The sequence below is a fragment of the Theropithecus gelada genome, chromosome 15 (assembly GCF_003255815.1).
Source record: "Theropithecus gelada isolate Dixy chromosome 15, Tgel_1.0, whole genome shotgun sequence".
NCBI classification, from domain to species: domain Eukaryota; kingdom Metazoa; phylum Chordata; class Mammalia; order Primates; family Cercopithecidae; genus Theropithecus; species Theropithecus gelada.
In genome coordinates this window covers 79,578,926-79,651,014 of record NC_037683.1, presented here as the reverse complement: position 1 = coordinate 79,651,014, position 72,089 = coordinate 79,578,926, and positions in this window count along the sequence as shown.

Here is a 72,089-nt window from a genome sequence, read left to right as displayed (position 1 = left end):
GATTCAACCTCTTTCTTTTGGAAATTGCCAGTCTTGGGCATGTCTTTATCAGCTCACGAAAACAGACTAATACATGGTTCCGCTGCTTTAGCCTGAGGTCACTTATGCAGCTGCAGCCATCTGTGACTTGACAGGGGCTGGGTGGTCTAAGAAGGCCTCACTCACATTACTGGTGGTTGGTGACATTAATCAGGGTGCCTCAGTTCTCCTCCATCTGGTCCCTCCAGCAGACCAGCTCAGACTTGTTCATACAGGGCAATATCCAAGAGGGTGAGAGAAGAAGCTACAGGCCTCTGGAAGCCAAGACGAAGAAGTCTCACAACTTCACTTCCAATGCATTCTGTTAGCCAAAGCAATCTTCAAGACCAGTCTAGATTTAAGAGCAGGGGAAACAAACTTCACCTCTTGATAGGAGTAGCTACAAAGAATATGTAGCCATTAAAAAATGTCACAAGTCCTAAACACAACTTCTTTTTCTTCATTCTTTATTACAGCTTTGTAAGTAGATGGCTAGGCCCTCCCTTCCCTATAAAAAGATGAGTGTTAATCCTGCATAAGTAGAAGACAACATTGGTTTGACTTCTCTAAGTTGTCATTTAAAAACATTTTCAAAAGCATTCAAATGACTGTTTAATTTGTAGTGTTATTTTCTGAGTTGTTACCAATTGGTACAAGGTTATTTTTCTTTTCTTCTTCTTTTTTTAAAATTTGGTATTTTACTCAGGCAGAGTTTTCCATGGTAGAGAAACTTGCATCTTTTAGATCTTTTATAAAACAACTCCTCATCCTGTCTGTAATGAACACACCCACCTTCAGAGCCTGGCTAATGGGGCTGCCCTGAAATGCTGAACACCTGTGGGGAGGCCACTGCCCTGGAGAACAGGCTTCTGAAAGTAATCCCCTTCCCTGTGGGAAAGGCTTCCTGGAAACAACTGGAGCCACTCTATAGAGAAAAAATATTTAATAGATGTTGCAGCTGGGCTGTCAGAGGAGCTTAATTCCAAAGGAAGGAGAAGTGACTTGAGGATGAAATAGATCCACAGAGTTAAGTGAGGTGCTGGGTTGTGCTGTGGCTTTTACCAAGGCTTTGTGCACTGCGATTTCCCCCAGTGCCTTGAGACTTGCATTTCTGGAGAAGTAAAAATTACTCACTCATAGAACAGAACTAAAATTTCAAATAGTGTAAGTTGTCACCAGTGATCTTTATCAATGCAGACCTGAGTCTTATAACAAAATGCTTTATTCCCTCTGTGGTTATTAAAATTTCATTGCTCCAAATGACACTTCCCTTTTCTGGCTCCCCTGGGGAATCAACTGTATTTGACTTCATGGTCAGTGGTCAGCTGGATGGCTATGTTTTCTGATGTCTACTTATTCAGATTTCTCTTTCCTGCTGCCTGAAAGCAAGGCTCAATCTGCCCTGGTGCAGAGGAAGTGATTAGGAATGTAGAGGAACCACCCTGCTCATATCAGCAGTGAAATATTTTCCAGGAATTGACCTTGGAGTTTCTGCCAGTTGGAAACCATGGTAACCACTGCTTGCCCCTGGAAAATTATTTCTCCTCACAGCATCCCTGTCAATCAGCACATGCTTCCTCCAACCTTCAAAGCTGTGATCCTTAAAAAGGATATCGCAGCTAAAACCTATGATTCAAAAATGTGGATGACCCTTGGTGTTTGAGACCCAGGGAGGCACAAGTGCTTCGTGCTCCAACTCAGAGGCCTTAGGCAAATAATAGTAGCTAGTATTTATATGGGACTGAATATCCAGCTAGAACTTTTAAAATAATTGTATACATGCTGTATTAGATCATTTAATGCTTACAATCTCCTAAAAGAGGTGTGATTTTCTTCATTTTGCATGTGAGGAAACACGGCACACAGATGAGAACACTGACATGGGATCAGTGAGGCAGGCTAACTAACCCAGGCAGCCTGCTCGGGAATCCATGTAAAAATCACTGTTTTGCCTATCATTAAAGAGAGTAAACCATTTCTGGGTGGAGAGGAGATAGCAACCCTTTGCCAATGAGTTTTCCCTTTTGGAACATATCACTCTTTGCCACCTCATCATCCTGGCTGTTAAGAACCTTGTATTCATCTGGGTCTAAATAGAAAAACAAACAAACAAAAAAAACACTTCAAGTATTTATAAAAGAAGAAATTTACTACAAAGCCATTGGTTACCCAGGTGATAGAGGAGTTGAAAGCCAAATATGGGATGACAAAATAACCTAAAACTAGTGACAGCAGGCTACAAAGCCAGAGGAAAGGGGTAGAGTTTCAGGACCCCAGCCGCTGATGTCACCTAGCTAAACCTGGAACCACAGCAATATCTTCTGAAGGCAGCTGGAGCCACAGAAGAGTCTCTCAACTCCTTCTTTCCAGTTTATTATCCACATTGCTGCCAGGTTGGCCCTTCTAATCTCAGATCTAATCCTGTCATGTCCTGACGCCATAGTGTACAAACATCTGATACTTCTGCCCCATCAGAGAGCGCCTTATACTACAGAATCTCTGAACCCTACAATGGCTCCCAAACACATTGTACGTTTTTCCACTCTTTGTCTCTGATCTGTTTGTCCACTCATTCTCAAATGCTGCATTAGCCAGAGTACCAACTGGGATAAGGTAGCACACCCAAAATGACGTCTAAAGGGATTTATGTATAAAGGGAAACTTTCACAGGAGGGGGAATGCAGGGAGCAGAACCTCAAAGGCTGATGCAGTAACATAGGGTCAGCCACAGTGGAGACATTACCACTCATGTGCTGGAAGGGAAGAGGGGAGAATATTTACTGGGACTCAAAAAGAGAGGTTCCTGTAGGGTCACTTTGAGAGGAGCCATGTCCTTTGATTTAGAAACAGCCCGCCTGAAGCAACTTCTCAGCAATGAAACCAGGGGAATAAAATATCCTGACCTCACTCTCCTCTTCCACCAATTGCCTGTTTGGGCTTCCCGTTCACCATCATAACTTAAAGCCAAAGGGTTCAAGAACCTGTCGATATGATTCATTCAGGTCAGAAGTGTGGGATCTGGAAGGGCAAACAGGATGTCTAGCACACATGCCTTTTCCTGACATTTCCACTGCACATTTCTGCCATCCATTCTGGAAGACAAAGCCCACATGTTACCTCTTAGTGCTACCTCCAGCTCTCCCTAGCTAAGACAGTTACTCGTGTCTCCCATAGTCTTTCTCACCTCTTGTGTCTGCATTATAGATGGTGTACATTCAGGGTATGTTCATCTCCCTGTTTATTAGACAATGAGTGCCTTGAGCACATACACCATCTCTATTTATATTCACAATATCTGCACCTAATGCTAGGGCGCTTTTTGCACTGAAAAACATTGTGGTTGAAGAAATAAGTGAATGAATGAGCCATCTACAATAATTGATTCTACACAGATGACACTTTCCATTAGCTCTGAGAACAGGGCATCTTCTTTCACACAGGGGTGTCACATCTTTATACGGGTTTTTATGCACTCAGTTAAAAAAATTCTTAAGAACCAGACAACTAAATTTTTTTTCTATGTAAACCCATCCAGATTTGATTAACCATGAACATTATCCACCTTAACTGGCCATTATATTTACAGAAGAAAGGTGCCAATAAAAACTCCAATTCTTCCTAAAGAGATGTCAATGTTTCAAGATGAGATTTCCTGTCACTTCTCTTCTAGAAGCCTTAGATAACTGGGATAGGTAGAGTTTAATATGATTCTCATGTGCAATTAATAATGTTTTTTCAGACCGGGTATAGTGGCTCACGTCTGTCATCTGAGCCCTTTGGGAGGACGAGGCGGGCGGATCACCTAAGGTCAAGAGTTTTAGACCAGCCTGGTCAACATGGCGAAACCCCATCTCTATTAAAAATACAAAAATTAGCTGGGTGTGGTGGTGGGAGCCTGTAATTCCAGCTACTTGGGAGGCTGAGGCAGGAGAATCACTTGAACCCAGGAGGCGGAGGTTGCAGTGTGCCAAGATTATACCACTGTACTCCAGCCTGGGTGACAGAGCAAGACTCTGTCTCAAAAAAAAAAAAAAAAGGATTTTTTTCAGAAAGCCTTGTATTCAGCTCTAGCATAGGTATCTGTTCAAAGATATTTTTTGTTTGATTTAACATTACATATCAGTAAACCAGCAAGTTAGGAGCAAGGAGATTTGTGACTACATTACAAACAAAATCTTTCTGAGGAAGAGGATTCCAACTAAGAACCTGGGTGTTCCTAGTGTCCACCAGTCAAATAAAAACTCTATTCTCTCCTTGTCACTGTGCTGATTAAGACAGACCACTAATGAAACAAAATTATGAGTTTAATCCCAGTGTGAGGCAGGTGGTTTTGTGTTTATAGATTTGAAATGTCTGAGCTAGAAGGGGTCATAGAGGTCATCTAATTCAATTCTTTCCTTTTATAAATTGGAAATAACAACGAAAAAAAAAAAAACCAAAATGAAAGTCAGAAAGGTTAAGTGACTAGCTCCTTGTCATAATTATGTCTGCAGACTGCTTTTAACCCTGGCTCATCACACAGCCCATCACTTTTGGAGAAAAAAAATTTGAAAGCACATCTCTATAATGGTGTGCATCCGATGTCTCATCATTCAGCGAGAAGGATAACACATTGCTCTGGGGAAAGATTTTAAGAGCTTACATACAATGGGAAGAGGTACCGAAGCAACATCCCGACCATATTAATTTCTTTTTGACTCCCTTACATCTTGTTTCTTCAGTATGTCTACTGATAAAGGGGCTCATAGCCCCCACACATTGTGTTGCTTTAATGCTCTGAGAGTTCAATGGTAAGCAATGACAAACATGTGATGCCCTGGCTGTTTCCTCTGAGAGCGCATTGGGTTGAAAAAATGTTCAATCATCAGCACTCTTCCTCTTTCTTGCACCTGCTGACAAACCCCTGGAGCACCTGTCTGCTGATGGATGCTAAGATTCACAGATAATGCTTTAATCTTACTATAGCTACTAGGAAGCATGGCTACTCTATCACTCATTTTATTCATACTCTTTGCTTAAGGTGATTTTAATGAGAGAGAAGAGAGGATAGGAAGAGAGGGAGAGGGATAGAGGATTTGTATAGAAGATCTGGAAAAGGAAAGGGGGTTGTGAATTAAATATTTTATTGTCCTGGTCTGTCAGTTTTGTAATTTTGAGAATTTTAAAAAACCATTTGTGTCTCAGTTTCCCTATCTATAAAATGGGACAGATTGGACTAGGTAAATTTAGTTAAAACCCTTTTTTAATTATAATACTCTGTATTTTTCCTTTAGAAAAGAGGATAGCGCAATAAGTCAGATTCTTCCATAGGTTGCACTGATGACCTGGAGGAGGAAACGCCTTGACTCTAGTTTCCATTTTAATAAAGGAACTGTAGCTATTCTGCAGTCCTTCTCTACCTCTCTTAATCAAGCACTAGGTACATATGATTAATGACTTCTGTTATTCTTTTAAGGCTATCTTCACACTAGAAACTTGGACAGCAACAGAAGCCTATCAGATGGTAGAAGAAAACCAGAAGTGACCTTCAGCAAGACAATAAAACCTTGGCTCTGTAGACTGCAGTGTCTACAACACACACTGAAAAAAGTAAATGTCGAGTGCCATATTTTGGACTGCTTTGCCTTGTGCATCATCTTGCTCACCATGCAGTTTTTAGCAATTGAAATCAGTTGGCCTTTATCTGTGGAATACCTACGTTTCCATATCTGCTATCTTGGCAGGCCTCAGTTTCTTCTGGCAAGTAGAACTAGGTATCTTCCTCCCCACCGCCCACCCTATAACTATTTGTATCTACTCCCTATCCACAGAGACTTCTGGTCTTTGGGTAAGGAGGAAGGAGACATTTTGAGGTAGAGGTGCCTGGGGAAGAAAGAGAGATAGGACAAAGGCCACAAAGATGACGACATGGGAAAGGCCTTTTTGAGCCTGCCCACACCTGTCTTCACTCCTGTGGGACAGAGTAAGGAATCGAGGAGACTCACAAAGATGCTGGGAGGCTCTAGGCACAGGACTGGTACATCTAGGCTTGAAGTCAAGTATGATGCAGCGCTGGGGAAAGGGATGTTTTGCCCACTCCTCCCAGGATTCTGCCTTTTGGCACCCTGACCGTACAGACATCCTGTCACAGAAGACAGCCTTGCTTAACACCAGGCACACGGGCAGCTACGAGGCACCTTATGAGCCCAGCAGAGAAGAACATGGGCATGTTAGTCCCAGAGGTCATGGAGATAACAGCCAATGTTCGGACTTTGCAGCAAGACTGAGGTGCTGTCATTAAACAGATCTAGGCTCGGAGCTACTAAAAATTGGCAACTAATGGGATCACATGTATACATAGAAGCTGCTTAGTGCTTACCAAATGTTCTCTGAATGCCCCTACATTTCCCAGTTTTATTTGAAGTTGCACCATGGGACTAGTTTAAGCCAGTGAGCTGTGGGCAGAAGTAAGATGTGCAATTTCTGGGTCAAATGTGAAGAGCTGGTGTCTTTCCTCCATCTCTGTCTTCCCTTTCTGTAGGAAATCACAGAGACCAGGCATTGGAGATGAAGGGTCAGTAGATGGATAAGGCTGCTCTGCTTGAATCATGTGGGACTTAATGTGAACCCAAAATAAGCCTTTCTTGTGTTAAGCCATTTAGATTTAGGGGTTATGATAGCATATGCTGGAAATTAAACTATTACAACTGGGTGCCAGGCCTGTAAAGGCAAGACCCTCTTTTCTCTTTGGAATATAATTCCTGCCTCAATATATCTTCGGTACCCAAGAGCCACCAATTTTACCTTTCCAGAGTCTCCATTCCCATGCCACAATGTGTTAGGGACCTCATACAATAACCTCCTAAAACTATTCTCCCTGCTGCTAATCTCCCAATACCTGTAAGTCATTCTTTATCCCACGATTGGAATTATCTTTGTAAAACATTGCCTATAGTGTAAAACACAAACCCATTAGGTACACAAAGTCACCTTGGAGGAGCCCAGGAACCAGGGTGGCAGGTAAATGGAACAGCCTCTCAGCACGTGTCACCATTGTCTCTGTGCATGTCTGCCTGTGGTCCCACTCTCTAGATTCTGAAGTGACTTTCTCGATCACTGCAAATAGCTTTCTTGAGTTCAGAGATCAGGAGTCCAAATTCTAGTTAAGTGAATCAAGACAATCTCATATTCTAACTCAATTAAATATTTAAGAAAATAACTTCAATTCCCTGTCTCTTCTTTACATGAATATTTTTCTCACTGAAACAAATTATATTTATACTTGGTATTTAAACTTCAGTGTTTTTAAATAACGATTTTGGTTTTTTACCCACTCATCAAGCATTTGTCTGCATTTGAGTAGCTTCAGATCGTATGCAAAGGGGGAGGGCAACAAACAGGTTGTTTTTAAAAAATAGGTCTATATGTTTGTGTGCATGTATGTACACAAGTATGTGTATGTACATCATCCATGTGTATGTATTCTTTAATTATTGCTATGCCAGCAATGATCTTGTTCCTCTCTGTATAATCTACTGTCCTGTCAGTGATAGTCCTTCATAAGACAGCATTTCATTAGCATATGTTTAAGAGATTACTAAAATAACTCACTGGGCTGCTTCTCACACTGCAAATGTGTGTGGCCTGCCTCTCTGTAGTGTCCCTGGGGGGGGCATTTATGGGCCATATCTGTACTTGTGGCTCTGCCTCTTTGTCCCCTAGAGCTTCTGATGTGCTTTTGCTCAAAATGGCTGATGGCCAGCTAAGCCAGTCCACCATTGTCCCTCCTCAGCTGCCTGTAGCCACAGCCACTTGTCATGTGGCTTAGTGTTCTACTTCAGTGCATCCTTGCACTATCCATTTGCCCCCTTTGCTTTGGCAGTAACTGGCTGTATTTTATCAATTAAATGTAGCAGGGCTTTACACAGCACTTTCCCCCCCTGAGTCACCCTGCATGAAAGAAGGGATGAATCAGAGATGACAACACAGTTTCAGGCAGGCGCTGACTGGCACAGAACAAAGGGACCATGCTATACTTTAGGGAGGTCTCTTTTGCCTGGTGATTTGGCCCCTTGGGGACAGGCTATTTCTTGTTTCTGAGTCAGTGACAGTTATTTTGTTGAACTAGAGGTGTTCTGTTCAGTCCCTGGTGACATGAAATCAATGAATCTCCAGATTTGGGGCAGGCTCTAAGGCTTGCCACATCAGAGGAAAACACTGTTTAAGGATTAATGTGATCTGGGGAACACCCAAGTCCAAACAACAGCATTGACACAGTGCCAATATGTGCTTTGGTTACCCAGCAGCATTCTGGGATCCACTGAGAGCTGGGGCTCTTTGATTTCTAACCTTTGAAGGGTGGGGGGAAAAGACTTGCTGGAAAGCCTTGATTCATGCTGTGGGTGGTGGTAATAAGTTCAGGATCAAATGACCACTTCATCTTCAAAGACTCCTGAGGTCATGCAGCACTGAAGGAGACTGGGGTAGGAAGTGTTATTTTAATAGTGATTCGATCAAGGGCTCAAGTAACTTGTTCTAAGTGCCTTGTACCAAGTGGATAGTGGATCTATCTTCTTTGTATACACCCCAGAACTGTCCAGCTGGAGAAATTCCAACCCAATTCCTTAGGAATTGTCCTAGGACTCAATGAAGAAGCTTCCCTCCTGAATATGGACATGCTTGTGAGCACCTCAGTAGCATGTCTTCAAACATCTGTTATGCACACCAAAGGTGTAAGCTCACATATCACATGTCCTCTCTTCCTCCTTCCACGTGCTCTTGAAGTGATGTCAGATTATTTGGAGATCCATGCTTTCCTTTCTGACTTTTGAGCAGCTAGAAGTGAACAACAGAGGTCTCAGAAAATGGTCCTGAAGTGGCATTCAGGATACCTTTTCATTCTGAGGAGATGCATCCAGGCCTTCACTGGAAGATAATTTTATTGACATAACATTTTTCAGATAAGTTGCCTTCATTCTTCATAGAAGACTCCTAGGACTTTTTAAATTCTTGATATTATGCCAGGAGGAAAACATCAGATAGATGCTTATATCTATTAACATCCCTCTTTGATCACTTGCTAATCTCCTCCTCCAGCTCAGGACTGTCTGTGGACATCAAAGAATAAGAAATAGTAAACACTGGGATCTGGTAATCCTGACCCCTGTGCACCAGGAGGACTCTGAAGAATTTGGAATGAATTTGATAAATGTTCTTTCTCCTTCTTTTTCTAATTTCATTACTTTAAGAAAGCAACTATTAGGCCGGGCGCGGTGGCTCACGCCTGTAATCCCAGCACTTTGGGAGGCTGAGATAGGCAGATCACGAGGTCAGGAGATCGAGACCATCTTGGCTAACACGGTGAAACCCCGTCTCTACCAAAAATACAAAAAATTAGCTGGGTGCGGTCGTGGGCGCCTGTAGTCCCAGCTACACGGGAGGCTGAGGCAGGAGAATGGCATGAACCCGGGAGGCAGAGCTTGCAGTGAGCCAAGATTGCGCCACTGCACTCCAGCCTGCGCGACAGAGCAAGACTCCGTCTCAAAAAAAAAAAAAAAAAGCAACTATTTATTTGACTTTCACTCAGTTTTCTCACCTGAAAAATGAACAGGTTAGGCCGGAAGGTCCCTAAGTATTTTTCTAGTTCTAAACACTCTTAGCATTTTCTACTGAGCATTATTCCTCAGTTGTCACAATCTGCAATATTTGCAACATTCTTAAGGCAAATAATAAAAACTGAAATTGTCCTCAGGACTCTTCAATTTAAAAAGCTTATTTATACATGTAGTTTCATTTGTTCTTTCCCCAAAGTCATGTCCAGTAGGTTGCATAGGTATTACTATCTTTCCCACTTACAGATGGAGAAAGTCAGGCTCACAGAAGTTAAATGATTGGCCTCAGATCCTGCCTCTGAGCAGGATAAGAACTGGAATCAAGTGATCTAACAAGCAGAATTGAGGCCGCCTCTTCTCTGTGCAGCTGCGTCTTGGCTGACAGAGGTTGCCTCTATCAATCTTGTCTATTCCTTAACTTTGTGGGAGAGCGTCATGACCTACTTGATCATTTTACACATGAACTAAAACTTGATTGTTAAGAGCCTGGGAAATTATAAAAGGGCTGCTAAAATATTCCATAACATCAATTCACTGTACAGTCTGTCAATCCCATATTGCATCTTCCATGCCAGATCTTTTTGTTAGGTTTTGTTAGGTGGGGGAAGTGGAGAAAAAGCTAAAGCTATCATCTTATTCCCTTTCCTTTAGCAACTGCCTGCAGCCTCCTGGGCTTTCCCTTTAAAAACAAAATCATCCACAAGGCAGAAGCAGTTTGTCATCTTAAGACCTTTGGAAGAATTGCTTGGAAAATGAACTTTGACAGCTCTGCAGGCACACTCCTGCAACAGGCTGCTGCACTGTTCTCCTCCATCAACCTTGCTTTCTTCCAGAACAAAGCCTCAACAGTTGGAGAAAGAGGGGCTTGAGCCAATATAAATAACCACGACCTATTCACAGGCCTAGGAGGTTACTCTGGGTTTCTCAACGCTTTGCCACTTAGAGAAGACTATTTAGGGAAGAGAGGTGGAAAGTGATTATACCAGGGCTTGGATAAAACTTGGGCACCAGGTGGGTCAGCATGCAGAGAACTGTACTGGGCTCAGGCTCTTGAAATGGGGGATAAGGTTTAATCTCAGGCATGCTTACATAATGGAAAGTAGTCTAAAATGTCACTAGTCCCTAAGTAGTCTAATTGCAAATCTGGACTCTGAAGTCAGTACCAAGAGTTCTGGTCTGCAAAAACAATCTGTGAGCTGAGCACAGCTCTGCCATTAAACTTATTTTTCTGGTCTTCCCTTTTCTCCCTCTCATCTGTGAAAGAAGTGTTTCTAACTAGCATTCAACCGACAACTATGAGCCTTCAACCAACTGTAAGACACTGTGTGCCCTCCACTGTGCCAAACACTGATGATACAAAATGGACAATAAATAAGCTCATTTGTTAGTGAATTCATGTCTGCATGTTTTGTTATTGTCATGCATTTTGATTCTACCTGTGTTTTAAACCTATCATTGTTGTTTAAGACAGTCTATTGTAATTTAAAATTATCCATTTTTTTCTTTTTCATTGATCTTTATCACAGCCTGCATTTCTGTAATTCCTTTTGAATACAACTTTCCTCTTGCCGAAGAAACCTCCCTTCCCCTTTCCTTTTCTCCCTTTTGTAAGTGCAGTTCTGCAAGGGGTAAAATTCTCTCCATTTTTATTTGACTAGAAAGGTCTTCATTTTACTTTTGTTTTGGAAGGCTATTTTCTCGGGTGATAGATGCTAGAGTGGCAAGCATTTTCTCTCTACACTTTAAAGACGTCATTCTTTTGTCTTTTAGCTTCCATTGTTTCTCTGGGGAAGTCTTCTGTTTGCCTAATTTTTGCTCCTATGTTATAATGAGTCTTTGGATCAGGCAGCTTTTAAAATTTCCTTTACTGTTTGGTAGTTTTATTATGATGTGTCTAGGTGTGGTTTTCTTTATATTGAGCCTGTTTATTAGAGTATAGGATTTCTTGAATCAAAAGTCTAAGAAAATTATCAAACATTTTCTCTTCCAATACTGCTTCTTTCCCATTCTCATACCTCCTGTTACGGGGGGGGGTCCTTGCTTCCAGAGCTCCCAAGATGGTGGCGGGCAATGGCTGCGGGCCACTTCCAAGATGGTGGCAAAGCCTCTTGTTCTCTGACCCTGGGTTCCTGGCCTCACAGATTCCAAGGAATGGAATCTTGGGCAATGTGGTGAGTGTTACAGTCAAACAGCAGTGGTGGATGGTGAGCAAAAGCTCAGCTCCAGCCGTAGCAAACATGGACCAGAAGAGTGTGTAGTTCAAAGATTCAACAGAGTGAAAACAGAGCTCCCAAAAAATGGGAGAAGACCCAAAGTGGGTAGCCGTTGCTGACTGGAATGCCTGGGTTTATATCCTGATCACTGTCCCCCGCCACTCCGTGCTCTCAGGCGATAGATGATTGGCTATTTTTTTTTACCTCCTGTTTTTGCCTAATTACCTTTTTAGTGAGCTCTCTTTATTACCTGATTGGCCCGGTGTGAGCTAAGTTGCAAGTCCCTTGTTTAAAGGTGGATGCAGTCACCTTCCCAGCTAGACTTAGGGATTCTTAGCCCTAGAAAATCCAGCTAGTCCTGTCTCTCACTTCTGGTGTTCCAATTATAAATATATTAGACTTTTTCCCTGTATTTTGTCTCCTGCTTTTTTCATATTCTACATTCTTTTTCCATCTCTGATTTAGCTTGGATATTTACAACTGACTCAACTTTTACTGAAGTAACCTTCAGCAATTTCAACTGTCTGTTAAATACACTTATTGAGATCTTAATACCATTTATATAATTCTCATTTAATTATTTTAAAAAATAAATTCTAGTTCTTGCTACAATTCTCCATCTTATTGTTTTTCTGAACATGGTCAAGCTGATGTTTGATAATACTAGTATCAAATTCACCTGTGGGTCTGTTTCTCTTTTCTTTCTGCTTTGTCCTTCTTTTATTCCTAGTAAATTATAATTGCTTGCTAGACACATTGCATATGGAAAATTGGAGAGGCTCTGAATGACGTTATCTTCTTTCAGAGAGAATTTACCCTATCCTCTGGCAGGCTGCTAGATGAGGGACACTTGACTTCAGTATAATTAGGAGCTAAGCAAACCTCAAGTTACTCCTGATTTTGCCCTACTCCTAGAGGGTTCCTTCAGATGAGATCTTGGGATGTGTTCTATCCTGGACTCTGATTTTGGTCTCTCTGGGACTAAGAGACTGCAAAAAACTTCCCTTTGATTTTCAGATGGTATTAACCTGGTTTTTAAGCCTTTCATTCAGTCATCAAATGCCTGCCAGGGTAAACCACCTGCACTTCTTTGCATGTCCCCTCTTTCAGAGCCTGGACTACACGAGTCCTGGATGCACTGGCAGCCACAAAGTTGCATTTTTTTCCTTCCTAGTTCCAGAAGGTTGCTGAAAGCTCAGCTGGCTTCTCTTAGATGCCACCCTTTGCCTGGCTTCTGACCCACGGCAAAACATGCCAAAAAACTACATACACTCTGAGATGAATGTTGGGGTCACATCGACAAACTCCCTTCTTCCTGGGGTCTTGGCCCCTTACAGCCTAATTTTCTTGGTTATTCTGATGTTTTCAAGCAGATAAAATATTTTTAGTACAACATTTCTTGATCCTTGGTTTTGCTACAAGCTACTTCATAGAAGGAAAACAAAAAGCAAAGGAGCACCTAGAAGCTTCCAAAATTAAGTATCAGGAGTGTGTGAGAGATTGTGAAAAGTAAGCATTTCTATAAATGTTTCGGGAAAACACAAACTTCAAGCAGGATTTTAAAGAAAAGTAGACTATTAAGCACAAGCCATAGGAGTCTTCAGTAAAGGGAAGTGTATATTCACACAAGTAGATGCTTTTTCAAAGAAATGTTTATCCAGATCTTGCTGTATGTCATCCACTGGGATATGTGCTACCTAATACATTATAAACCTTTGGAGCTTATAGGACATGGGGTAATACAGAAGTAATCAGGAAAGTAATCAGGAAATGGCAGTATGTTGTAATAAAGTATGTCAGACAAGGATCTGTTTGGGTGAAGCAATGGGGCTAGGTAGGGAAAAATACAAAAAATGAGAAGGTTAATAAAGTATTATTAATAAAAAATTATTATCTTTGAGAGCAAGATACCCGAAATGCGGTGGAATGGTGGGAGGAAATAGGTGATAGAAGATTATGCCTGGAAGATGGCTTGGATTTGTAAGGCAGGCAGTACAGTGGCACTCCAGGTTGAGTTGGGAAGTGTATCATAGCATCATTGTAAGAAAGGCTATTCCTGAAGTAAAATTTTTGGATAGACTGGCAACCAAACTAGAGAACCATAGGGGTGAAGCCCCTTTGATATTCAGAGTACAATAAAGGCATATTCTCTATCAGCACTTCCCCTACCTAGATTTGTGTGAATACTTTGGGTCCTATTCTACTTTAAAATCATGCTAAAAAGGTCCAGAAGCAATTAGACCTCTGGCCCCACTAGAGCTAAAAACTGTGACCTTCTTAGTCCTTTGCTCCTCTTTCTCTTCTACTCTCTACCCCATATTCCTTTCCCTTTTCTCTGTCCTCACTTCTTCCCTCTTTCTTCCTCATTCCTCTTGTATTTTTTCTTTTTTCTTGCTTTATTACTTTCATTAGAAGCATCATCATTTGAGTAGTTTGAAAACCTCTAAGAAAAAATATTCTGGGAACCTTTTTATCGCTTCTGGATCTTTACAAACGGCACAGGCATGGGTTAGTGGCAGCCCTCGGGATTTACTGTCTTTCACACTCCATTTTCTTGCTTGGCTAAAAGAACAACTATTTTTGTGGTGCAGGTTTACCCTGTCTCCCTTTTTCCGTATCCCTAAAGAGAAAGAGAAAGTCCGATGACCAAGGCCATACTGCGATCCCTTCCGAGGACTGACTGCAGCCAAGTTTTGAGAATGTGTCCTCCTGGGTCTGTGTCAGCAGCTCAGTCAGCTCTGCTGGGAAGAGCATGCCAGGGTCACTCACTGTGCATTAACCTCAGTGGCTTGCTCGCTCCATCTCTCATCAGCTGTTTCTTTTCCGTGAAAAGCACACACAGTTCAGATAATTAAACACTTGTGGGGCGTTTTACATTTTCATGAATCAATCAGCAGTGAATTATTTTTGAATGTGCTCATGCAATATACTCCAAGTCTCTTAGCTATATTTTGCAGATGAACAGGAGTGGATTTATCATGAAGCAAATGAGGCTTAAGTTGGCCTCTTACGTACAGGGGCCCATTTCAAGGCCCCAGGAGAATCCCTAGTGATTTCATATTTGTAATTTATATTTTTTCTTAATGATACTCTTCCTTCATCCCCAACACCACTTTTACAAGCTTGAGATCCCACAGTAACTGAATCTATCCCTGGGAAAACTAAGATATTCTCATTTGGAGAATTACAAAATGAGAAGTAGCAAGACTCTCTTTCTTGTTATCAGGCTAGGTCTATCATCATGTGCATCAGATATTGCTTTGCCTTTATCACTGATTTCAGATGGACAACTTTTGCTTTGTGGGTAGTTTGCTTCTCATATGTAGGCCAGTTCACTTTTTCTAAAGATCTGTCTTCAGAGTGATGGTGACAAAAACGTGCCTGCTGAACCCAAACTACAAGGAGCTTAATTGATCAAGGGGCCAGCAGGCGAGCTCTGAAAATCCGTCACCTTATTTGTACCAAGGCAGTGCTCCGCAGGAGCTGGCTGCTCATGCAGCAGGAATACTAAGGCAGAGCTAGTCTGGGGAGATGTAGGATTCTTCTGACGGCTGGCTTTGACATAAGGACCCCCTGACAGTATTGCTGAAACCTCCTTAAACTTCATGGCAGTTTAGTAGATGCTTCTACTTAATTTTCCTTCCCTTTCTCCTTCACTTGGGGTCAGACTTGCATAATGGTCTGATGGCTTTCCCTGGTTTGTCCCCATTTTCTGTCACACAGGCATTTCCCTTAATAAAATTCTTATACTCTGAATCCTGTCTTAGTATCTGCTTTAGAAAATGCAAACTAACACACTGAGTTAATAGGAAAACCTAGGACTGGATGTTAGAATGCATTAATCAAGTCTCACTGAATTTTCAGGGATCTTAGTAAATTAAAACTTGAAAATAAAAATACTCATTGTCATGACCTCCCCGTCTTTCACTTTTGCCCACACTTGACATTTCCTTTTTTCGCTTCTATCTATATCTTGTTTATAATGTGAATCCCAGCTCCAGTCCATCTCTTCCATGGAACCTTCTTGATTTTCTCTCTTCTGAGTTCTTATGGTCCTGGCCCTATGAACTTAAACATCATGGTAATTCTTGATTTAATGGTCAAATAGTCAATCTTCAAAATCCCCCAAGGGCTAGCTCAGGCTAACAACTTCTATATGCCCTTCTTCTATAAAGCTTATAGACTAGTATTTTAAAAATTATGTTCTAGTAACAGCAATAGACTATGTATATTTTAGAAGAGAAAGGGTCCATGGTCAAATAAATTTGGAGGAAATACCCATGATGTATATGGCCATTTCTCAGATACTTAACTGCACGCCAGTGCAGTAAAGACTTGGAAACAAACTATGGGAATGGTTTCAGTTAACTCCATGTTCCCCAAACCTATTTGATATTGCAAACCTTTTTCCATAAAATTACTATTAACAGCCACATGGATTTATTTTTTACAACACAATTTGAAAATATGTGTTGATATTTCTGAAGATATTTCTTTCAGAGGTGCATTTGTATTAAGTCAGTCTCTGGATGTATTGAATAGGGGTAAGGAGGAGGCAAATCAGTTGGCAACATTGGCAGGTGGGGAAGCTTCTGGACCTCAGCCATGAGATCAAAATGAAAGAGGGCAGGGTAAACTAAAGCCTGGTGTACAAAGCAGGGACTGGGAAAGCAGGTCCAAGAATGGCCTGAGCTTATTCTTACCAGTTAATGTTTAAAGGGGACAGTGACAGGTTATTTTTCTTTCTTCACAGGAATCACATAATCAGCACCTGTAGGGAATACCCTTCAAAGATGACCCAAGAGTTTCTGGTCACTGCTTTCCTTTGCAGGCTTTCTCAGCATTTATACGGTTTCCTTTCCAGTGCGATTATAAGCCAAGATTAGGGAAAATGTCTTACCATTCTTTAATTTCCCTCAATACTTTGTATTCTTTCATTCATCCAATAAATCTTTATTATGCCACTACCGTGTGCCAGACAATGTTCTTGGTAATAGAGATACAGCAGTGAACCAAACCCAGCGAGGTTCCTGTCCTCATGGAACTTACATTCTTATTGGGTAAACAGATAATAAACCCAATAAGCTGAAATACAACAAATATTAGTGGCAAGTGCTATAAAGAAAATAAAGTGGGATAAAGGATTAAAGGGCACACCAGAGACAGAGGAGACACCTAATAAATATTGGTTATGTATGACTTTTGAATGGCCTCAGTGATTTTCTGCAGCCCTCAAAGAGAATGTAACAGGAGGAAAGTGCCACTGTGGCTTGCATAGGTGTGATCATTTTTTAAATGGTGACAAAACCTCAAAAGTGGGCAATACATTGATGCCTTGTCTCTGTTATTCATCAGCAGGCAAACGTTCTATCTGCAGCCGTCAGAACTACATATTTATCACAGTTCCTCTTACTATTAGCATCTTCAACATGCTGCTACCTTCCCCACATCCTCCTACCCATTACCCCCTTGTAATTACTGCAATAATTTCAGATTAAGATGTTAAAGTCCAAAATGTTTGTGAAAAAAATTGGCAAGCTGTCACCTCCAAATACCCAGCTGAATTGCCAAATGAATAATAATGCACAAATGCTTGCTGGAAAAATAATAAATAAAAGCTTTTTGTTGTGTAATAAATCCTTTTCTATAAACTACCCGAGGAAACTGGCTCTAGGCTTATCACATTTTCCTCCAAGTAAGCGGACCATTTTATTTCATTCTTTTCTACACTTTATTTTTTTCCAAGAGCTGCTGTATGGTCCTATCCCATTGTTTTTCGTGAAATATGAATGCCACAGGAATGTATGGGGAAAGATGCCAGCTACATGGCTGTTGATAGGAGCCACTAGTGACTGGAATAAGTGATTAGTTCAGAAAGTGGCAGCCGAATGGGAAGTGTGCATTGTGGGAAGACAGAGTTATTTTATTAACCGTTAGCCAAAAGAGAAGACTTAAAAAAAAAAACAAAAAAAACTCTGAGCGGCTGGATTTAAGGGCATCCATCCTGCCCATTGCAGAGCAGCTCTGTTCATGAGGAAGGGGAAGAACAACACAAACCACTTGGGCTGGATTTGGACATTCGTGGAAGGCTCCATTATGTTTGGGGCAGACCATGGGCAAAGCTGTACCCAAGAGCTCATTGTCACACGTGAGGAATTGGCGAGGCATGACAGATAATCAGGCAATAACTGACACTCTACATATACTATGTTATCTATGTATACAGGATTGGCACATATGTTGTCACCTCGTTTGATTCATCAAATAATCCTAGGAAAGGGATGATTTTGCCTGTCTTAAAGATGATGCCATTGAAGTTTAGAGATGTTAAGTAATTTTTTTAAGGTTACATAGCCAGCAAGTGGCAGAGCTAGAATTCAAATCCAAGTCTCTCTGACTCCCTAGCTGGGGCTTTAGCCACTCTTCAAAGTTCCCCACTCTTCTTTCCCAGATTCAGAGAAAGAGGCAGAATCTGGCAATAGACAAGGTACACCCTCCTCCTCTCCACCGGCCCCACGCTCCTACACGAGGCAAGCATTGCTGAGCTATCAAGGCCACTGACATTGGGTGAAGCCAAAGAGGCCTGGGTGACCTGCTCATCACCCATGGGGCAGGTGCACCTGCAGCCACAGTACTGGTATCCTCAAAGACACAAAAGACCTCAGACAAAGATCTAGGAAAGTTTAGCATCGAAGAAAAGTAGATGTTAGAAAAATCCGTGGAAGGCTAGGTTGAAAATTCGACTAAGGAGAATCATTGATGGTTAATGGAGTGCTAGAGTCAATGGTGGGGAGAAAAGAGGATAGTAGGAACCTGTCCTAAAGAAATGTTTAATAATAGTTTATTGGAAAAGTAACTTCGGCATGGGACCAATAATTGAGGTTTAAAAGTATAGTGTACAAAAACAAAACAAAACATAGTGCACATGACAAGTGGGACTTGAGGGTAGAAAACAAGAAGTTCAGGCTTCTGAAATGAGACATCAGGACTGGTGCATTGTAAGTCAGGCTGGCAGCCAAATAAACAGCCAGGGAAGGTGGGTGGGAGACACTTAAGCTCCACCTTCCTCTCACCTGATTGGGCCTAGAGTGGCTGGGGGTGGGACTAAATTGACAGATGGGCATTACCTTGGCTGTATGGAAACCAACCAGAATATGTTTTGAGGCAGATTTCTTCCTTCCTCCTCCCAGATAGTCTATGTGCTCTAGTTTCCAGAGCCTCTACCTCTGTGCCATGCTCAAATCTTTCCTTCTACTCTGAGTCCTAAAAACTCCCCAGGTCTAATGCTAGTAGAAGTCCTTCTTCATTGCAAGAATTTCTCTCCACGTTAGCAAGAAACAAACACTTGATAACTAAGTCATACTACTGGAAGAACGATGAACGTCTCCTTACTGCCGATTATGTTAACCTTCCCAATGACTTGTTTTCATTTTTTGAATAGAAGTTTGTTAAATCAAAGGAATGCTTTCCTAATAGTGGGATTATAGGAGAGAAGTTTTTTGAGAGTGTGGTGATGGGGCAGGAAACTGAGGTGTAAATGGGGTCCCTTAAAACTATTTGGTCTTCTTGTTCAGATTTTGATTCAGCTCATGTCTATCAAGACTTTAATAAGCACTAAGCCCCAAGCTGCTTGTCTTCCTCCCCACCATGATCAAGGTCTGGAGGACAGAGGTGGTTTCTTGAAAGTGAGTAAATGTTTGTTCATATTGTTTTCAACAAGACTAAACTGGGAAAAAAAAAAACCCAAAAACCCTCAAAGTCCTTTTAGTGATTTCTACAGTGCTGGGAATTACAGGCTTTTTAAGTCCTTGTCCTCTACTGTAGAAACTGCCTACTCATTCCAATTGCCTGATGTTTGCTAATTAAGCATCGTTAAAGGAAGAAATTAACTCATTTGCTAAATGCCACCTAAGTTTCTCTGTACATTCAGAAAAAGCATTAAATCCAATCCTGAGACTGTAATTTCAACCTAATTCCAACTCTTGCTTGCTTTAGGGATCAAAATAGTTATGCTGCAGGTTTACTAATATCAACAATGGCATCGATGTCAAAAACGAATGATGACCCCGACACTGATCATGATGCTGAACGCTGTTTATGTTACTTTTTAAATCCTTTGTTTCAAAAGCTACCAAAAATTCTCCACATTTTTAGAAATCTTTTATTGAAGCATCGTCATTAGTATAATTTCTGATCAAATAAATCCATTGCTGAGATGTTCATACAGCATTCTCTGTGCAAGACAGAGATGCAGAAAATAATAAATGAATATAGATAAGAGTCTGATACAGACATTCAGGATGAGATACTTTTTAATTGAGAAAATAATTGGACAGATTTTCATTCATTGCACATGTTTTCAAATCTATTTACTGTATTTGTCATCTCCCTTTCTCCTTCTCTCCATTGTCCTGCTGTCTTTTTTATTCTTTTCTTTGGTTCTCGTCTCATCTTTCACTCTCCTTTTCAGCAAACAAATCAGGGAAAGAAACAGCCTCCTAGATAATGAATTGTATTTTAAATTTGGTTTGTTTTCAGGGACTGTAGTCCTGACTTAATGTATCAAATGAAGCTCCAGGATTTAATCAAGGAAAGGAGGCCATCAGGAAAAAGAAAATCAACTCTGCAGGTTGGCTGAAAACAATTTGCATTTTGGGAGCTGTGCATTAGGGATGTTTGGTCCAAGCTCTTTCATGGGGAGACAAAATGAAAATGATGCGCTTTATTACTTTAAAAGTCATACCCTTCTAATAACAGGGAGAGTAGGAAGCTTTTCTGATTTATTCTGCTGAACTATCACTATCTGGAGTCATTTGCACTCATGGACCACTGGGAGAACATTAATTGACTAAAAAGAGGTTGCTATTATTGTCGAGGCAGCATTGTGTATCCTCCTGAAATGGCTGATCCTGACCCGGGCTCTTGACTTTGCCCCCTCAGACTCTAGCTTTCATGGGACTGGATGGATTTACTGCCAGAGGTCAAATAGTGCCAGACTGAAAAGCTTTATCAATTCCAGAACCTCACTGAGTACCTCCTACTAGGAAATTTGAATGTGAACACCTTGGTAACATCTCAAACACACACTTGTGAGCCTTTGCCTATAATTCAAAGCAAACCGAAAAAGAAGTTATTCCCACTGTGTTGCAAAAATTGAAATGGAAAAAGAACTGTTGATTCTAATTCCTCAACCCAGGACTTTAGATGCCAATAAAGATTGCAAAGAATAAACACCCACTGAGTGCATCCCAGAAACTTAATTATTTTCTTGTTATTTAACATTTACAGTAGTAAGAGTGTGTTGGCACTGCTGGGCTCCTTTAAAGAGCCGTGCCGGAAGTCCTCAGTGTACCCACAATGATGGCTGCACTTAAGGTTAGGAATCCAGGAATACTAATATGGAAAATTGTTTTTCCCATTTCTTTTCTGTGCTGCCCTAGAAAGATCTTACACCTCTTGCCCTTTAAGGTAGTAGCACTAGTTCCCATTCTTTTGGGTTCCATGTATATTAGGCCATCCACATCTACTGTAAAAAAAGAAAAAAAAAAAAAAAGGAAGAAGGATTTTGAGGAAGAGCATAAAAGAAAGGGGGTGTTCGAAGAAGAATATGCTTCAGGGCAATTGGGGGGTTGCCTCCAGAGCAAAACGGAGATTAGAGGAGAGGTGGGAGAGAGATAGAGAAGGATTTACCTGATGAATAACCCAGAACTTGGAAGTGATTCTGGGTAGATCTCTCAAAAGAGGAGAAAATTATTATATTTAAAAAGGGGTGGCCCTTGAAGAAGAATCATTTGAACATTCAGAAGCTACCTGGGTGCTGAATCATTGCTCTTCTCACTTCATTTTTGCAAGAATGAATAATTACACATTCACCCCATTGCCTGTGCCCGGGAATGATGTAAAGAAGGACTTCATTTTGTTATATGCAGGACTGACCCTGGCTATGCACTGGGGCATCTGCTGGCTCCTTCAGATTTATCCCTCATGAAAAGAAGACATTCATACAGCCAACAGACACATGAAAAAATGCTCATCATCACTTCCATCAGAGAAATGCAAATCAAAACCGCAATGAGATACTGTCTCACACCAGTTAGAATGGCAATCATTAAAAAATCAGAAACAACAGGTGCTGGAGAGGATGTGGAGAAATAGGAACACTTTTACAATGAAGTTTGTGGGACTGCAAACTAGTTCAACCATTGTGGAAAACAGTGTGGCGATTCCTCAAGGATCTAGAACTAGAAATACCATTTGACCCAGCCATCCCACTACTGGGGATATACCTATACCCAAAGGATTATAAGTCATGCTGCCATAAAGACATATGCACATGTGTGTTTATTGCAGCACTATTCACAATAGCAAATACTTAGAATCAACCCAAATGTCCACCAGTGACAGACTGGATTAAGAAAATGTGGCACATATACACCATGGAATACTATACAGCCATAAAAAAGGAAGAGTTCATGTCCTTTGTAGGGACATGGATGAAGCTGGAAACAATCATTCTCAGCAAACTATCGCAAGAACAGAAAACCAAACAGCGCATGTTCTCACTCATAGGTGGGAATTGAACAATGAGATCACTTGGACACAGGAAGGGGAACATCACACACCGGGTCCTATTGTTGGAGGGGGAGGAGAGGGATAGCATTAGGAGATATACCTAATGTAAATGACGACTTAATGGGTGCAGCACACCAACATGGCACATGTATACATATGTAACAAACCTGCACGTTGTGCACATGTACCCTAGAACTTAAAGTATAATAAAAACAAACACACACAAATTTATCTCTCATGGATATGACCCACCCTTTCCACACCCAACTTTGCTGACTATGTATAAAGCCAAAAAAGGATAGGGGTCCTAGTTACCCGAGGTCTGTGTATGTATGGGAAAGTTAGGGGTGTAGGGAAACTTGGCTTCATCTCTACCTGGGGGCTGCTGAATGCTTATCACACCCACAAGGGAGGGTCAGTAGCTAATGATCTCCGTGTTAAAAATAAAAAACCAAAACCCTAGATTGTTAGCCCATGACTTGCCCTACCTTTGCCTTCTGTTCAGGAGGGATTTAATTCTGCTTAAAGTAAATGGCAACCACACAACCTGCCATGTTTTTGGACCCCTTCGTCACCTAATTTTCTCATTAGGCTTCAGTCCTGTTGGCACAATGAGGCTGGACCCTGAGAAGCCACATGGGCTGGTGCGAGAGAATGGGAACCACAGTAAAACATGCATTTTTGGGGAGACTCAATGGAGTGACCCAGAGCCAGCTTATTGCATCTTAGAAAGTTATAGGAAAGAAGATTTATATTCTGTAGGTTAGTTTGAAAGTGGGGGAAGAGGTTATAAACTGGGAAGTCAACGAAGTGCTTTTGAAAAAATATTTGCTGAACATTTTAAGGCGTAGGTTTCTGAGAGTACGGTGTTTTTATTTCTTCCCAGATACTCTGCCTTTAAATGCAGATCCAGCTGTCTGCTGTATGTAGTCTGAGACAAAGGTTAATTTCCAGTGCTTGAATTACCCACACCACTTGTGGCCCTTATCCTGTAGGCAGAATTTGTGAAACATCCAAATAGTCACCTGTCCTGGAGCTAATGTACCTGCCCTGATGAGGGAGACAGGCAAAACAAGGTCTGCCCTCTTCCTGTATGTGAACCCCTGAAAGTGTCACCAGGCAACGATTTGGAGAATGTGTGGGTGAGGGATGAATGTTTTGACCCTTTAGTTATTTCAACTGGAGCAGAAGAGAAGAACCCATGGCAACATCCAATTACAAACATCTTTGTTCTTATTTGAGACTGATAGCTATGCTTTTTCTTAATCTTTGATAGAAACATATTTCAAAAAGCAAACACACAAAATTCTGTTTTAACAAAGAACCTTTAGAAATAGTGTAATTTTCCAAAATAACTTTTCATTGCAGGAACTTTAAACATTGTGTTTTTCCTCCGTAATCAGATAGGATGATAACTGGAATGAGCTCATAGCCTTATTATTCCTTGCTCATAAGAGACAAAAGTCTGTTGATCCAATGGTTTCCATGGGGGGAGAAAAATTCCTATATGGGTATGTCAGGCAAGTAGGCCTTAGGACTCCCTCTATCCCCATCCTGAAGACAATTCATTTAGTGCTAGAAAAATCACCTCATTGCCACCTCTGCACCTTGGGATCTGCGTGCATAATTGCTCATACAATTATTAGGATAAACACTGATTCACTGTTAGTCTGAAGCTATACAGCCAAATTTAATATAAGATTCAAGGTTTTTATTGCCAGGGTTCAAATGCTAAAGTCATATTCCAATTTCTGTTAAATTAGAGAAAAAAAAATAAGACCTAGTATTTTCTAAAAAGTTGGAGGAAGGAAACATACAGCCTAAGGCCTTTTTATCAAATGCAATTAGGTTCAGCTGAATATGGTAGACAATCCAACGTGGCTTAAGATAAGGATTTTAATTTTTTAGCAGGAAAAGGATGTCTAGGCAGGTAGGATGACTCGAAGCAAAGAGTGGAAACCCAGATTCTTCTGTCTTTATGTTCTACAATACTTAGGGCTTGATTTCTATCCTGAAGGTCATATTCTAGTCACAAAATAGTCACTGTGGCTCTAGCTAAAGGCAGTGGTTCTCATAGTGTGGTCTCCAGACCAGCAGCCACCTGGGAACTAGTTACAAATGAAAATACTCTGGCCGCACCTCAAACCACCTGCATCAGAAACTGCTGGGTGGGACTCACTGGTGTTTTGAAAACAGGTGCCCACCCCACCAGCTGAGGCACCTCCCTTGAAAGCCCCACCAAATGACTTCCAGATACTTTTCCCTGCACCCCACCCCAGCCTTCCCAAACCTGGAGATGTTGGCTTTAGTTGAGCACATTGTCACTGTCAGGCCTGAGCCCAAGCCAAGTCATCGCATCCCCTGTGACTTGCACGTATATGCCCAGATGGCCTGAAGTAACTGAAGAATCACAAAAGAAGTGAAAATGCCCTGCCCTGCCTTAACTGATGACATTCCACCGCAAAAGAAGTGAAAATGGCGGGTCCTCGCCTTAAGTGATGACATTACCTTGTGAAAGTCCTTTTCCTGGTTCATCTTGGCTCAAAAAGCTCTCCCACTGAGCACCTTGTGACCCCCACTCCTGCCCGCCAGAGAACAAATCCCCTTTGACTGTAGTTTTCCTTTATCTACCCAAATCCTATAAAACGGCCCACCCTTATCTCCCTTCCCTGACTCTTTTCCAACGCAGCCCACCTGCACCCAGGTGATTAAAAAGCTTTATTGCTCACACAAAGCCTGTTTGGTGATCTCTTCACACGGACACGCATTGACATTTTGTGCCATGACTCTGACATTTTGGTGCCATGACTTGGATCGGGGGACCTCCCTTGGGAGATCAATCCCCTGTCCTCCTGCTCTTTGCTCCTTGAGAAAGATCCACCTACGACTTCCGGTCCTCAGACCGACCAGCCCAAGGAATATCTCACCAATTTTAAATCGAGTAGGCAACCTCTTTTTACCCTCTTCTCCAACCTCTCTCACTATCCCTCAACCTCTTTCTCCTTTCAGTCATGACGCCCAAAACTTCAATCTTTCCCTTCTCTTAATTTCAGTTTCTTTCCTTTTCTGGTAGAGACAAAGGAGACACCTTTTATCCATGGACCCAAAACTCCGGCGCTGGTCACGGACTCGAGAAGACAGTCTTCCCTTGGTGTTTAAACACTGGGGGACGTCTGCCTGATTACTCACCCACCTTTCAGAGGTGTCTGACCACGCAGGGACACCTGCCTTGGTCCTTCACCCTTAGCGGCAAGCACCGCTTTTCTCGGCGAGCGGGGGAAGCATCCCCGACCCCTTCTCTCCCTGTCTCTACCCCTTCTCTGCTTTTCTGTGTCGGGGGGAGTCGGCAAGGACCGCCCGACCTCTTACCTCTGCGCCCCAACCCCTTTCCCGCTTTTCTGCAGGGTAAGAATCCCTCAACCCCTTCTCTCCTTGTCTCTACTCTCTCTTCTCTGGGCTTGCCTCCTTCACTATGGACAAACTTCCATCCTCCATTCCTCCTTCTCCCTTAGCCTGTGTTCTCAAGAACTTAAAGCCTCTTCAACTCACACCTGATATTGACCTAAAACCTAACGCCTTATTTTCTTCTGCAACACGGCTTGGCCTCAATACAAACTTGACAATGGCTCTAAATGGCCAGAAAATGGCACTTTCGATTTCTCCATCCTACAAGACCTAAATAATTTTTGTTGAAAAACAGGCAAACGTCTGAGGTGCCTGACATCCAGGCCTTCTTTTACACATTGTTCCCTCCCTAGTCTCTGTTCCCAATGCAACTCATCCCAAGTCCTCCTCCTTTCCCTCCCGCCTGTCCTCTCAGTCCCAACCCCAAGCGTCGCTGAGTCTTTCTAATTTTCCTTTTCTACAGTCCCATCTGACCTCTCTCGGTCTCCTCCAGCTGCTCCTCGCCAGGCCGAGCTAGGATCCAATTCTTCCTCAGCCTCTGCTCCTCCACCCAAAAATCCTTTTATCACCGCCCCTCCTCACACCTGGTCTGGCTTATGGTTTAATTCCGCGACTAGCCCTCCCCCACCTGCCCAGCAATTTCCTCTTAAAAAGGTGGCTGGAGCTAAAGGCATACTCAAGGTTAATGCTCCTTTTTCTTTATCCGACCTATCCCAAATCAGTTAGTGTTTAGGCTCTTTTTCATCAAATATGAAAAACCCAGCCCGGTTCATGGCTCATTTAGCAGCAACCCTGAGACACTTTACAGCCCTAGACCCTAAAAGGTCAAAAGGCCGTCTTATTCTCAAAACACATTTTATTACTCAATCCGCTCCCGACATTAAATAAAACACCAAAAATTAAATTCCGGCCCTCAAACCCTACAACAGGACTTAATTAACCTTGCCTTCAAGGTGTACAATAATAAAGTAGAGGCAGCCAAGTAGCAATGTATTTCTGAGTTGCAATTTCTTGCCTCCACTGTGAAAGAAACCCCAGCCACATCTCCAGTGCACAAGAACTTCCAAATGCCTGAACAGCAGCCAGGCATTCCTCCAGGACTGCCTCCCCCAGGAGCTTGTTACAAGTGCCAGAAATCTGGCTAGTAGGCCAAGAAGTATCCGCAGCCCAGGATTCCTCCTAAGCCGTGTCCCATCTGTGCGGGACCCCACTGAAAATCAAACTGTTCAACTCACCTGGCAGCCACTTCCAGAGCCCCTGGAACTCTGGCTCCTTCCCAGATCTTCTCAGGTTAGCAGCTGAAGACTGACACGGCCCGATCACCTCGGAAACCTACAGGACCATCACAGATGCTCTAAGTAACTCTCACAGTGGAAGATTCCCAGCCATATGAAGACACCCTAGCTGGATGATCAGTTCTTGTTAAGAATCTGACCCCTCAAACTCTACAGCCTCAATGGACTGGACCCTACTATAGTACCCCGACTGCCGTCCGCCTGCAGGATCCTCCCCACTAGGTTCACCGTTCCACAATAAAGCTGTGTCCATCCGACAACCAGGCTAATCCCTCCTTTTCCTGCTGGAAGTCGCAAGTACTCTCCCCTACTTCCCTTAAACTCACTCGTTTTTCTGAAGAACAGTAACAACCCTTATGAGCCTAATACATCCCTTCATTCTATCAGGTCTGTTTGTCCTTACCCTACTTTTTGCAACAGGGCTTTACGAAGTCACCCCCACCACTTGGACCGATCCCCAAAAACTAGTCATCGCTATCTTCTGTCTAGTCATACTCCTATTCTCCGTTCTCAACCACTTATAAATGCCCTACTCTTATTTACACTGCCGGTTTACACTGTTTCTTCAAGCCATCACAGCTGATATCTAGTGGTGCTAGCCCCAAGATGGACGCGCATGACGGTAACCAACAACGTGGAGATTCTGTTAGTAAAGAATAGACACTTGGTAAGCAACTAGCAGAAGAATCATAGCAATAAAGTGCAGGGCTAAGCACATTTTCATTGTCGATGAAGAGAGTCATTATCATTTTCATTGTCGATGAAAAGAGTCAAACTGTAAAATATTTGAAGAGATTTATTCTGAGCCAAATATGATTGACCATGGCCTGGGACACAGCTCTCAGACGGTACTGAGAACACGTGCCCACTCAAGGTGGTCAGGGTACAGCTTGGTTTTATACATTTTAGGGAGGCATGAAACATCAATCAAATATGTTTGAGAAATACATTGGTTTGGTCCAGAATCAATAGAAAGAAAATGTTCAGGTTAAGATAAAAGATTGTGGAAACCAAGGTTTTTTTTTTTTTGTTTTTGTTTTTGTTTTTGTTTTTTTTTAAAGACAGAGTCTTGCTTCATTGCCCAGGCTGGAGTGCAGTGGCATGATCTTGGCTCACTGCAAACTCCTCCCCCAGGGTTCAAGCAATTCTCCTGCCTCAGCCTCCCGAGTAGTTGAGACTACAGGTAGGTGCCACTACACCTGGCTAATTTTTGTATTTTTAGTAGAGGCAGAGTTTTGCCATGTTGGCCAGGCTGGTCTTGAACCCCTGACCTCAGGTGATTTGCCTGCCTTGGCATCCCAAAGATCAAGGTTCTTTTGCAGTCTCATAGTGTCTGCCATTAGAGACAATAGATGTCAAATGTTTCCTATTCAGACCTTTAAAAGGTGCTAGACTCTCAGTTAATCTCTTCAGGATTGGGAGGGCCTGGAAGTAAAAGATCTAGCTATGTTAATAGAGATTCTTTACAGATGCAAATTTTCCCCCACCAAGTATGGCTTTGCAGGGCTATTTCAAAATATGGTAAAGAAACATGTTTTGGGGTAAAATATTTTGATTTTCTTGTCACATAATGTTATGCCAGAGTCAGATTGGAAAGTAACTTAAGATTTATAGGGTTAAATAAAACCCATCTGATGAGAATTTATGGTTTGTAGGGCATGACTCCCCAGACCCCTTAGGTAGGAATTTGGCAAGATAAGAAAAAATTAGAGCTTAGTCCTCATCATTATTGTTTTGAAATCAGGTATATTGGTGGTCAAACGAATTATTTTGGTGGGTAAATTATCAGATGCTTTCAACTTTTAATTTTGTACTGTGCCAATAATATCAAATGTCTGTGTAGATTACGTACGATAAGATTTAATTCAACTGAGCAGGAACACTCAGTGGACCATTTATTAGTAACAGGAAATTTTTTGAAAGTTTAGTAACATTTTCTCTATGTTGAGCATTTTATATTTTTCAAACGTAGGAAAAGTGGATAATCAAATTCCTAGAAATTTCTCTTGTTTTAGCCTTGCTGTCACACAGGTTGGTGTGCAGTGGTGTAATCTTGGCTCACTGCAATCTCCACGTTTTGAGTGGCTGGTACTACAGGCATGTGACAAAATGCCCAGGTAATATTTTTGTATTTTTAGTAGCTACAGGGTTTTGCTGTGTTGGCCAGGCTGGCAAACTCCTAGAAATCTCTACTTTTGGATGTTTATTCACATGTAGTCAAATATTGTTAATATAGTCTCTATATCCTTAAATGAACTAATTGACTCATGAGAACTAAAGATAACTAAATTAGAGTAAAACCAGTGTCTAACTCATCAGAATACATTCCACCTCCTCCACCTTTCTTGTCAGTATTCCACTTTTAAAGAGCCCAATGACAAAAAATGATTAGCCTATGCCAGGAATTTAATTAAAAAATTAACTCATTGATCAGAATAGGTTTGTCATCATCTTGTACTTCTCTATGTACAGGTACAGGCCTATATAACATAATTCATTGTTCACAATTGCCTTCAGTTGAGTTTACCAGGGTAGAGACTGTGATAGTCTAAGATTTGTGTGTAAGAGTTTTATTGGGGCCGGGTGCGGTGGCTCAAGCCTGTAATCCCAGCACTTTGGGAGGCCGAGGCGGGTGGATCACAAGGTCAGGAGATTGAGACTATCCTGGCTAACATGGTGAAACCCCGTCTCTACTAAAAATACAAAAAACTAGCCGGGCGCGGTAGCGGGCGCCTGTAGTCCCAGCTACTTGGGAGGCTGAGGCGGGAGAATGGCGTGAACCCGGAGGGCGGAGCTTGCAGTGAGCCGAGATCGCGCCACTGCACTCCAGCCTGGGAGACACAGTGAGACTCCGTCTCAAAAAAAAAAAAAAAAAAAAAGAGTTTTATTGGTTAGTGCTCTCAGGATCAACACTTGAGTAAAGTCCAATTCCTCACTGTGACTGACAGGCCTTACAAGATCTGGCTCTGGATCACTTCTTGGTGTTACCCCTAACCTCTCAATCCTCTCCACCACTGCTTTCTGCTCCTTAAGCATGTCGAGTGCCTCAGGGCCTTTGCACATACTGTTCCCTGTCCTGGACCATGCTTCTCTCTAGATAATCATATAACATGCTGCCCCTTTCCATCCTATGTTTGTTCAGATGTCACCTCTGCAGAGAGGCTGTTTTGACCAGCCTTTCTAAAATAACTCCATCCTATAGTTTCTTCATCTTCACAACACTTAATCACTACCTGACAATATTAATGTACATTTTTTTTTCAGTTTTTTGTCTGTCCTTCTATAAAGGAAAATCCATGAAGTCAGGGTCTGATATGTTTGGTTGATGATATATAACACCCCTAAAATAGGTGTTATAGGGTCTGACACACAATAGAAATTCAGTAATATGTGGTGAGTTAATAAACTAATTCATTCAAATAAATTCTCTGATGAATTTACTGAAATAGAAGAGGTTAATTTTAGACAGAATTGAAGAAGGTTAATAATGAGCTTCATATAACCAGATAATTTTAATTAGTATATCACAACCTCACCAACCAGTCTTTTGAAGGAACTGTTACTGTGATAATTTGCATCAACTTGTAGTGAATATTGACTAAGTTAGTTTACCTGTAGTGAATCATCTGCATTTTCCATTTGGGATAGTTTCAACAGTTTTTACGCCTCTGTCACCTTAACCAGGTCCAAGAGGGAGAAACAGCTGTGACGAGCTGGCAGGTGTTAAGTATAAACCACAGCTAATTCCTCCCCACGAATCCAAACTTGTAACAAAATCAGGGTGCTAGTTAAGTTTATTTTTCTTTACAAGTTGATGAAAACTTCATTTTAAGTTTATAGACTACCAAGGCTGGCAAATGACAGCAGCACCTTTGGCTGGTGGAGCTGATGTTTACTCCCTGCTGGGAATTTCCAGCTTTACTACACCTAAGAATGGTGTTTGATGATGCCCTGGGGTCTCTTTTTGTGACCTGGGAAGGTGGACAGAGTGTGTTTGGGACTAGAACAGCTGAGGAGAAGGGAGGTGAAGATCTTGGAAGGGATAGCCTGGTCTCTGTTCCCTGTTGGGTCAACTAAATGTCTCTGAGGCATTGCCAGTTATGGCCAGAAAGTAACAGAACCAATTTCACAAGAGAGTTTTTGAGACCCTGGGCCACATAGAGTAGCTGCTGGGCCCAAGGAAACAAAGTGCAGTCGCTGGCTTACAGGGCTCACTCATACCACCTGTTAACAAAGAGTCAAACTCCATAAAATATTTAAAGGTATTTATTCTGAGTCAAATATGAGTGACCATGGCCTGTGACACATCCCTCAGGAGGTCCTGAGAACATGTGTCCAGGGTGGTCGGGGTACAGCTTGGTTTTGATCATTTTAGGGAGCCGTGAGACTTCAATCAAATACATTTAAGAAATAGCTTGGATCAGTCCAGAAAAGTGAGACATCTCTAAGTGGGGGTGGTGGGGGCTTCTAGGTTATACATATATTTAAACAATTTCTGGTTGACAATTGGTTGAGTTTATCTAAAGACATGGGATCAATAGGAACGAAATGTCTGGGTTGCAATAAGAGGTTGTGGAAACCAAAGTTTTATCATGCAGATGAAGCTTCCAGGTAACAGGCTTCAGAGAGAACGTACTGTAAGTTCTTCTTATCAGACTTAAGGTCTGTGTTGATGTTAATGCCAGAGGTATAATGAGGCATATCCAACCCCCATTTCTCATCATGGCCTGATCCAGTCTTTCAGGGTAAATTTTAAGCGTGCCCTGGCGAGGAGGAACTTTATTCAGATGGTTGGAGGGGCCTTAGAATTTAATTTTTGGTTTACATACCTCTGCAGAGCACCTACTGTTACTTTGGCTCCCCAAGAACTGAAAGCTTTGGGATCTTGGTGTTACCAGCCAGGTCCAGGTCCTTTCTGCCTGTGTGCAGTAAACCAATCACTACGGCACAGGTTTTACAAAAGAGAGAAGATATATCCTCAAGGTTGCCAAGTGAGGAGGTGGGAGAACAGCTCTCAAATCCACCTCCCTAAAGATAAGACTTAGGTATATTTATTGCTTAGGGAAGTGGGGTGGTCTAGGTCATGAAAAGGTGATTGTGAATGGGAGAGTTCTCTGACTTCCCTTGCAGGATGTGTGAGAAAGGTGTGGCTCATCTGTTAGGCTGCCATGTGTACTCAAACCAAATATGGGATGAGGAGCATGCAGACGGGTAGGTGCAGGAGCCGGGTCAAGTGCCCCTGGGCTCTGGCCCCACAGGAGTGTCCGAGGTGAGTGCCTGCAGCTCCCAAAGCCCAAGTGGGCATGTATTACAGTGCACTCCCTTAGACTTGCCATCCACAGATGGCTTATGTGTTAACTAGCTCAGTGCCCTCTTGGTACCCAGGTACTTGTCTGGCATCTGGGAAGAATCAGGTTGCACTTGGATTTGAAGGATGAATGTGGGGGTTTTACTGAGTGATGGAGGTGGCTTTTAGTGAGATGGATAGGGAGCTGGAAGGGGGATGGAGTGGGATGATGATCTTCCCCTAGAGTTTGGCAGTTCAGAGGCTGATCTCCTCTCCAGCTATCCCCAGTTGAACTCTTCTCAGTGTATAGATGCTCCTTCTCTTGTCTCTGCTGTGGTTCCTGCAGTTCTTCTGCTCTTCTGTTCATCCTCTTGTCTTCTGTGCATATCATTTGGGGAAAAATGAAGTAACAGGTTCATTCTACACAAGCATGGGTGTTCATGCCATTTCATAGGACATATGTACAGAAAATGGCAGCGTTAACATGATCTGAGGGTGGAGTTTTTGGCCCTATGACATCAGAAAGCCACTCTTGAGTACTTATGCAGGCCCAGTTGAAGGGTTGGGGGTTGATATGGTTTGGCTATGTCCCCACCCACATCTCATCTTGAACTGTAGTTCCCATAATCCCCACATGTCATGGGAGGGACCCAGTGGGAGGTAATTGAATCATGGGGGTGGGCCCTCATGCAGTTCCCATGATAGTGAATGAGTTCTCATGAGGTCTGATGGTTTTATAAGGAGATTTTCCCCCTTTTGCTGGGCACATCTCCTTGCTGCCACCTTATGAAGAAGGATATGTTTGCTTCCACTTCCACAATGATTGTAAGTTTCCTGAGGCCTCCCCAGCCCTGGGGAACTGTGAGTCAATTAAACCTCTTTCCCTTATAAATTACCCAGTCTTGGGTATGTCTTTATTAGCAGCATAAGAATGGACTAATGCCTCAGAAATTGGCATGAGTAACGAGCTGAATGTTAATCACCAAGACAAAAGGGAAAATGTCTTCAGGGCATGTCAGAGGTATTCATGGTAGTTCTTCCAGTCAGAGGCCCAGAGGTCTAAGAGGTAAAAATGGTTTCATGGGCTGGGCCCAGGGTCCCCCTGCTATGTGCAGCCTAGGGACTTGGTGCCCTGTGTCCCAGCTCCAACTGTGGCCAAACAGGGGCCAAATTATAGCTCAGGCCCTGGCTTCAAGCCCCAAGCCTTGGAAGCTTCCACTTGGTGTTGAACTGCAGGTGCACAGAAGTCAAGAATTGAGGTTTGGGAACCTCCATCTAGATTTCAGAGGATGTATGGAAATACCTGGATGTCCAGGCAGAAATTTGCTGCAGGGGTGGAGCCCTCATGGAGAACCTCTGCTAGGGCAATGTGGAAGGGAAATGTGGGGTCAGAGCCCCCACACAGAGTGCCCACTGGGGCATGCCTAATGGAGCTGTGAGAAGAAGACCATAGTCCTCCAGACCCCAGAATGGTAGATCCACTGACAGCTTGCACCATGTGCCTGGAAAAGCTGCAGAGACTCAATGCCAACCCATGAAGGCAGCTGGGAGAGGGGTTATATCCTGCAAAGCCACAGGGGTGGAGCTGCCCAAGGCAATGGGAGCCAACCTCTTGCATCAGCATGCCCTACATGTGAGTCATGGAGTCAAAAAAGATCATTTTGGAACTTTAAGGTTTAATGACTACCCTATTGGATTTCAGATTTGCATGAGACCTATAGCCCCTTTGTTTTGGCCAATTTCTCCCATGTGAAATGGGTGTATTTACCCAATGCTTATACTTCCATTGTATCTAGGTAGTAACGAACTTGACTTTTAATTTTACAGGCTCATAGGCAGAAGTTTCTTACCTTGGCTCAGATGAGACTTTGGACTTGGACTTTAGAGTTAATGCTGGAATGAGTTAAGACTTTGGGAGACTGTTGGAAGGACATGATTGAGTTTTTAAATGTGAGAACATGCAATTTGGGAGAGGCCAGCAGTGGAATAATGTGTCCCCACCCAAATCTCATCTTGAAATGCAGTTCTCATAATCCCCATAGGTCATGGGAAGGACCGACTGAGGGGTAATTGGATCATGGGAGCAGCTACCCTCATACTGTTCTTGTAAGAGTCAGTGAGTTTTCACAAAATCTCGCGGTTTTATAGGAAATGCCTTTAGCTTGGCATTTCTCCTTGCTGCTGCCATGTGAAGAAAGATATGTTTGCTTCCCCTCCCACCATGATTGTAAGTTTCTTGAGGCCTCCCAAGCCCTGTTGAACTGTGAGTCTATTAAACATCTTTCCTTTATAAATTGCCCAGTCTTGGGTATGTCTTTATTAGCAGCATGAGGACGGACTAATACAGTGGTCTCAACCAATTTGAATTGAATAGGAACTGGCCCAAGTTCCTAAAAAACAACTGATGTGCTCATTACCCTGGTAACCTATGAATGTTATCTATAAAGTAGCCAGTAAAAGTTAAGTTTCAGCTGTTCAGGTGAGAGACCTTTAGCTTCTGCAGCCTTCAGCTTCATTGAAAAAGAAAAAAATAACAAGAAGTAAATGACCAAAAGCAAGCAGGACAGGCAGACTTGATGGAATTAACTTCTCAGTTTCAAGGAGGGACAGCATACTTGTTGTCATTACTGGCATCCCATGAGAGGCATAGCATCAGGGGCAACAGAGTTTCCTTTATGGGCAACTAACCAGGGCAAGTGGGTTGTGGCAAGAGAGAGAACCAGGGAGAGAGATTGTGTGGCACCTGTAGTTCCTGTCCCCATGGGCACATGGAGACACCTCTCAGAGCATTCTAGCAATATCCAGGGCAAGGGGTACTCATAATTTGCTAGTGTGACTATGGGATTTCTAGAAGCACTGTAATTTTGGCTTTAATTTAGATGTAACCCTGTTTGTATCCACAGCCAGGTGACATTTGGGTTAAAGAGTAATTTGACCTAGAGTCCTTGCAATGTAATTATCCTGGAAAAGTTACCTCTTAAAAGCCTCTTTAAAGGCTTAATTTACATTCCAAATAGAATGCATCTGTTTTTCAGATTCTAAGTATTTTAATGTTGTTTTTGCAAAGGGTAATTTCCATAACTTGAATATTTGAAAAATTAAAGTTGTAACTATGTAGAATTGAACCAATACAGAATTAAAGGAAACCCAATGCATTCGTTTGTGAGGCATTGCCCTCAGGAGGTGTATAGTGTAGAATTTGCACTGCTCTTATTTTTAAAATGTCCAGAACTTCTAGGCTCCTACTGTGTCCCTGGCTCACTCATAAAAAGCTGCCTAGCAGTCTACTTTTTGCCCTTGTAGTAATGTCTAATTTTCTTTGAGCTAAATGCTTTATGCTTATCTCTTTTGATTGTAACCACCTGAAGTAGAAGACAGTTTTCTTTTTTCTTTTTTTTGAGATGGAGTCTTACTCTGTCACCCAGGCTGGAGTGCAGTGGCATGATCACAGATCACTGCAACCTCTGCCTCCCAGGTTCAAGCAATTCTCCTGTCTCAGCCTTCTGAGTAGCTGGGATTACAGGCGTGCATCACCATGCCCAGCTAATTTTTTTGTATTTTTAGTAGAAACAGGGTTTCACCGTGTTGCCCAGGCTGGTCTCGAACTCCTGAGCTCAGGCAATACACCCGCCTCGGCCTCCCAAAGTGCTAGGATTACAGGCATGAACCACCTCACCCGGCCTAGAAGATAGTATTGATCCCATTTTATAGAACAGGAAACTGAAGTGCACAGGTCAAAGCCACACAGTGAATGAACAGGAAAGTGGGACTCTAAGGCCCCTCCCTAATCTGCACTGTGTACTATATCCCATCAAGAGCCTTCTGTATGACAGACACACCTGATAGCAATAACGTAACTTAGGCATATGCTGAGAATGATCCTATGGTCTTAAGAAGAATGTGTGTTTGTAGCTCTAAGCTAAGGAATCCAGAAGTAGCCAGCATGGAGATTCATTCCTTATCCCCTGGCCCATCCTGTGGAGCACAGCCTGTACAGGGGATCAAGGCTCTTTGTTTTGAATTAAGTGAAGGTTAATGGGTAGAGGTTGCTAGGATGAGGGTGTTAAGTGAAAACACTGTATAAACTGCATGCTTTATACAAGTTGTTACAGTTCTCCTGTCTAGTCCACCACCACTGGACTGGGCTGCCCTGTATGTAAGTTCCCTTAATAAACCCTCTGTCTTGTTCACTGGTTCCAGGTCTTTTCTTTAGTCTCTCAAACACGATGCCATTCCTATTGAAAGAAATCAACAGGGGCCCAGCTTGATACCTGCCAGTCTTGAATTCTTTTTACCTCATCTTGCAGCCATCCCCCTCCCCCATTCCATCCTTGAGTTCTAACTCTAAGAAGACACAGTAGCTGCTCAGTAAGCTTTGGTTGTGTCGTCAGTTAATCATTAATAAAATAACCCTCCAGCTCCCTTTTAGAGTATCACCAAAAAGTGTTTTATGAATACACCGTTTGCAAATGTTATCATGAATCTGGGCTGGATTCAGAGCCTAAAGGAGGATAGAGTGCCTGCCTGGATACCTGCAGAGCACTCACCTGAGCTCCTCAGGAATGATTTCACATGTTTTTGCCAATTCTAGAGCCACTGAAGTCCACAGCAGGTTTCTTATTTTTCCCAGCAGTCCCCAGCCTACCTGATATTCTGACAAGCAATTTGATTTATCTCTTGGCTTTTATGTTGGCTGTGTCTGGAGTAAAAGTGGCAAGGTATTTGAAAGCAAGTTAGAATGCACGGTTTCTTTTATTGAGCATGGGAGAACCCCTGGAACTGATTTTTTAATTAAAAAATTATAAAAGGCTGGCCAAGGAGGTAGAGGGCTCAAACAACCTGGCTTAGGGAAACTTGATTCCTGCCTTTCAGCTTGATGGAGTCTCTCCTAAGCATTTCAGACTGTACAGCTGTCCACAGTTTGGAAGTGAAAAATGCCATCACCCTCTTAACTAAGCTTCCCTTTGTCAGAAATTTGGTTTCCAGTCCTGAATCACTTAACTGCATTTCTATCTCCACCACCTTTATTGCTATTTCATTAACACACATGAAAATCCTTCTGAATGATGCTCCTGTGCTTTGTAAAAACTCATCTAGCATCCCACAGGTGATATAGACAGGAGACAGGGAAATACTGAGTAGAAGAGGGCGGTTTCCAGGCAAGAGCCCCACCCTCAAGCCTGAAGACCCGTGGCCCTAAAGGAGGACAGGCATTCCTGTTTTTGCACCCAAGAAGTTGCCTTTCGAGCTGCCATATTCCCTATCCTGTACCCATATAAACCCCAAACCCCAGGATCCAGGAGTAGACCAGCAGATGAAGAGACAAGCAGAGGAACAGCGGAAGGACGCAGCAGAGACAGAGGAAGAGGAATGTTCAGCTGGGGGTGGTTGGAAAGGAGTTTGGCTGCTGGACAGCCCAACTCCAGGGGAAGATCATGTTCCCACTCCATCCCCCACTTCTGGTTTCCCATCCATCCCGCCAAGGGCCACCTCCACCACTCAGTAGAACCCCACATACATCCTTCAAGCTCATGTGTGACCTAATACTTCCGGGATGCTGGATACAGAAAGCTTTCACACTGGCTCTCTGACCTTACAAAAAGGCAGAGGGTCCGTTGAGCTGGTTAACACTTAAAGCCATCTGTGGACAGCAAGGCTAAGAGAACATTGTAACGCTGGGATTGCAGGCACCCACCTTGAGACCCTACCATGGGGCTGGAGCCTGAAGAGCTTGCTGCAGCCTCTGCATCTGCCCGTCTGTGTGCTCCCCTTCCCACAAGGGGTTTGAGAAACAGCAGGGCGGTGACCTATCAGGCAAGCCACACCCCTGTTGCAGGTACTGAGAGGGGGAACCGGGAACTCTCCCATTTCACAGGGACTCTAACTCACTTCTTCATCACTAAGTTTAGAGTTGCTCCACACTTGCTTTTTTCTTCTATGGGTGTAGGGGAGTTGGAGTTGCTAACATGTGCTGTAACCCATGTTTTCCCTTTAGTCTGGAGTACTCTTTTTTTTTTTTTTTTTTTTGGAGGGGGGGTCTGGGCCGTTTTCCCCAGGCTGGAGTGCAGTGGCGCGATCTCGGCTCACTGCAAGCTCCGCCTCCCAGGTTCAGGCCATTCTCCTGCCTCAGCCTCCGAGTAGCTGGGACTACAGGCGCCCGCCACCACGCCCGGCTAGTTTTTTGTATTTTTAGTAGAGACGGGGTTTCACCATGTTAGCCAGGATGGTCTCGATCTCCTGACCTCGTGATCCACCCGCCTCGGCCTCCCAAAGTGCTGGGATTACAGGCTTGAGCCACCACGCCCGGCAGTCTGGAGTACTCTTGCTTGATCCCTTCCCTCATCCTACTCTCGCCCTACAGTCATACTCCCAAAATTTGCCTGGATATGCGTTACTTACTGTACCCATTCTTCATGTTACCTCCTCAAAGCCTTCTTTGAAACTCTCCACCTTAAAGATCAGGTATCCTGTAGTACTGATATATGTAGTTGGTGCTAAATAAATGTGATTGGGTGGATGAATGAATAGATGGACAGTTGGATGGAGACCAAGCAAGGTGGTGGAATCCCATTCTGTGAAAATTTTAGAAAATAAGAAATTGAACTCACAAAGGGACAACAAACATTTTGGTTTCCCAGGAAGGAAAAAGAACATTCTATGTGTATTGTGATTATTTTTTCCAGGACCTGTTTAATTCCTAACTTCCTAGCAAGGAGTGACCAAGATGGCTTTTTGAGCTATCATCTGGCTTCATGCCTGTGGTGTGAGGAGGGTTTGCACTTGGTGCCAACACAGAAAAATCACCCTGTCTAGAGTAGAGGGGATGAAGGAGGAGGGGAGAAATCACATCCCCTGAACTCTCAGCTATGGAAAGGCCCTGCTCTTGGCACAGTTACCAGGTACCAATGTCTGTCTTGGATGACCCCAATCCTCTCTCCCTCTACTCTTCCCTTGTCCCTCACTCCGTGATCCCCACCTCTCTGGGCACCAGCAGAGGGAAGCAGGGGCCTCTGCCATCCCATCAGCCTGTACATTCCTGCCAGACAGACTTGGAGGTGATTGTCCCTGCAGTGGCATCTGGGGAACCCTGCCTTCCTCTGTCTTGGCTCATAATCTTCCAGAACAGGAGGGGCGGCCACTCTAAGTAGCTCTGCACTGCTGTGCTTGGCTGCTCACAGTTCAGACACGTCAGCTCCCTCCTCAGCAGAGAACATGCTCACATAGCTGCTGCACAAATTTATGCCTCAGCCTGAACATCCGTTAGCTATGCTTCCCTTTTATTTTTTAAAGATGTTAATTATACAAATCATACAGGAATACATTTTGGTTGTAAAATTTAAAATCTAAGCATAAAAGTAAAGCTGAAGTCTACCTTGACTATATGCTTTCTAGACCATACCCCTTCCTAGAGGTAACTGTTGTTACCTTCTTTTGTGCATTTAGGCTCATATACAAAAATACAGAAAAAATGGTTTTCATTTTTAAAAAACTTAAAGATCATATTATGTATAGTATTCAGTAAATTGTTTTCTTATTTCACTAATTTTTTTTCTATTAATATATACAGATTGACCTCATTCTTCCTAACTGCTGCATACAGAATGGCTATGGGTATAGCAGCATTTATTAACCCATTCCTTATTCGTAGATAGATATATACAGATTGACCTCATTCTTCCTAACTGCTGCATACAGAATGGCTATGGGTATAGTAGCATTTATTAACCCATTCCTTATTCGTAGATAGACTCATTACATTTTTTTTTTCCCACTAGAGACAACACAGCTACGAAGATCCTTGTGAACTCTAGTTTGTGCATGAGTGGTTTCCTGAAACAATGTGGTAGGCACATGTGAAATTTTAATGCATACCAGCAATTGTCCTCTAAAAGTGCTAAAGCAATTTACATTCTACCAGCAAGATATTTGAGTACAATTTAGTACATCCTAAATAACACTTAATTATTTCATATATTAAAATCTTCATATTTGGTATGCCTTTATTATTGTTATTCATGTAATCATTCATCGGCTTATTCAACAAACATGTATTGAGTTTCGGATATGTATCACCCACCAGGCCACAGAGTTGTAAAGCTAGCAGCTCTGCAAACAGCAACCTGCATGATGATTTCAGTGTCGGGAAAGCCTCTACAGCAGAGCAGCCCCCTTTTTCTGCTTGCTGTAAGTGTCTTTAGCAGGGGATCTCAGCTCCCCTTGCCCAGTGAGCCATTAGGCTGTCAGTGCAAACCTGCTCTAGGAAGTCACATTCGCTGGAGTCACTCATACATACTAGAGGCCCTGTGGGATCATTCCTGAGAGAGGGCTGTGTTGGAGGAGTTAGGAAGGGAGGAAGGAAAGCTGCCAATTGTAGGCAGGGGTGAAGATGGGAGATCTTGTCTACTTCAAAGCTCCCCCTTTAATCAGCAGGTTGCTACTATACATATGGTGGCACATTAGTGTGTTTTTTCTTAAATTTTAAAGATAGTTCACACGGATTGTTATAAAGGACCTAGTATAATAATGAGGATGATGATGATAATAATAATAATGTTTCATTGACTCTTAACAATCCATTGATTGTGACATGAGCCATTATTTTGTGAGCCACTGAGAAAAAAATGCTGTCAATTATAACATGCTATTGATTATAAATCACCTCCTGATTTCACAGATGTAAAAATGTATAAAAGCCCTAGAGTCTATGAAATACAGTAATAATTTATAATTCTCAAGCATCTACTATATGCAAGGAACTATAAAGCTCTTTAACATGAATTGTCTTATTTAATCCTCACAAAAGGATTAACAGCTGGCTCTCCAAAAAAAATTTGCTCTGATTTGTAGCATTTACTGATTTCATGATGTAAATACTCCTACCTGGCCATTTTGACCTATGTGAAGCCAATGAACTCAGAGTCTGGAAGAGAAGCAGATAATCACCTCTTGCAAGCCAGTGAAAGCTGACCCCAGAACACTAGATAGATTTAATTATTATTACCATTTTACAGATAAGATAACTGAAGTTTAGAAAGATTAGATATATTGTGCAGGACTATATAGCTAGTAAGTAGCAAACTTGCCATTTCACCACTGCATCCTTACAAAACCCTCACTAACAGGGGCATGAGTAGTATGGATGAAGGACTTGGAATCATTCTTACAACAACCTGCTCTGGTGAGCAGTCAACTTCAGCTGACTCCTAAATCCCTCTGCTGGATCATTCTTGGAGATTATCGGAACAACTGAGTTCTATTCTGACATAGTCCCTACCCTTTTCCCTCTATGGATATATTTATCCCTTCTTCTTAATTCAACACAACAAATATTTATTGAGCACTTACGGTATGCAAAACATTGTCCTAGGCACTATCCCCTTGGCTTTCAAAGGGCATGGGAAGGCACCGCTCTAACTTCCCAGTGGAAGTGGAAGAAGATCTGCCTACTAAATATTACAACTACCTACAAAAGTACATGAAAACATCTATGAAAATTTTGAAAAATAAATCAGGATTCTATTAGTGTTGAGATAGAATAATAGAACATTTTCAGCTAAGAAAGAAAATTAAAACCTGCTTCTACCATATATCCTCCTCCTTCCCCCTAAACACTTTAATTAAGCTCTCCATGAGAGGTCACCAGGATGAAGACGTAGCAGCTCTGACTTTTCTCATTATTCATCTCCTAGAGACTAGCATGTGATTAGACTGATGGAATCTTTTGAGCCCAGGGAAGCATCGTGAAATTTGTGGTGTCCCTGAAAAGATGTATCTGAAAAGATATTATCATTAGTTGTGCAACTTTCCCAAATAATGGAGCACTATAGATCATTTAAACTTTGCAGGTTCGCTGATGGATAAAAATTCTGCATGTGTGCAGCTGTCACTTCTTGGATATCTGACTCTGCTTCCAAGGAGTAGATTATATCCAGATGGGTTTCTGTCACCTGGCTACAACAACAGCATGCAACATTTTAAATTTATTTATTTGCAGCCATATCCTGTGTTCTTTTGTTTTCCCTGGCTATTTCCCTCATAGCCCAGAGGCAGGTGTTACAATCCCAGTAGCCTGATCCTCTTGTAAGAACACCACCAGCACACCAGGGCATGACTGCCTAGGCTGCTGCCAGATGGGGAGATCTTAAATGGAAATATTCATACATTGAAATGGTGCCAAGTAGCAGGCCGTCTTGCAAAACCAACATGGCTTTGGAGACACAATACCTCTGATGAGTGAGAGGCGTGGTGGTATTTGTGGAAACCCAGCTGTTGCAGACGGTGGCATTAACTTGCCCAGCTTTGGCGACAGTTGTCTGAGTTTGGGATCACTGAACCTTAATATAGGATTTTTTTTGGCCCTAGTATTCTCTGCGGGTAAACCATAGTCTTGGGTCCCAGCTGCAGCTGTATACAATATTTCTAAAGACAGACTTTTCCAGTTCTACTAGCGAGAATGTATTAAATCACATGGCCATGTGTTCACGTCCAAACTGGAAATTCGACTTTAGTTGGGAACTGGCCTAGCAGGAGAACAAAGGCCATATAAAAGTTCCAAGGAAGAGGAAATTGTTCTCTTACATGACTGTGAACCCACTAAATGAAGCAATATTGCAAGATTCAGCCAGGAGGTTGAGTGAAAACAGAAGCCATGGGCTGCCTTCTGGCCACTTTAAACAGAAAGACATAAAGCATGTTTAGGAGGAAGGAGTGTGGATTGAGCTTTGATCTTCTGGACACTGTTATACCCACTTTTACATCCAAACATAAGAAGGGCTGATTATCTCTTAACTCTCTCTAGTTTCCTTCCTCGCTCCATCTTCTCAGTAGGAAAATGAGTGGGTTTATTCTCAACTCCCTTTCAGCCTCATGACTTTACAAATGATCTATTGGATGCCTGTCCTTGTGCCCAGCCATGTGCCAGGAGGACTGAATGATATAAAGGACTTCTAGTTTTGAGAAGCAGTCGAACAATGAAGTATGCACTCACTGTACAGCACCAGTAATAAAAGCGAGGGAGAAAGGGGAGGCTCACTTAGGTGTGGTCTAGTTTTCTCACTGTAATGATGGCAGGCTCTGACCAGCCTCTTTTTCTTCTCTCTTTAATTCCTCTGTTCTTTCTGTCTATGAGAAAGGAGCAAGAATTAAATGGATGACAGGAGGTAGGATCCAGAGAGCTCCAGAAAATTGAATTGTCTGGGCTGTAGTGGCTTGACTGGCTGGCTGAAATAATCAGTCCTCCAAATTGGTCCTGCAATCTTAAACTACGCTTTGGTAGACTATGCCAAATCCACACATGGTTTTCACTGATCTCTCTATTTGTTCTCAGTTTCCACCTACCTCCCAACTACTAAGCCTTTTCCCCCAGATGTCCATGGCCCAGGTCCTTTAACATTACTCTTTAGCTGCCATTTACCAAGCTCTGCAATGTCCCACGTGCTATGTGGGTGCTCCGTGATTTTCCAAGGAGGCAGTGTTGCACCCCATTTCAAAGGTGAGAAATATACTCTGCCTGAATATCCAGTAGGTGCTGGAGTTTTAATGCAAACTTGGAATTGCCCATTCTTAGATCCTGTGCTCTTTTTCTCTTGAAGTTTGTACAATGTGAGATTTTTTAACACAGGGAATGACTAATGCTAAAATACCCACAGGGCACATCTGAGACTTTGCCTGGCAACTTACTAGGATGATAAGCTTCCTTTGTTGGAGTTTCTTTAGATCTCAGATTCCCCAGATATGAAATAAGTGGGGTTGGACTGGCTGATCCCACTCTAACCTCTTAGAGTCTATGAGAGCTCAGGACAGACCAGTTACATTTCTGTTAATCCTGGGAATTCTGCCTCTTAGGCCAGAGTCCTGGAAACTTAGCTATTGGAGAATAATCTACTTCAGACAATGAGCCCTCTAAATGAGATTTTTTTTCAGACTAGGTCATAGTATTTCAGCTCCCATGAACACACACATGCTTGGAGGTCCATGAGACTTGATCTGTTCTTTGGGAAAGATGATATCCCTCTTTCTTTGGGAAAGATAATATCCCGTCTTTGGGAAAGATATCAAATGCAGGAATGTAAGCAATTCTTGCACTTGAAAAAGACCAAATTTGGGGTACGTCCTGGGGGAAACTGTATTTGAAGAAGAAAGTTTATTACAAAGCTTTATGGAAGGAAAGAAACTTAAGCGGTCCATGTAGATGAACTCTAAGGCACTGCTGAAATTGGGGCCTAGGAAAGAAAAAGTGATTTTACCTGATCATATGGAACAGAGGTAAAGCAGCAGCACTTTTACTGCCAAGATAGATGAAAGGGATGAAGAGAAAAAAGCCAAGGGCATATTACAGTAGGCTTGATAAATGTCATCCTGAAATCTAACTCAATATTTGAATGCTATAAATTGTGTTAAGAAATATAAGGCCAAATAAACCTTTGGGACTGTTTGTGACTGATTCAAGGCGACTGAGTTTAAACTGCTGCTGATGAAATGGATGGGGGTAGAATAATGGTATTAGCAATTTAACAAAATCCTAATAAATCAGAGATGAAGTTTGATTTAAGTTACACAGAAAGCCTTGCCAGAGCACATGGCCTCAACTCAGCTGAAGCCTGTGATTAGGATGGGAGCCGAAGTTGGAGCATGGAATCACTGCTATTTTGGATTCACTTCTACATCCTAAGGAGGTTCCATCAAGTGATAACAGGGAAGGCATCTGCTCTGAATACACTCACCACATTTGCAAGCCTTGTGTTTTTATCACATGTGAATCTTACCTGTGTACTCCCATTTTATCAACTCTCTGGTTTGGAATCATCTCATCCATCCCTCAGTTACCACCTTAGGAGAAAAGATTTCATCCCCAGTTAAGAAAGGATCTGGGAAAAAGGTAATAGGAAGTGAATATTTTATCAGCATAAGAAAGAACTTTCATCTTATTTCTTAACCCCTAAGAGCCCTGTAATGTCAATATTTGTATAAAACATGAAAACAATATTTGTAACATACATGCATATGAGGGCTAATAATTTAAAATACAATTTCTGAAGTATTCCATCTCCTAGAATGAGGGTTGCCCTGGGGCCTTCCACTCATTGAAGCAATGGATTTAAGATCTTCAGGGAAAGGGTGGAGGCTAACTCTAGCAATAGAATTATTTCTCATCTTTGACTAGCAAATAGGATTTTTGAGTCACTAGCAAGATAATTGTCTTCAAAGTCAGGCTTTGGTGAAGAGAAATAAATGTCTAAATTCCCTGAGCTCCCATTAACATGTCAGGAATCACGGCTGGTCGACTGGCTCATAGAGTTTCTATAAACCTTGATAGAGAAAACTTAGCATGTAATGTAAGGGAAGCCTTGGCTACACTGGAAAGGCAGGGAGAAATCTTACATCTTTAGGCCTGAGGAATTATGGGGAGAAGAAGATAGGAACCAGGGGACAGTCAAAGTGGTAAACACATGTGTTCACAGTTTGCCTTCTTGAGAGAATCTTGAGTGAATCCAACACTGAGGTTGGTGGCCTGCTACCCTCACTGGAACCTCTGTGCTTTGCAACTGCAGGGGCATCAGTTACATTGTATTCTTTGTGAATGGCCATTCCTGGAGTTGTGTAATGCTGTGACCCTTTTTTCAAGCATGGCCTTATGAGGACTTCAGGTCTCTAGGAAAAATTTGGTAGCGGGATATGGGGCAGCACCAGTAGAGGAAAGTGGCTTGAGGGGCAAGCCTCTGAAAGCTCTCTTGGCTCTGCTGAGCTTTGATGTGTTGGGTAAAAGGTCTGAAACTTGCTTCATGGACTGGTGAAAACTCACAGAGCTGCTAAGAAGGGCCTGGCGTCAGAAATAAGCAACTACCAAGGATAGGAAAATCAACAACAAAGGCCAGCCATGAGCATTAGATGATAAACTTTATGCCATAAGTCCAGATGAAATTGTCCTCAGCAAATGCCAATCCTGAGATCAGATTGACACCCCATGCCAGGTCGGCAGAGAGAGGCAGTACCCAGGCCAGCTTCCTCTCACCACCTCAACCCCCTTCCTATGTCTCCACTTCCCTAATTATCAGAAATACTCTCAAGCTTTCACCTCCACCCAGAAGCCATCTTGAAAAGCAGGAAGAAGAAGGGGGAAAACAGCTCTGTTCAAAGAGTTTAAGTTAAAATTATATGAATGTTTGTCCCCAAAAAAGCATTTGAATATGTAGATACTATTAATTTTCAAATTCTGCCCTTATTCTCACTCCATCTCCCTACTATCTAGCAAGATTGGGAGGGAGATTGACAGTTAATAAGGAAGATTGGATCAGTTAAAGACCATAAAGAAGCTTGTATTTTGTTTTGTTTTGTTTTTTCTTGCCAGCTTAGTGAAGTATGCATTTGCAATCCTGTTCTACCATGTTGGTGCATAGCTCTTAGTCCTTTAGACAAACAGCTCTTACTATTCTACTGTGATTTGTCTGAGATTCCTGGAAATCTCCTACCTTCCAAGTAAAGAAGGGATTAATGACTGAGTATACACACTCTGGGATGGAATTAAAGCATGAGACTCTTGGGACTGGAGCCATCTGGGAGACTATCTCATTAATGAAAGATTTTATTTTCAGAGAAAACTATAACCCAAGAAGCTTCCACTTCTTGTCTTCTGGAACTCTATCTGGGATCTCTGAGTTGCTGAAAAGAAGCCAGACTACCCACCTACACATGCCAGAGAACATCTAGACACTCCATTCCCACCAATGTGTTAAACATTGAGTGAGCTGTCTTAGACCACACTTACTCATTCACCAGATGAATTCCACCTAGTGACTTTAGCTTATATCACATGGAGAAGAAAAATTGCCAAGCTAAGCCCTGTCCAAATTCCTGATCCAAAATAATTAGATAAAATAAAATGCCAGTTATTTTAACTTGTTACATTTTGGGATGGTCTGTTATCCAGCCATAGGCAACTAGTATAGTAGAAAGAAAGAGCAATAGGGTGTTAGAGAAGAAGAAATTAATGCGAATTTGGTAGATCTCTGGGATAGGGGGAGGTAGGGTATAAGTATAGCTTTGGAAATGGCCAGACCTTGGGCAAGTGGTGAGACGCATGGGGAGGAGAGTAAGAAAGCAGTGGAAGTGGAAGCACATAGAGAATGTTCTGAGCTTGCCCAGGGTGACAGGAGTGAGGCTGGCATGAATGGGAGCAGCAACAGGGAGAGATTTTTGAAAAAAGAAATCACTGGCTAATGCCAAGACTATGCATGAAATTAAGGATGCTCGTTGCTACCAAAAAGGAAGTTTTAAAGTGAAGGTCCTTTCTCTGGTTATTGCTCCAGTGTCAGAAGCTGTCTATTGAAATATGTCACAGTAATAAACAAATAGGTTCATGGGTTCACCCTGAACCCTAATGTGAGTTTTCTTTCTCCAGTGGAAGTCCTAAGCTCTGGCTTGCACTAAATCTATATGAGCTTTGGGTGGTTTCCTGGTCATGGGTTAAACCTAAAACCTACATCTTTAAAAGTCCCAGAAAGAAAATCTGATTTACCCTTTATCAGTCTGTTCTCACACTGCTATAAAGATACTATTTGAGACTGGGTAATTTCTAAACTAAACAAAAGAGGTTTAATTGATTCACAGTTCTGTATGTCTAGAGAGGCCTCAGGAAACTTACAATCATGGCAGAAGGCAAAGGGGAAGCAAGGCACATCTTACATGGCAGCAGGAGAGACCAAGCAAGCATGAGGAAGTGCTGCACTTTTAAACCATCAAGATACCATGAGAACTCCCTCACTATCATGAGAACAGCATGGGGGAAACCATTCCCATTATCCAATCACCTCCCGCCAGGTCTCTTCCTCAACATGTGGGGATTACAATTCAAGATGAGAGTTGGGTGGGAACATAGAGCCAAACCATAACAGAACCCTTGGTTAATCTCCCTGCAATGTAGGGATGGCCATTCCTAGAGTTGTACAATTTGTGCAATTCTGAAATTCCAGCTATGTGTGTAATTCTGAAATTCCTGTATTAATGGCTGTTCCTTTTCAGGTTTCAGAATCCCCTTATTAAAGCATCACCATTCTGCTCATTTATTTGTTTAAGAAATGTTTCTTGATAGCCTACTACTATATGCTTTAGACACTTCACAACATTGAATAAGATAGACAAGCCCGTGGTTCTGGGAAGCACACCATTGGAGAAAACCAATGGTAAACAAGTAAACAAGCAAGCAAACAGGATAATTGCAAGAGCTAAAAGAAAAGTAACCAGCACAAGTAACACAAAACCAGCACATGTGATGGAAGGCAGGGTACAATATTTGATAAGAGGTCATGGAATGCCTCTCTGGGGAGACAATGTTTGAGTCAATACTTGAATCATGAAGAAGAACCAGCCATGTGAGACCTGGAGGAAGGGCTTTTAGTGAACAGAAACAGCCAGTACAGAGACCCAGAGGCTGGAACCAATTTTGCCTGTCTGAAGTACAGAAAGAAAGAGAGTGTGGAATGGTAAGTGAAAGGAAGATGGTCAGAACAGATCACAGAGTCAGGCAGTATTGGCCATGGAAGGTCTGTGGGGCCTGGGCAGCAGCTGGTTTTCATTTCAAGTGTAGAGGGAAGCAGTAGGAGAGAGCATGAGTAGGTTTATTTTTAAGCAGATCTTTGACTGATGAAATGAATTGTCAATATTAGTTATAAAGTTACTGGGGATTCAACCAGAGGTTGCCATACTTTTTTTCTGTAAAGGGCCAGAGAGCAAATATTTCAGGCTTTGGGGCAATTTAGTCTCTGTTGCAACTACTCAATTCTGCCTCATAAAAGCAGCCACACACAAGATGTGTAACTTTAGTTACAAAAACAGGTGGTGGGCTAGATTTGTCCCTTGGGCTGTAGTTTGGAAAACACTACATTGGATAATGGGGTATGGGAAAGTAAGTAGTTGAGTGCACCAAGCAGAGTGGGTATGTATGGTTAGTGGGAGCATGGAGAATTCTAAGATGCAAGGCCACAGGCTCTGTGATAAAAGGCAGGTGGAGGAGAAGAATGTCAGTGACAGATTTTGCATTTTCTAATTTCGCAAGGGCTGACCCTTATGAGCATGTGTGTGCATGTCTGTGTTCAACCTGGTGGCAATATGGGCCAAAGGCTCTGGTGTACTGGGGTGGTTGGTTTTGTGGGCCATGAAACTTAACAATATGGGAGTGCTCTTTAAGAAAGTGAATATAAAATTACAAATACAAAATTGAGGACAGGGCCTTGAAAGAAACATAGGCAAGTGACAGGCCCTGAAGCATGAGGCTTATTAGCTCCAGAGTAAATCCACCTCTGCTTGTGTATACGTACTCCCTCCCCGCAAGCTCACAGCAACAATCTGAGCCTCATTAAGTCAGACTATTTCCAATAAAACCTATTTAGTGACATCTGGTGCATGACCGATACTTTGAAACACTCAGAATTCTAAACAAGGAAAAGGGCACCTGCTCTGGGTCCTGCTGTGTCTGATTTGTCATCACCAGGGTGCAGGTGCTCAGGCCCCACCCCACCCCACCGTCCTTAGCAACACAAACAGCAGTAAGTGGAAACCACACTGCAGCTTGTGTGGCTGATGTTTGCTTTATATCCTCGTACTTCTATTACTGGAAATGACACTGGAACCCAGAAAGAACGTATGCTGGTGCTTTAGGTCATGAAATGGGAGAAATTTTGTGGATTGTGTTTATTCTATCTTATCTTGAAAAATTTTGTCTGTGAGACAGCCCCTCCTCTGGATTCCACAGATCTGTATTGGGAAAATACTGTACTAAGCACCTGCAGTGGGAGCTCAGTCTCCAGTGCATCTAGACATGAGTGGAACTGCCCTGTGGAAGGTTGGAGGAGGTGGTGTGATTGGTAGCTTAGGAGAAGGAGAGAGAGTTAAGGGCAAGGGGGAGGGAGAGATGGAGCCAGTGGATGGGGAAAGGCCTTGCCCTCTGCAGTGTGAGATCCTTCAAATCTCTGCTCTGTCCTTTCCCTATTATGCAAATTGTCAGTTAAATTTATGAAGTCAAGGAAGGAATGAGGGACATAAAGTGCTTGATGCTCATGATTTTCTTTAGAAACAATAGAAGTAGCTAAATTCTTCAGCAAGCATTTGGAGGAGGATGTTGGAAGTGGGTGAGTGGTAAACAAAATGGATAAGGAGGATGGAAGCCATGGAAACTCGTGGGAATTGTGGGGGAGGCTTAGGTTGCTACAGCTCTTGGTTTAAGGTTGGCTCCAAATTTAACCACATCTATGAAATACAGAGGGGCCCTGCCTGAGAGCTCTGGTGGTGGCAGATGGCACGTGCCTGGGTCACACAGCAGCCAGCAGGCACAGCATGTTGATGAGCACATGTGAGATATCCCTTTAGGCCTCCAGAAACATTGGGCAATTTGGCAAGGGGCTGATTTTCTGTGTGAGTAGATGGGTCTATAGAAATCAAAGAAATGTGGGTATAAAAGTCCTGTGACCTCATTGGAGACCACAGGGGAGTGAGGCCTGGGGACATTTAGGCTGCCATGGGTTGCATATCTACCTATCCCACCTGATGAAAAGTCACTGAGGCTGCAAACTTGTCTTATTCATTGCCATAACTCTTCCTGTCCCCCAATCACCTTTCCCAACTTACCCAGTGTCTAGCATGACCCCTGGCATATGTTGTATTCAGTCAGTGAATATATGTGTAATGAATAAATGAATAAAGAATGCATGAATAAAACACTCTTATGTACGAGCCTGTACCCTGGTCCATACTATCCTTCATTCTTGATCAACTCTAGCTTCTTCCTGGACTTTTGGTCTCTATCTGCCATGAAAGAATTAATGGTGCTATCACAGCATCATTCAGATTGACATTTAGAATTACAGAATGGCAGAACTGGAAAGGACCCTAGAGCACAGTCCAATGCTTTTGATGAAATCTGAGCTCCTTAAAAGAAAACCCAAGTGACTTCCATTTATCTGAAATCAAAACAAGCAAGAAATGCAAATGACTAGAATATTTTTTATATACCTTATGTCATATTTTTATTTATAAGAATACCTTATATATGTGAAAGTTTTTATGGGATATCAAGTTCTCTCACTTATATTATCTCACTGAATTTTCATAGTATATTTTTAAGTAGTCATTGATCTCCTCCATTTTAGAAAGGGTGAGTGACTTAACCCAGATCATTCAGCTGGCTAAAGACAGCCGGGGTTCGAAGTGGTTGTATTAGTTCTTTCTCACATAGCTACAAAGAACTACCTGAGACTGGATAATTTATGAAGAAAAGAGGTTTAATTGGCTCACAGTTTTACAGGTTGTACAACAGGCATTGCTAGGGAGGCCTCAGGAAACTTACAATCATGGTGGAAGGTGAAGGGGAAGCAAGCAAGTCTTCACATGGCTGGCAGGAGAGAGGGGGTTGGGGGTGGGGGGAGAGAGAGAGATAGAGAGAGAGAGAGAGAGAGAGAAAGGGGAGGTGCAACATACTTTTAAACAACCAGATCTCATGAGAACTCTATCATGAGACAGCACTAGGGAATGGTGCTAAACCATTAGAAACCACCCCCGTGATCCAATCACCTCCCACCAGGCCCCACCTCCAAACCATGAATTACAATTCAGCATAAGCTTTGGGTGGGGACACAGAGCCAAACCATATCAGTGGTCTACTGATTTCAGGTCCAATGTGATATCCACCATCTGGCAGGAAGCTTACCAGTTCATGGATAACAAATAGGCAAACTGATCTCAAGCATCTCCTTGGTAAGAAACACAGCTTCTAGGTTCTCTCAATCTTGTATTTCTTAGATAGCTCCAGAGCTATATGGAAAAATTATAGATAAAAGACACATGCTGTTCCACTAATTCTGTTGAGTTGTGAGAGAGTCTGAGTTTCCCATTGCCCCTGTAACAAATTACCACAAACTTAATGTTTTGGAAGTCTTATGGTTCTGGAAGTCACAGGTCTGAAATGAATTGTACAGGGCTAAAATCAAAGTGTTAGCAGGGTATATTTCTTGTGCAGATCTCAAAGGGAATCTGTTCCTTTCTCCTTTCAGCTTCTAGAAGTTGCTGGCATTCCTTGGCTTGTAGCCCTCTCACTCCAATCTCTGGTTCTGTCCTCACGTAGCTTTCTCCCCTGACTCTGGCTCCTCTTGCATTCCCTTTATAAGGACTATTTTGATTATATCAGGCCTGGAATAATCCAGGATAACTTCCCCATTTCAAGATCCTTGATTTAACCATCTTGGCAAGGACCTTTTGCCATATAAGGTTAAATTCACAGGGTCTGGAATTAGAGCATGAACAAATTTAGGGGATATTATTCAGCCTACCACAGAGAAGAATTTTATTTTTCTTATGTGTCAGGTTCAGTGGTTTTAAAAGAAATATTTAAAAATTATACTTGCCAATGGGTTTATCTGAGAAGAGAATGGGAAGATTATGGTATAAAAGCCACTGTACTCCTAACAGTGAAGAAGTTATCTTCCTCAATTTCTCTAGGGCATGGACTGTCCTCCCAGGTACCCTCCTTAGTCTGAGTTCAGAGTAGAGACGGAGGTAGCCAGACTGGTATCTATGAATAGAGACAAAATTTTTCAGTCCTGGCTTTTGAGCCTCTGCTACCTATAGGTGTAATGAGTGCCACATGCCAGTATTTACATGCATATTAATCAGTCTTTGGTATCAATGCAGTTTTCAGTGTGAGGTTGTGAGTCTCAGCTTGAGAACCTGGGCTGCCTCTATCCTAGGATTTAAACCTGTCTGAGCATGTCCAGAGGGCCCAGCAAAGCCCTCTTTGCCTGTGGGACCCAGGAACCTGCAAGATGAGACACCCTAAAGAAAAAGAGCATGGAAGCTGTGTGCTTGGAGCACAAAAAGTCTAAAGACATTGGAGAACAAGGGCCATGTCTCTCAGTAAGATCACCCCTTGCTCCAGCTCTATAGGCTCACAGCCAACAAAGTTAAACAATGAGTACAAGCTAAAAGGGCTGTTTCTCTGAAATCCCTGGGGGACGCTGAGAATGCAGAAAAGCCTTCACTGACTTGGCAGCATGGTGCTGCTGGTTTGAGCAGCAACAGGAAATGTAACAGGCAGCTTTTACAGTGGCATCTCGTGCTTTTTAGGTTTTAGAAGGCAGTTAGTATGTGTATTAGTCCATTTTCATACTGCTATGAAGAAATGTCTGAGACTGGGTAATTTATAGAGAAAAAGAAATGTAATGGACTCACAGTTCCACATGGCTGGGGACGCCTCACAATCATGGCAGAAGGCAAAGGAGGAGTAAAGTCATGTGTTTCATGGTGGTAGGCAAGAGTGTGTGGGCAGGGGAACTGCACTTTACAAAACCATCAGATCTCATGAGACTTATTCATTATCATGAGAACAGCATGGGAAAAACCTGCCCCCATGATTCAATTACCTCCCACAGAGTCTCTCCCATGACACTTGGGGATTATGGGAGCTAAAACTCAAAATGAGATTTGGGTGAGGACACAGTCAAACCATATCAGTAGGGGAGGAAAACAATAGTAAAAACACCTTCTAGAATTCCCCAAGGATGAGTTGAAGGGATGAAGAGCTTTGAAGATGAGCTGAAGCTCTTGAAATTGCTAGTTGCAACAAAACCAGAGAATATTTGTGGCAGAATAATATTTTTAAATATTAACAGGAATAATAATTTTCCTATTATTTTCTATTACCCTGAAATCCCATGACCCTTTTTGTTTCAAGCCCAGACCCAGACTTTGAGGTGTTGATTACCGTGGACAATTGATGTTATTACAACAGCAGAATAAAGGCTTTGAGTTTCGTAAGCCTAGCCTTGAGGGCACTTAAGGCATAAACAGTAGATTTGGACTAATATCTGATGAGTTAGAAAAAGGTGGTTTATTTCCAGACTAGAAAAAGATTCCCTGAATTTGGGGAGAAGGGGATGGTGGTGGGGTGATGGTAGAGAGGAATAGAGGGGAAGCCAATAATGAATGTACGTAGTGGATTTGGGGAAGAGGATATGGGAGTTTATTCCATTCTACTCTATCTGTTACTAACCCGGGAGGTGATAACACCTCCAGTTCGATTAGGGAAATCTGAGGACAAAGACTCCTTGAGCCTACCTGTCCTAAGTAGCTCCCTAGGAAAAAGACTACACCCCACACTATGCTCCTCTATGTTGTTTTGGTACATGGGATTCTACACAGCCTTGTGGATCTTACCATGGCTCAGCATGGTGTGGGAGCCCACAGAATTGCCCCTGTCCCTCAGCGGAGCATGGCAGTAGGCATGAAGGACAACCCAGTGATTGCTTTCATGGACAATTGATGTACCGATGGAAATGGGAATGTCTCAAACGATGTTGATCTGGAGAGATGATGATATAGAGTGTCTCTTTTTCACAATGATACCATTTAAACCCCCTCCCCAGACTTACACACAATCCCAGGGAAAAGGGAAATCCAAAATAGAATGTGATTCAGTCTATGCTATTTTGGCATAAAGGGAAATTGAAATAGAAGTCATATTGTTCAGTTGCAGAAAAATAAATACAATCACATTTTGTTGACATCTGAGTTAGGGGACCACACTTTGCATTCTCTACATTCTGTAGATGCATTTGCAGGTGACCTGAAACTCCCTGGTGCATTCCAAGGTATCATTCTGATGAGGAAAGAATTTCAATCCTTCATGTATGGTAATGAGATATTTATCTGAAATGTGCTTCTACTTGACCAGCAGAATCTCAGCGTTGCTCTTGCATATGAAGTTACTCTCAGTGAGGGTCTGAGCAGATTACATACAATTTAATTTTTATTTACCTAATATATCGCCCAGGACTTGGGGGAATGTGATCACAGCAAATTCTATGCTGTAATGATTTTGTTAATCTGAATATTTGGAACAGCTTAGGAATATATTTGAATCATTTGTGATGTTTGATGTCTTCAAATATTGATTATCAGTAGAGAATATTTAGAGAAAACAGATTATTTTTTGAATGTCTTATGCAAAGTTTTGAACACACCACAAATAAGAGAGAATAGTATAATGTTCCCGCATGTTCCCATTCCCCAGCTTAAACTATTAATATTCTGCCAATCTGAAAATACAGAATTTTAAAACGGGAAATGCTTTATTTGAAAAGTGAGGAAACAGAGTGGAGGGGTACAAGGGATCTTTCCACTCACACATCAGTGAGCTTTCTGCTCTGAAGTGAATAAAATTATGCACTAATCAATATTTAATAGCCATAATATTTCATAGTTCAGTGATTCTGAATAAATGGGAGATTGCCCCCAAATCTTGACTGAGCGTGAATCCTCTGCAATTTCTGAAGAACTCCCAAAGTGAACATGGTTAAGCACAGGGTTGCCAAACACTGGGTCTGAGCTTAGGCAGTGAGGCACCTAGGATGCAACATTTAAGGGGCCCTGAATCTCAGGTTCACCCATACACAGGGTCAGCACCTCACTCAGTCCATCCTATCCCTTGGGCTACCACATGCTCATTCCAGTTTCTGACTCATATTAATCCCAGAATCCCCGAACTAGCTGCTCAACTGCCTTGCCTCTTGGGATCACACACTTTTGTGAGAAGAGGTGGTCGACAAGGCACGACTGACTCCTCCTGCACTCACAAATTCACTTGATGTGAAGTGACTCCTGGGTGCCAGAAATGAGGCTAGATGCCAGGGTGTGAAGATGAATAAGTCAATGGCCTTGACTTTGAGGACATTGCAGTCTGCTAGGGATTCTCTCTAAACAGTTTATTTTTCCATTTGCATTTGAAGCAGTACACTCTAAACCAGTATTAATTCCAGGGAGCACATGGACTACGGCTGAATGGAAACTATTTATTCCTGGCAATTTTAGAGCATGCTGGAGGGGGCAGTAGTAGTTGACAATACGTTTTTCCTATAGGTGTTTATACCTGATTCTCACAGCAGTTCTATGAGATGGGTATTACCTCATTCTTTTAGAATTGACAAAATGTTTGCTTAGAAGTATTGAGTAATTTGCAAAAGATCTAGCAACAAATGTTTCCCATTGGGATTTGAACCCTAGCCTTGTGCCTTAAATTAAATATACCATGACATGGTAACTACAACAGTCAAAAGGTCCCCACTAGAAATGACAAAGGAATATTGGAAAGCTGGGGACTTGGAAGGAACATGTTACAAAGCAGCTACCAAGGTGGTGAGAGAGGCCTCGGGATGGCACAGACACACCCAAATTCTCATCCTCACCTGTAGTTCTTCCCTCGCCATCCTCAGATTATGATCCATAAAGCCTCTCTGAAGAGGTAGCCTGCAGCCCTGTGCTTGCTAACAACCTGCGTATCCTCTGAATAGTATCTTCATCCTCTCCTGACAATGGGGAGTTCCTGTTACTGCCTGTTGTTAGAGCGGGAAGCCATGGAGGAGAATGGCTTCCTCCTAGCTCGAATGCTTCGGTTCCCTAATGGAGCTGACTTCCAGGCACTGATGGGGCCTGGGCTAAGAAGCAGTGTGGAATGGGGACTCTTTCCAGGAGGCAAAGGATGCTGGGATTTCATATTTGAAAGTGAATTCAATTCATCCCAGCATCACTGATGACTAGTAAAAAACCAATTTTGGGGTGCTTTGTTGGTTCAGTTCAGGATTCATGTGCCCAATACCTAACCTAGTCATGCAGTGATGTGTGACAGTTTCTACATCTATGTCCCTGTGATGGTCCTTGGTGCTGTTCACCAGCTATTTCCAGGCATTTCCTGTTTGCCTTATGATGGGGAGGCTGTGTGACTTTCTCTGGCTGAATTTTAACTGAAAGCACATGTTTCTAGGCCAGACCATTTAACTCCTGACATAATACCTCTGGAGCTTTCTTTGCCATTTCTGGGGTAACCAGGAACCTTGCAGACTATGGCTGCTCCATCAGCTTAAGTCTTGGAGTTAGGATGATCTGGAACATAAAAGATAAATAAACTTTTGTTGTATTAAGCATCTGAGATCCTTTTTCCCCTATAACATAGCCTACTCCATCTTGACCAGTAGAGAATGTACTACATTTCTTTTAATTTTTTAAAAACATTTTTGTTTTGTGGATACGTAGTAGGTCTATATATTTAGCGGGTACATGTGGTGTTTTGCACAGGTATGCAATGTGTCATAATCACATTATGGAAAATGGGTATCCATCCCCTCCAGCATTTATCCTTTGTGTTACAAACAATCCAATTACACACTTTTAGTTGTTTTAAAATGTGCAATAACATTATTATTGACTATAGTCTCGCTGTTGTGTTATCAAATACTAGGCCTTATTTATTCATTCTAGCTATTTTTTTTTTGGTACCCTTTAGCCACCTCCATCTTCCCAGCATGCCTCCCTTCCCCAATACCTTTCCCAGACTCTGGTAACCATCTTTCTACTCTATCTCCATGGGTTCAATTGTTTAATTTTCAGATCCCACAAATAAGTGAGAACATGCACTGTCTGTCTTTCTGTGCCTGGCTTATTTCACTTAACATAATGATCTCCAGTTCCATTCATGTTGTTGCAAATTACTGAATCTCATTCTTTTTTTATGACTGAATAGTAATCCATTGCGTACAAGGACCACAGTTTTTTCATCCATTCATTTGTTGATGGACACTTAGGTTGCTTCCAAATCTTGGCTATTGTGAACAGACCTGCAAGAAACAGGGGACTGAAGGTATCTCTTCAATATACTGATTTTCTTTCTTTTTGGTATATACCCAGCAGTAAAATTGCTGGATTGTATGGTAGCTCTATTTTTAATTTGCATTTCCCTGATAATCATTGGTGTTGAGCATGTTTTCATATGCTTGTTTAGGATTTGTATGTCTTATTTTCAGAAATGTCTATTCAAATATTTTGCCTATTTATTAATCAGATTAGGTTTTTTCCTCTAGTGTTGTTTGAGCTCTTTGTATATTCTAATTATGAATATCCTGTCAGATGGGTAGTTTGCAAATATTTTCTCTTATTCTGTGGGTTGTCTCTTCACTTTGTTGATTGTTTCCTTTGCTGTGCAGAAGCTTTTTAACTTGATGTGATCCCATTTGTCTATTTTTGCTTTTGTTGCCTGTGCTTGTGGGGTATTACTCAAGAAATCATTGCTCAGATTGTTGTCTTGGAGAGTTTCCCCAATGTTTTCTTGTAGTAGTTTTATAGTTTGAGGTCTTAGTTTTAAGTCTTTAATCCATTTTAATTTGATTTTAGCATATGGCAAGAGATAGGGGTCTAGTTTTATTCTTCTAGGTATGGATATCTGGTTTTCCCGGCACTATTTATTGAAGAGGCTGTCTTTTCCCCAGTGTACGTTCTTGGCACATTTGTCAAAAATGTTCATTGTAAGTGTTTGGATTTGTTTATGGGTTTTCTATTGTGTTCCATTGGTCTGTGTGTCTATTTTTATGCCAGTACCATTCTGTTTTGGTTACTATAACTCAGTAATATAATTTGAAGTCAGGATAGTTATTTTCTATGTCTGTGAAGAATGTCATTGGTATTTTGATAGGGATTGCATCAAATCTGTAGATTGCTTTGGGAAGTATGGACGTTTTAACAATATTGATTATTCCAATCCATGAGCATGAATATTTTTCTATTTTGTGATGTTCTCTTCAATTTCTTTTATTAGTATTTTATAGTTTTCATTATAGAGATCTTTCACTTCTTTGATTAATTTCTAGGTATTTAATTTTATGTACGGCTCTTGAAAATAGGATTACATTTTTGATTTATTTTTCAGGCTGTTCCCTGGTGGCATATAAAAATGGTATTGATTTTTGAATGCTGAGTTTATGTCCTGCAACTTTGCTGAATTTGTTTATCAGTTCTAACAGTTTTTTGGTTGAGTATGTAGGTTTTTCCAAATATAAGATCATACCATCTGCAAACAAGGATAATTTGACTTCTTCCTTTCCAATTTTGATACCCTTTATACCTTTCTCTTGTCTGATAGCTTTAGCTAGGACTTCCAGTACTATTTTGAATAACAGTGGTGAAACTGGGCATTCTTACTGTATTTCAGATCTTAGAGGAAAAGCTTTCAGATTTTTCCCATTCAGCTGTGGGCCTGTTGTATATGGCCTTTATTATGTTGAGATATGTTCCTTCTATATGGAGTTTTTTTAAGGGATTTTATCATGAAGGGATATTGAATTTTATCAAATGCCTCTCAGCATCAATTAAAATGATCATATGGATTTTGTCCTTCATTCCTTTGATATGATGTATCACACTGATGGATTTACATATGTTGAACTATCCTTGAATCTCTGGGATAAGATCCATTGGTTATGATGAATAATCTTCTTAATGTGTTGTTGAGTTTGGTTGCTAGTATTTTGCTGAGGTTTTGCATCAATATTCATCAGTGATATTGGCCTATAGTTTCGCTGTCGTGGTTTTTTTTTTTTTTTTTGCTTGATGTGTCCTTTGTCTGGTTTGGGTATCATGGTAATACTGACTTCACTGAATTTGGAAATATCCCTCTTCCTCTGTTTTTCTGAATAGTTTGAGTAGGAGTGGTATTAGTTCTTTATATGTTTGGTAGAATTCAGCAGTGAAGCCATCAGCTCCCGGGCTTTTCCTTATTGGGAAATTTTACTTATGGTTTTGATCTTGTTACATGTTATTGGTCTGTTCAGGTTTTGGATTTATTTATAGTTGAATCTTGGTAAGTTGTATGTGTCTAGAAACTTGTCCATTTCTTCTAGATTTTCCAATTTATTGGCATAGAGATGCTTATAGTAGCGTAGTCACTAATGATCATTTGAATTTCTGCAGTATCAGTTGTAACGTCTCCTTTTTCATCTCTGATTTTATTTGGGTCTTCTCTCTTCTTTTTTCAGTTTGGCTAAAGGTTTCTCAATGTAGTTTAACTATTTGAAAAACTAGCTTTTAGTTTCATTGATCTTTTGTATTGTTTTCTTCATTTCAATTTCATTTATTTATGCTCTGATTATTATTGTTTCTTCTACTAATTTTGGGTTCAGTTTGCTCCTGCTTTTCTAGTTCTGCAAGATGCATTGTTTGGTTATTTATTTGAAGATTTTCTTCTTTTTGATGTAGACATTTATAGCTATAAACTTCCCTCTTAGTACTGCTTTTGCTGTATCCCATAGGTTTTAGTATGTTGTGCTTCCATTATCATTTGTTTCAATAAATTTTTCAAATTCCTTCAACCCATTTATGCCTAGTATTCCATTATTGGAACACTAAGCATGTGAAATTATTTATAGTCTATTGCTCAAGGTCATTGCCAAAGTCTGATTTTTCAAATTAAAAAAATTGCAACCTCAGGTATTAATGGGTTAATTTCTTCATGAATCTACTGGTCATTCAGTACCATAATGTTTAATTTCCATGTATTTGTATAGTTTCCGAAATTCCTCTTATTATTGATTTCTAGTTTTATTTCATTGGATTCAGTGAAGATGCTTGATATTTCATTTTTTTAATGCTTTTCAGACTAGTTCTGTGACCTAAGATATGATCTATCCTTGAGAATGATCCATGTGCTGAGGAAAAGAATGCATATTCTGTAGGTCTTTGATGAAATGTTACATAACTATCTATTAGATCCATTTGTTCTGTATTGTAGATTAAGTCCAATGTTTCCTTGTTGATTTTCTGTCTGGAAGATCTGTCCAGTGCTGAAAGTGGGGTTTTGAAGTCTCCAGCTGTTATTGTATTGGGGTCTATTTCTCTCTTCAGCTCTAATATTTGCTTCATATATATCTGGGTGCTCCAGTGTTGCATGCATATACATTCAAAATGTATATCCTCTTGCTGAATTCACCCCTTTATCATTATATGCTGACTATCTTTGTCTCTACTCATAGTTTTTGTCTTGAAATCTATTTTGTCTAATATAATTACAGCTAACTCTGCTCTTTTTTTTTTGTTTCCATTGGCATGGAATATCTTTTCCCAACCTGTTATTTTCAGTCTATATATATCCTTATAGATGAAGTATGTTTCTTGTAGGCAAGAGATCAATTGGTCTTTTTTTTTTTTAATCCATTCAGCTGCCCTGTGACTTTTGATTGGAGAATTTAGTCCATTTACATTTATCTTTATTATTGATAAATAAGGATTTAGTCCTGCCATTTTGTTATTTGTATTCTGGGTGCTTCGTGGTCTTCTTTTCCTTTCTTTTTCCTTCCTGTCTTTCTTTAGTGAAGGTGATTTCCTCTGGTGGTATGATTTAGTCACTTGCTTTTTATTCTTTTTGTATCCATTGTATGACTTTTGGTTTAAGGCTACCATGAAGCTTCCAAATACTATCTTATAGCCCATTATTTTAAGCTGATAACAGCCTAACACTGTTTGCTTAAACAAACCAACAAATAGCAAAAAGAAAACTAATAAAGACTCTATGCCTTAACTTCATCCCCTCAGCTTTGTTAATTTTTGCTGTTACTATTTATATCTTATTGTATTCTGTATGTGTTAAACAGTTGTTGTAGTTATTATCTTTTGTTGTATTTCTTATTTTTTGTTGATTCATTGTTCAGTCTTTCTACTTAACATAAGAGTAGTTTACACACCACAGTTACAGTGTTATAATATTCTACGGTAGATATGGTTTGGCTGTATCTGCACCCAAATTTCATCTTGAATTGTAGTTTCTATAATCCCCATGGGTCATGGGAGGGATCAGGTGAAGATAATTGAGTCATGGGGTGGTTTCTCCCATCCTGTTCTCATGATAGTGAGTTAGTTCTCATGAGATCTGATGGCTTCATAAGGGGCCTTCACCTTCACTGGGCACTCATTCTTTCTCCTGCCATGCTGTGAAGAGGAACCTTCCATCATGATTGTAAGTTTCCTGAGGCCTCCCCAGCCATGCGGAACTGTGAGTCCATGAAACCTCTTTCCTTTATAAATTACCCTGCCTCAGGTATTTCTTCATAGCAGCATGAGAACAGACTAATACAGTTAATTGGTACCAACTAGTGGGGCGCTGCTGTAAAGATACCCCAAACTGTAGAAATGACTTTGGAACTGGGTAACAGGCAGAGGTTGGAACAGTTTGGAGGGCTCAGAAGAAGACAGGAAGACAAGAGAAACTTTAGAACTTCCTAGAGACTTGTTTAATGGCTTTGACTAAAATGCTGATAGTGACAAGGACAATGAAGACCAGGCTGAGGTGGTCTCAGATGGAGATGAGTAACTTGTTGGGAACTGGAATCAAGGTGACTTTTGCTATGCTTTAGCAAAGAGGCTGGAGGTATTTTGCCCCTTCCCTAGAGATCTGTGGAACTTTGAGCTTGAGAAAGATAATTTAGGGTAGCTGGCAGAATAAATTTCTAATTGGCAAAGTGTCCAAGAAGTGAATTGAGTGCTGTTTAAACTATTCAGTTTTATGCATTCACAAAGATATGTTTTGGAATTGGGACATATGTTTAAAAGGCAAGCAGAGCATAAAAGTTTGAAAACTTTGCAGTCTGATGATGCAATAGAAAAGAAAAACCCACTTTCTGAGGAGAAATTGAAGCCAGCTTCAGAAATTTGCATAAGTAATGAGGAGCTAAATGTTAATTGCCAAGACAATGGGGAAAATGTCTCCAGGGCATGTCAGAGGTCTTTGTAGCAGCGCCTCCCATTACAGGCCTGGAGGCCTAGGAGGAAAAAATGGTTTTGTGGGCTGGGCCCAGGGCCTTGATGCTTTATGCAGCATCAGGACTTAGTGTCCTGTGTCCCAGCTGTGGTTAAAAGGAGTCAATGTACAGCTCAGGCCATTGCTTCAGAAGGTTCAAGGCCCAAGCCTTGATGGATTACATATGGTGTTAGGCCTGCAGGTGCATAGAAGTCAAGAATTGAGGTTTGGAAACCTCCACCTAGATTTCAGAGGATATATGGTAATGCTTGAATGTCCAGGTGGAAGTTTGCTGGAGGGGTGGAGTGCTCTTGGAGAACCTCTGCTAGGGCAGTGTGGAAGTGAAATGTGGCATCAAAGCCCCCACACAGAGTCCCCACTGGGGCACTGCCTAGTGGAGCTGTGAGAAGGGCACCACCATTATCCAGACTGCAGAATGGAAGACCCACCAACTGCCTGCACCATGTGCCTGGAAAACCCACAGACACTCAACACCAATCTGTGAAAGCAGCTGGGAGTGGGGCTGTAACCTGCAAAGTCACAGAGGTGGAGTTGTCCAAGGCCATGGGAGCCACCTCTTACACCAGCATGGCCTGAATGTGAGACATGGAGTTAAAGGAGATCATTTTGGAATTTTAAGGTTTGATGACTGCCCTGTTGAATTTCAGACTTGCATGGGACCTGTTGCCCCTTTTGGCCAATTTCTCACATTTGGAACCAGAGTATTTATCCAATGCCTGTACCCACTTTGTATTTAGGAAGCAACTAACCTGCTTTTGATTTTACAGGCTTATAGGCAGAAGGGACTAGCCTTGTCTCAGATCTTAGACTTGGACTCTTGAGTTAATGCTGGAACGAGCTAAGACTTTGGGAAACTGTTGAAAAGGCATGATTGTGTTTTGAAATGTGAGAACATGAGATTTGGGAGGAGCCAGGGGTGGAATAATATGGTTTGGCTGTATCCCCACCCAATCTTATCTTTAGTTGTAGTTCCCATGATCCCCACATGTTGTGGGAGGAACCCAATGAGAGGTAATTGAATCATGGGGGCAGTTAATTTCATGTTGTTCTTGTGATAGTTAAGTGAGTTCTCATAAGATCTGATGGTTTTATAAGGGGCCTTTCCCTTTTGCTCGGCACTTCTCCTTCCTGCCATCATGTAAAGAAGGATGTGTTTGCTTCCCCTTCTGCCATGATTGTAAGCTTCCTGAGGCCTCCCCAGTCATGCAGAATTGTGAGTCAATTTAACCTCTTTTCTTTATAAATTATCTAGTCTTGGACAGCTCTTTTTAGCAGCATGAGAATGGACTAATACAGTGTTTTTCTGTGTACATACTACTACCAGTGAGTTTTATACTTTTGGATGATGATTTCTTTTGGCTCATTGACATCCTTTTCTTTCTGATTGAAGTATTCCCTTTAGCATTTCTTCTAGGACAGGTCTGGTGTTGATGAAATCTTTCAGTTTTTGTTTGTCTGGGAAAGTTTTCATTTCTTCTTCATGTTTGAAGAATAATTTTGGTAGATACACTGTTCTAGGGTAAAAGTTTTTTTTTTTCCTTTAGCACTTTAAATATGTCATGTCATTCTCTCCTGGCCTGTAAAATTTCCACTGAAAATTCTGCTGCAAGATGTATTGGAGCCCCATTGTATGGAGCTCTTGCTGCTTTTAGAATATTTTCTTTGTCCTCAACCTTGGGAGTTTGATTATTAAATGCCTTGAGGTAGTCTTCTTTGAGTTAAATCTTGGTGTTCTATAAGCTTCTTGTACTTGGGTATTGATATCTCTAAGTTTTGGAAGTGCTCTGTTATTATCCCTTTGGACAAACTTTCTACCCCATCTCTTTCTCTACCTCCTCTTTAAGGCCAGTAACTCTTAGATTTGCCCTTTTGAGGCTATTTTCTAGATCCTGTAGGTTTGCTTCATTGTATTTTATTCTTTATTTTGTCTCTTCTGACTGTATTTTGTAACATCCTGTCTTCAAACTCACTAATTATTTCTTCTGCTTGATTAATTCTGTTATTAAAATACTCTGTTGTATTATTCAGTATGCCAATTGCATTTTTCAACTCCAGAATTTGTTTGATTCTTTTTATTTCAATCTCTTTGTTAAATTTATCTAATAGAATTCTGAACTCATTCTCTGTGTTATTCTGAATTTCTTTCAGATTCCTCCAAACAGCTATTTTTAATTCTCTTTCTGAAAGGTCACATATATCTGTTTCTCTAAGATTGGTGCCTGGTGGCTTATTTAGTTCATTTGGAGAAGTGATTTTTTTCTGGATCATCTCAATACTTGTAGATATTCGTCTGTGCCTGGGCATTAAAGAGTTAAGTATTTATAGCTGGGTAAGGTGGCTCACACCTGTAATCCCAGCACCTTGGGAGTCTGAGGCAGGCAGATCACGAGGTCAGGAGTTTGAGACCACCCTGACCAACATGGTGAAATCCCATCTCTACTAAAAATACAAAAATTAGCTGGGCATGGTGGCACGCACCTGTAATCCCAGCTACTCAGGAGGCTAAGCCAGGAGAATTGCTTGAACCTGGGAGGCAGAGGTTGCAGTGAGCCAAGATTGCACTACTGCACTCCAGCCTGGGCAACAGAGAGAGACTCTGTCTAAAAAAAAAGAAAAAAAAGGTATTTATCGTAGTCTTCTCAGTGTGGGCTTCTTTGTACCCAAACTTCTTGGGAAAACTTCCCAGATATTCAAAAGGACTGGGTTTTGTGATCTAAGCTGCATCTACTTTAGGGGTAACCCCAAGCCCAGTAATGCTGTGGTTCTTGCAGACTTGCAGAGGTACCAACTTGATGATCCTGGTTGAGATCCAGAAGAATTGTCTGGATTGCCAGACAGAGACTCTTGTTCTCCTCCCTTACTTTCTCCCTAACAAATGTTGTATCTCTTTTGTTTCTAAGCCACCTGGAGTTGGGATTGAAGTGACACAAATACCCCTTTGGCCACCACCTGTAGCACCAGACTGGGTCAGACCTGAAGTGAGCACAGCACTGGATCTCTCTCAAGGCCTTCTGTAACCACTCCCTGGCTACCACCATGATCACTCAAAGCCCTGTGGCTCTACAATCAACAAGTGGCAAAGCCACCCAAGCCTATGTACTTCCCTTCAGGGCAGCGAGTTCCCCCAGTCCCTGGGTAGGTCTAGAAGTGCGATCCAGGAGCCAGGGACTAGAGTCAAAAATCTTAGAAATTTACCTGGTGTTCTGTTATACTGCAGCTGAGCTAGCACCTGAACCACAAGATGCAGCCCTTCCCATGCTTCCCTTCCCGTTCCAAAAACAGAGAAGTCTTACCAAAGGCAGAGGAGTCTCACCTCATGGCCACTATCACCTCAGGCCCATCAGGAGTACTGCCAGACTACTGCTGATCTTCCGTTAAGGCCCAAGGGCTCTTCAGCCAGACTGTAGTAAATACTGCCTGGCCTAGGACTCACCCTTCAGGGGAGTGTGGTCCCCTCTGGCCCAGGGAAGGTCCAGAAATCCCATCCAAGAGTCAAGTCCTGGAATCAAGGACCCCAAGAGCCCACTTGGTGCCCTACCCAGTGTGGCTGAGCTGGCACTTAAAGCCAGAAAGTCTCAGAGTCTCATCCAAGGCACTCAATGTAACTGGGTATTGCTGCTGGTTATTCAGGGCCCAAGGGCTCTTAAGTTAGTAGATGGTGAATTCTGCTAGAACTGGGTCTTTTACTTCAAGGAAGCAGGTTCCCATTGGCCCAGGATGTGTCTAGAAATGTCTGGGAGCTTGGGCCTAGAAAGGGGGCCTCATGACTCTGACCAGTGCCCTATCCTGCTGTAGTTGACCTACTATTTAAGATGCAAGATGAAGTCCTCCCCACTCTTTCATCTCATTTCCTCAATCAGAACAAAGGGATCTATTTTGAAGTTGCAAGCTGTGCAGCCTGGGGTTAGGGATGGGGTGGTGCCAGCACTCCCTTAACCTTGTGCTGGCATCTTAGTAGATCATGTATGTCTCCCCACCAATACTGCACCCAGTCTACTGTCTTTGGGCCTAGTTCAGCCTGATGACTCATCTAGGTGTTGCGTTCCTTGTGGCCTAGACTGCCTTTCAAGTTTATTTGGGGTTCCAGCATACTTTAGCGCATGGTGGTAAGGCTTGTGGGAACTCAAGTTCTGACCCCTGGGATCAGTTATTCCCCTCTGGCTAGGGCTGGTTTAGATGCTTCCTCCATGGATGAGTGTCAGCTGAGTTTGGTCTGATTTTGTTTTCTAACAAGGGCAGCACTGAGTTCAATGCCTTACAATTGCTGGCTCTCCCCAGGGCACAGAAATGCTCTCCATACCACACTGCAGGGGGAGGGATGGCATGAGTGATTCAAGGCTGTCTTTCCTATCTCTTCAGTGCCTCTTTCAGTGATACAAAGTTAAAACCAGGTACGATGAGTGCTCACCTGATTTTTCCTTCTTACTAAGGTGTTTTTTTGTGTGTAGTTGTTAAATTGTTGTCCTTGGAGGGATGATTGGTGGAGCCTTCTATTCTGCCATCTTGCTCCACCCCTCCAGTGCTATATTTCTTAAAGAAAACATTTAAAATCACTTAGGTGCCTTGCTAGTCTGAAAGATTACACAATTTTACATTCTTTTTATATATTTTTATCTCTATCACATCAGGACAATCATATAACAACACACTAATACTAATGAACAGCTTTTTCTTATGGATATGAATAATTACATTTCTATCTATATTTGAACACCTTTCATCAATATTCAAATAGGGTCTACATTTTATTAGCATTTCACTTGTTTTTGAAGCCACGTGGCTCCGTTTCCATCAGAGCTAAAGGATGGGAGATGAAAAGGTTTTATGGGGGGAGGTAGGTAGTTTTAAATACGGGCTGTGCCACTGTAACCAGAGAAGCAGGTCAATCATCTCTGTACATTGAGCTTCTGTGTAAACTGTGGTTGAAGAGAATATTCTACTGTGTGAAATAATCCCATCATATGAAACAAAGTTTAAGGTCTTTCTGATGACTTCGACAGTTATAATTCTTAATCTTGTGCTTATAGAATATTCTAAGAAACATATCGTGAATTAAGGAGAGTGTACAGTGGAATCATACAGACCTGGGATCAAATTCCAGCTACTAAACTGGCTAGTTGTGTGGTCTTAGGCAAGTAGCTTAATTCTTTTCTTTTCTTTTTACGGAATCTTGCTCTATCACCAGGCTGGAGTGCAGTGGCGTGATCTTGGCTCACTGTAACCTCTGCCTCCCGGGTTCAAGTGATTCTCCTACCTCAGCCTCCCGAGTTGCTGGGACTATAGGCACACGCCATCATGCCCAGCTAATTTTTGTATTTTTAGTAGAGCTGGGGTTTCACCATGTTTTCCAAGATTGTCTTGATCTCTTGACCTCATGATCTGCCTGCCTCGGCCTCCCAAAGTGTTGGGATTACAGGCGTGAGCCACCGCGCCAAGCCTAGCTTAATTCATTTATCCTTACTCCAACAACTGTAAAAATTGAGGTAATAAGATGCTGTTGTAACGATTAAATGAAAGGTTACCTGTAAAATGCTTAGCACACTAGGTGTTTAATCAGTTGTGTTACTTGTTTTTGTTATTATTATTTGTCAGATTTATTAAATGAAAGCAATACTAAGGTAGAAAACTCATTTTAAGAAAGCAAAGGAATAGAGCCTGGGTAGAATCTAAACCTATTTGCTTTGGAGTGATTGAGATATCCAATATCAGGATTGGGGTATGTAACACAATACAATCTTCTATAATGAAATAGCTTGTTTCAGCCAGGGGGTGAAAAAAAATAGAATGGAGCTGTATTGGCTCTTCTATTGCATTCAGTGAAACACAATTTGTTGAGCACACAGGAGGAAGAGACAGTGTGGTAGAGAGAGGAAGGTGTGCAGAATTTAGAAACAAGCAGGACTCCTTAGTTTGAGTCCTAGCCTTTCCTCATCCCAGCTGTATAAAGTGGAAGAATATAGTTAATTTTCTTTTCATCTCAGTAACTCTCATCTGTAAGGAGGTATTGGCAGTCCAATTGGAATGCATCCCTCCAATTTAGCCTGATTTGATTGGGATGTTGGGAGTATTAAGAATAGCCAATATAAATGAAATCCTTACTAAGTACTTATATGTATTATTGCATTAACTGTGAACCCATGAGGTAAGTTACTCCCCCAGTGAGACAGATGAGATGATTGAGGCACAGACATCTAATAAGTGGTAGAGCTAGGCTTTGAGACTGAGACATTTCCAGAGGCTGTGGTCTTAACCACTAGCCTACATTGCCTCTCATGATAAGTGAATGCCAGGTCAAGTAACCTATACACAGAAGCTCTTCAAGAACTTCTCTCTCATGGGAAAATCACTTTGCCTCTGTCTCACACATTCTAAACATCAATCAGGATGCAGTCAAAGGCCACTTTATGAAGTCTTCTCATATTACCTCAGCCCACTCAACTCTCAGCTTTTCTTGAACCCCTGTGATACTCACTGAAATACTAAAGAGATCTATTAGTCAGAACTATTTCTATTTAAGGAGGCTTAACATCTATGGGTCAAAGCCGTTCTAAATATTCAACATGGAGGACATAAATTTGTTATTATGAAAAACTCCAACCTGTTAACAGCTGGAGGAAGACAATCTCATCCCAACAACTGAGGGTGCACTTTCAGTCTGACATGGCACCTAACAGAAAGTTCTGTGACCTCTGGAATGAGTGCATGTTCATGCTGTTTCAGGAGCTTCTAGCCTGGAGTTCATGGAGGTTTGGATGAATTATTTTTTTGACATTTTTTAAAGTTCTAAAGGAGCCATAATGAGTTATTGGCTCTCTGACACAACAATTATTTTATGTTTTTGGTGGGAATTATATCCATTTAATGTCTACATTGGACACTTTGATTGGCTCTTGATGACTGGATTTGTGAAACATAAATGATTAGTGGTCTTGACAGGGTTATTGGAGCCAGGATCAGGGAGTGACGATAGCTGACAGCATGCTTCCAGGATAGGTCAAAGTTGGACAGCACCCCAAATAAAGGAAAGGGTAGCAGCGACTGCCCAGAGTTGGTTTGCTTACTTGACTTATTGTGTACTAACCCCACAGTCCAGCCAGGGTTTACCTGATTTCACAATGTATCACCACTTTCTTGGTGTCTTAGTTGTTTTGGCTGCTATAACAAAATAGCATAGACTGGGCAGATTAAGCAACAGAAATTTATTTCTCAGTTCTGGAGGCTGGGAAGTTCAAGATCAGGGTGCCAGCTGATTAATTTCCTTTTGAGGGCCCTGTGCATGTCAGCTTTCTTTTTGCTGTATCCTCATGTGAGAGGTAGAAAGTGTGGGAGAGAGAGGGGGGGAGATGAGGAAGGGAGGAGGGAAAGAGGAACTGGAGGGAGGAGAGAGAGAGAAAGAAAGAGGGAGAGGAGGAGAGGAATAATGAGAAGCGGAAGAAGAGGGAGGGGTATGGGAGGTAGAGGAACAGAGAGAGATGAACAGAGAGAGTGAGAAAAAGAAAACACTAGTCTCTTCCTCTTATAAAGACACTAATCCCATGATGGGGGTTCCATCCTTATGACCGCATCTAAACCTAATTACATTAAAAGTCCCCACCTCCCCAAAATCCCCTCATCACACTGGGATTAGGGTTTCAACATATGAATTTTGGGGAGACACAAACATTCAATCCATAATGTTTTGTAATTATGAATCCTTATTGAACATTGAAATTATTAATTGCATTATAAGGTTTTCTCTTTTTTCTCTCATTCTCTGATCCCTGAGTTTCAATCCTCTCCCTTCTTTGCCCTGCTCTTGCTCTGAAAGGCCAACCTTAACAACTGCAACACCTGGGCACCCTGAAGCACCACCAGAAGATTACAAGGTGGAAGGAGAAAAAAATGTGGTATTTTTTCTACTTCCTCACCCTCTTAGTGCTGTTCTGGGAATGCCTACTTCCTTCTTTGACCATAACTTCTGTTAGGCAGTCCCCTTTTCCATCACCCAGATCTCACCTGGGTGTTTGAAACACTGTCTCATTTCCTCCCCCTCAGACCTAGAGGTGGTAATGGCTTCCTCCTGTTGCTAGCTCCTGAGCACCTTACCATCTCTTGTCTATTACCTTAAGGCAGGATTTCTCAACCTCAACACTACTGATATTTTGGGCCAAATAATTCTTTGTTGGTGCAGGCTGTTCTGGGCATTGTAGAATATTTAGCAACATTCCCAGCCTATGCCCACTAGATGTCAATAGCAACTGCCCCAGTTGTGACAATCAAAAATGTCTACAGATATTGCCAAATGTCCCTTGAGGGGCAAAGTGGAGACCCACTGTCTTAAACCTATCTATATTTCTGTAAATGGTCCTTTCATTTAAAAACATGTCTTTAAATATTCCAATTGTGTTGTCTATTTAAATATTCCCATTGTATTGTCTATTTAAACATTCCAATTGTGTTTTCTAGGATGCAGATGAAAATATGGGTAAATAATAATAGAACAAATGGAATTTATTGATGATTTATTACATGTTGATCAGGATAAGAATCTTTCAAAATGTGGGATCCAAAAATGAAAACAACGTGAAAAAGGGTATTGCTGGTGGCAAGCCTAGAAGCACTGATCATCTCAATGGCACAACAGCATTGGTCGTCTAAATGGTTGCCACACTGAAGCTGTGGTTTCAAACAGGGGCCACAACATAGGGAGGAGGTACATGGTGTAAGGCCTTGGTTGCATAGTGATTACGATCAGTGCTCTAGGATTAGACTGCTCAGATTCAAATCTTCATCCTGTTGCATGCTAGTCCTGTGATGGTGGGCATATTAATCTCTCTCAGATGGGTTGTAGACAGAGTTATTGGTGTCAGTGGTTCTTTTCTTATCTGAAAAATGCGTCTAATATTTTCTCAGATTATTGTGAAGATTGAGTGGTCTAATGTTTGTAAAGTGCTTGGCACAATGCCTGGTACATTGTAAGGTTTGCAATAATGATCATAATAGGATTATTTCTGAATTATACACATACACACATATACATAACCACACTAGGTATACACATATTAATCATGCAGACATATATCACAAGGTAAGCAATTATTACTCATAACAAATATG